Here is a 55,289-nt window from a genome sequence, read left to right on the forward strand (position 1 = left end):
TAAGAACAAAGAAATTTAAAATAGATAAGATTAGTAAGTGATATGAGAGATATAATTGAATAGGTGTACAATCAATTATGCAGTGTGCAACTTAAATAGGTGTCTTCTCATTGTGCAGTGTATTGTTTCACATGAAGTATTTTCACTTTATTGCACCAGGATGGTTTGAGGTAGGTGACCGAAATGTGTAGCCAGTTTTTCTGTTATCGCTTTTCTATCTAGAGATGCTGAGAGTTTTTAGTGAATTAAGAATGATATTGATCACTACAATATTTATACTAAAAGAAGTCGGCTGATTTATAGATAGTTATTAGGTTTGATAAGAAGTAATTTTTATACAATCCTATTAATCACGTAATATTTAGTTTGAAAATAGAAATATGCTCCTAACAATGCAAATATGGTATTAAGAGAATATCTAAATTATATATATATATATATATAAGTATATAAAAGTCTATTAGAAAATAAGTATAGATTTCTTAATGGTGTGTTGATGTTTTCGTTTATATATGGTAGTTACTAAAATACAGAAATACAAATTTAGATTGATTTCCTAATGATGTGTTTACTGATTTTTTTTCCGCAAATTTTGGTTTTTCAAATCAGACATTAATATTTAAAGTATAATTTGGATAATGATTAATATTTGATTGCATATTTGGTAATATTTCAAAAGATTCGGGATGTTATGTTAATATAAAATCGGATTTAAATACGGTAATTTTATGGTAGTTACTAATTATTAGGAATACGATTTATATATAGTAATTAATGCTTTGGTAGGTTTTATTTGTACCCGATTTTTATGAGATAATATCTTTTAATTTTTGTTCAGCAACTGTAATGAGTATCAGTCTGTTTGGCTTCAATTAATTTCGAATTTAATCTGTTTGGCTTCAAGTATTATAATTATCTCTATTCAGTTTTTAATCTATGTCTACTTATTAAAAATGCTTTCCTTTTAATAGTATAGATTTTACACTCCAAATTTCGGTAGAAAATTTTTTTGTTATTAAAGATAACAAGTTTTTTAATCCAAAAACTGGAAACTTTTGGATATATTGAAGCGACAATAAAACCATTTAAATAGGAAAAAATTCATACAAAAATATTTTAAGTATAATCTAAATACAAAATTAAATTAAGCTAATTTTTTTGGTTTCTGATAATAATTATAAATATTTATATAATATTCTTAAGAAAATGATTTTTTTTCTTTTTTTAAGATTTTTAAAAACTCTTTAAAAACGAAAAATCAATATCAAATTAGATGTCAAAAAAAAATCAATACTTAATTTGATCCAATTTGCAGTTTTTATTTTTTTTTTCTTTACTTTAACTCACGTTAAGTTAATATTAAAATAGATAATTTAATACGTAAAATATAAATTGAATCGGTGTATAAACAATATTTCTTAGACTTATTCATTTGAGTTATTCAATTTAAGTTGTTGACAAAGAAAAATAAGATCCAATTGAAATAAAACAGTAAGCGGTCCAAATACAGCATTTTAATAATTTAAACATAAAGAAAAAACCAAAAGCATAAACTATAATAAAACTGAAATCGGCATAGAAGCACATGGGAGCGGTGATTGGTTTCTGACACCGCCTCGCTATTCCAATAAATGCAAACTGTATTTTAAGGTTGCAACGAAGACTAAACAATTGAAAATGCCATAATATCAATAATATGTAGTTTGAACGAAATGAAAACAATACATATTCAATGAAGAATAATGTTTTAGACGCGGTTCCACCTTGACTTCCTTATCCAACAACACCTTTACACTTTGTGTTGATATCCAGATCGGTCACAATTAATATGTTTTAGTTCGATAGAAGGAGGTCGAAGTTCTCTTCTATTAAATCGGTGCCGAGGCACGAAAGACGAATTACAATACAACTTAGACGAGTTACAAAGATGGACGAGACTAAAGGACGAGTGGTGAACTCGTCGACTTTTACTAGACGGGTTGAAACCTTGTACTTGTTGTGTAAATTCTTTTGCCTTTTCCGCGATTCTTGCTTTGAAGGCCGTACGTCTGCCCTTTATAGGGAATCGTGTCGGTTTGTCCTCAAGAAAAGACCAAATTACCCTTCCTCTTTAGGAGAGTTATTGTGGGCTTTTCTTGGGCCGGGCTCCTTGTTAGGGTGAGAATCTACCCCTAACAGTAGTCCCCCCCCTCTCGTCTCTAGTTCGTAGTCTTTAGGCGAAGGATTGTTTGTGGGACCATCGGATCTTCGACGAGATTGGAGGAAGCGAAAGGTCGCGCGTGATCTTTCCCTTCTCGAGGTCTCAGGTCGAATCACGTTGTGCGGTTTGTGGAGCGCGTGAGTTCCGGAAGTCGTACTGTTTTTCGAACGCGTGCTGCAATGATTGCACCTCTAGAGTCTTCCTCCTCTTTCTATAAATACTGCCTTCTTCTCTTTATTTCTCCTACCTTGTCTACGAGTCATCCTCTGCTCTCAATTCTTCAGGTATCTTTCCTTCTTTTCTTTTAAGTCGTCTATTTTTGCTCTTTTTTTTTATTTATTCGTCTTTGATGGCATCCCCCGGATCTATCTCTCCCGATTCCGCCGAGAGTCATCGTCATCAAGCGACTTCGTCGGATTCTGAGGGCGGCGACAAACCAAATCGCGATACTCAGAGATCGTCGTTGAACCCTCGATCTGACTCGTCTTCGGATTCTTCTCTTATTGCCGAGCTACGACGCCGGGCATCTTCTGGTGCAGCAACGACGAGTTCATATCGACTCCCTTGCGAATTCCCTCCTTGCTCGACGAGGATTTGGACGAGTCTTGCGCTCCTGAGGATCTGGACGAGTCTTGCGCTTTTGAGGATTTGGATGATTCTTGCATTCCTGAGGATCGCATAGTCGTTCGATGGTCGTTACCGGTTATCCAACCCATCGCCGGGGCTAGGAGGCATATTTTATCGTTCGTTCCAGAGACATCCCTCAAGCTCGACTCGGCCTTAGACGCATTGAAGCTCGGCGGTCTTTCTTCTCCTCTCCCCCCTGTCATTATTCCGTCTCCGAGTGAGCGCCCTTGGGATGCCTCAGATGATTATATTTGTCTCTCGGAGAAACTGTTTTCTGAGTGTGCGATCAAATTTCCTCTTCCTGCTTTCCTTATGTCGTACTTTGCTAGTCGTAAAATGGCGATATCCCAGTTCGCGATGGCGAACTTTCGGAACGCAGTCGGCGTTTCTATTTTAGCCAACTCGGTGGGAGTCACACTTTTGGTCGAACACTTTGAGGAACTCACCCGGTTTATTCCTATAAATCGGAATAAGACTCCTGGGTCCTACTATGTTGGTTCAAGGAGCCCAGTGCTCGTCGAGGGGACAAAAGGAAAAAGCTACAACTGGATCGGGTCGTACTTCTATGTGCGAGTGGTTCCGGGGATCCTCGAAGACCCTTCAATTCCCTTATACTCTGGGTGGAATCTTTCACCCGGTAGCCGACTTGCTTTGCAACTTTTTGTGCTAAAATTTTTTATTTTTATGACTAACTCCCTCTTCGTTATTTTGTAGTTTTTGTGCCGAGGTGTCTATTTCCCTACTCTGCTGCTCTTGGTGCTGAGGTTGATAAAATCAAGTCGACGGGTCCTTACATTTGGCCGGGTACGACTCGCTCGAAGAGGAAGACAACTGTGAGAAATACTTCAACGTCAAAGACGAAAAAGTCAAAATCAACGAGTAAGTGCCTGGGCGAGTTCCATCCCTCCCTCTCTTTTTTTTTTTCATTAATCCATGTTATTTGGCAGGAATGGGACGTCTTAATCTAGAGATTCCTGACATGTCCTCTCGGCTTCGCCGGCCCACTGGGGCATCTGCAACCCCGCTTTCTGCTCCTCCTACCGCATCAGTGGAGAAGAAGACTGCCTCGTCGAAGGACGAAGGCGTTGCTGAGGCGCGTGCTGAATAAAAGGCTGCTGCGACGTCCCCGCCTTCGAAACGTAAGGCTGGTTCAGTTGGAGCATTATCCCTAGAAAAAGGGAAAGACACTTCGGATCGTTCAGCCATGGATGGCCGCGTTGGGGCGAGTAACCCGCAAAAGAGGAAAGACAACGTGGGACCGTCTGGTCATGATTCGTCGAAAAGGCAAAAGGTGGCGAGTTATGAATGGGACTTCCGCTATTCGACAGCAGCTCGTTCTTTATCTACTGACTCTCAGTCCTGTACCGAGTTGTTTCGGAAAATCTATTTTGGTATTGAACGCCTTACTCCGATTGATCGGCTGAGGGAAAGGGACTCGGTTGCAGACGTCGCGAAGACATTGTTTGAGGTATATTGTTTTATTTGCCCACTATGTAAGTTGTTCCAGCGATCCATTTTAATGTTCGTTTTTTTTACAGCTGATGGCAACGATCAACCGAGCAGTTTCTCGGTATGAACGCAACATTCGCGACTTGGAGGCTGCTGCTGCCGAGCGTCCGGATCCGTCCGCTGAGAAGGTCAAGTGGCTCACGGACCAACTAGCGGCGGCCGCGAGCTCGAACAGGAAATTGAAATAGCAGAATGAGAGGACTCCTCGTAAAACAGAAACTTGCGGAAGGTGCACGTGACGAGCTGAAGGCGAAGTTGGAGTCCGAGACGAGGAGGTTGCGGGATCGTCGAGAGGACTATGGGCATTATGTCAAAGTCTGTGCGTACCGCCATCTTGCTGGTCGTGCTCAGAGGTTATTGTCAAAGCGCAAGAGATACGCCGATACTTTCAAAGCTGCCCGTCCGAAGTTTTTAGAGTACAACCAGGCCGTCGGGAATGTTCGTATGTTGGAGACGCTCGTCGCAGATGGTCAGATTTCCCTCTTGACTGACAGGGTCATTCAAAGGGCCGAGGCTGTTGCTGCCCAGCTTAAACAGGAGGTTGAACAAATCGACGTTCCTGACATTGTGGCACGTGACTTTGATATGTCTGCGCACTTCGAGCCGCCCCTCCCAACACTGGAATGGAGCAGGTCGCCTGGTTTTGAGGAGACTCGTCATGAGTGCGAGGAAGGGGAGTCCAGCGACGAGGAGGAAGGTTCGGATGAAGAGGAGAATGCGTTGGTGGCAGAAAACGCGGATGCAAAGCAAGTGGAGATACAGGGCTGCGATGCCACGGGTCAGGAGGGGGAGCGACACGTGCCGGTGGACGGTCGTACTGAGGTCGAGGATGGGTAGATCGTCGTTCGGGAAGGACAACAGGACGATCAACCTCTCCAACAGGATGAGCAAGTGCTTGCCCAGGAACGGGCCGAAAGCTCCCCCGTTGCCGGGTTAATTTAAAAAGTCTCTAAGTTATCACTGGTGTCGTGTTTGGGGGTCGGCCCTCTGCTTATATCTTATCGCCATGTTTGGAGGTCGGCTCTCCGTTTGTTGTGTCGACTCTCTTTTTTTTTGTTTTCGGGATTGGTTCCCCATGAACTTTCAGTGCTTGTTTGCCTTGGGCTATGTTGACATTTAATGATTGCGAGTTCGTAGAAGTTTTGTTATTGGTCACCCTTCCTTTCCTGTTTTGGAAACTGTGCCTTTGGATTGTATAAATGACCTTCTCTGCTAACTTCATTTTGTGTGTTTCTTTTGCGAGTTTTTTGTTATTCTTGCAGGGAATATAAGTTGCTCCAATGCCAGTAACAACAAGATCGGCGTGGTTGCGAAGAGCGCGAGAACGACTTGCTGTGAGATCCGACGAGGTGATTCGTTCGAAACTTGACTACTATCACGCCCGTATTCAGCGGTTGAGGGCGTACATCATTGCCACTCATCGCTCGTTCGAACGTTATTTCCATTTCTGCCGCGTGGATGGTATCGTAGAGTGCCTTGAGATGTTAATTGACGAAGGGCTTTTTGTCTCGAAGTGGAGATGGAACCGACTGCTGGATGAACGTTCTCGTCGTGAGGTACTGTTTGCAGAGGTAACCATACCCAACCTCGAACCCGGCGATTTGGAGGCTATTGGTCGACGGCCGTTTGAAGATCATGCGGAGATCGACGCTTTTCGGGTTCGTATCGACGTACTGTGTCGTTACGTGACGCAACTAGAGAGCACGAGTCATTATTTTTGCGAAAACAGTCGTGCTGAAGGAGTCTGTGCGTATCTCGAGGAGATGGTTGCAAGAGGTGCGAACGTTCCGATGAATGTGCTGAGGGATTTTAAAGTGTCGTGCCGTTATTGGCAGACGATGATTGGCGGACTAGAGTACGACGAACCGTCCAACACTGACATAGGGATTGAGTGATTAGGTTGGTGGTCGTCGAGGAGAACTTTATTGAATGTTGTTGCTTTCGTCGTTGTTGGTGGGTCGAAGCCCGTCTCGGATTATTGTCGCTTTTCTTAATAAAGTTCTGTGTTTTTTTTTACTTTACTTTACAATATCTTCGGATGATCTGCTGCGACTCACGATGGTCGGCTTGTTCGTTTGTGCGAGTTGAGACTCGGCTTATTATATATACACTTTTTATTAGGGGCGACCGTATTAGTCGACTTATCCTTTTGTGCGAGATGCGACTCGGCTTAAAAAATACATCGGAATGTCGAGTCATTACAGGGCCAGGGTAATGACAGATAGTTTGCGAATAGGGATGACTCAGTCTTATGAGAAAAGAAAATTCATATTATTGGCAGCTGTGTCCCGCAAAACGGGACTGCCTACGTACCCCCCGATCAGAAGGGATCAAGCCGCTCGTAGTTCACATTACATTTTTTTTTTAGTAGTAATAGCGCTTTAGATGCATCGAATTCCAAGACCTTGGCACTGGTTCGCCGCTCATTGTTAAAAGCTCGTACACACCAGGATGGACGACCTTGGATACTTGGTATGGGCCTTCCCAATTGGCTCCCATTTTTCCGGTGTTCAGCTCGGCAGTATTTTCGAAGACCCTACGGAGGACGAGGTCTCCCTCGTCGTAATGCCGATTATGGACTTTTTGTTGTAGTATTTGGCTGCGGCGAGCTGATAGTTCTGGATTCGCAGGAGTGCCTTATCTCTTTCCTCTTCTCAACTTAATTCGCCATCTTGCGCAAAAAAATTTCGAACTGCAAGGAGATAAATTGCGACCCATTGTCAGTGACTATTTCGTATGGGAGACCGTGGCGACATATTACATATTTCCAGACAAAGAGTTGGACGTCCCTGGCTTTGATGTTGGCGTAAGACTCGGCTTCGAACCATTTGGTGAAATAGTCAATGAGGACGAGTATATATCGTTTCTGTCTAGAGGTCGGTAGCGGGTCAATGATGTCCATTGCCCAGCGCATGAAAGGGTAAGGAGCTATGCCGGCTCGCAAGAGTTCGGTCGGCTGATGAATAATGGGGGCGTGTCGCTGGCACTTTTCACATTTTACGACGAACACCTCGCAATCGGATATCATCGTTGGCCAGTAGTGACCATGCTTTTTGATTCGTAGTGACAGGCTCGGCCACCCGAGTGGTTACCTCCATCTCCTTCGTGAGTCTCCATCATGACACGCTCTGAGTCGTCGCCGTGTATGCATAGCAAAAGGGCTCCTGACGCCGTCCACCGAAGTAGATGGTCTTTCATCAGGGTGATGCGGGCGGCTTTTGCCTTCAATCATCGTCTAGCCCACTTGTCTGTTGGCACATTGCCATCGGCGAGGTATGCACGGATTTCAACTCGCCAATCCGTCGCGTCACTTTCAGATGGAGGTTCGCATTGTCGGCGTGACCTCATCGTTCGATAGGTGGTCCGGATTTCGTTGGGCTGGTGAAAAGCGAGGCACGTCTCGGCGTGTATTTCGCCTATGCTCGGCGTGATAATGCTTTTGACAGGGATGATTTCTCGAAGATCGGGATCCGACGTTGAGGCGAGCGCTGCTAAAGCATCAGCCAGGGCATTATCACCTCTGGGGATTTTGATGAGCTCGAACTCATCAAATCGTTTGGACAAAATCCTAACAACATCAAGGTAGGCGGCCATAGGTTCGCTTTTGGTATCGTATTCGCCGCTGAAGTGGTTGGCGATGAGTTGAGAGTCGCATAAAGCTCGTATCCGCTTGATTTGCATTCCACTAGCGAGCCTAAGCCCGGCGATAAGTGCTTCGTACTCGGCGACGTTGTTGGTTTCCTGGAATCGAAGACGGAAGGACTGTTCCAAAATTTCCCCGGTTGGAGAAGTTAGTCGAATTCCTATTCCCAATCCGAGGTGAGAGGATGCTCCGTCTACGTGCAGGATCCATCGGTCGTCCGTCGGATCAATGGGAGTTGGCTCGGCTTCCCCCAATGGTAATTCGATCAAAAAGTCAGCTAGTACTTGAGATTTAGCAGCCGGAAGAGTTCGATATTCGATGTCGTACTCGCTGAGTTCGATTGCCCACTTTGTTAGCCGACCGGACTGGTTCGGACTGTGCAGTATAGATCGTAAGGGTTGATTGGACAAGACTGCGATAGTGTGTGATTGGAAGTATGGTCGGAGCTTTCTTGCTGATGTGACGACCGCCAGAGCAACCTTTTCGACTGTTGGGTAGCGGGTTTCGGCGTCTTTAACGATCGTCTTTAACGAGTAGACCACTGACTGCCAACTCGGAGACTGCGATATAAAGAAACAGGACTTCGCCGAACTCTGGCTTAGCTAAGATCGGGGGAGTCGAGAAATAACTCTTTAACTCGTTGATAGCGATGTGACAGGCTTCGGTCCATTCGAATTTGCCTTTGGTTTTGAGAAGCTGGCAAAATGGTAGGCATTTGTTGGTTGATCTGGATATAAAACGATTCGTCCAGTTAACCGTTGCACTTCTCTGGCATTCTTCGGCAATGGTTAGTCGATGATCGCTTTGATTTGCTTTGGATTCGCCTCGATGCCTCGCCTAGTTACCAGGTAGCCAAGGAATTCTCTGGATTTAACTGCGAACGTGCATTCGGCCGGGTTCAACTTCATTCCATACTTGTTCAAGGTGTTGAAGCACTGTCGCAGATGGGTGATGTGATCCTTTGCATGCTGTGATTTGACAAGCATGTCGTCGATATAAACTGCCATAGCCCGGCCGAGCTGCTCAGCGAACATCTTATTGAGTAGCCGCTGATACGTTGCTCCTGCATTTTTCAGGCCGAAGGGCATGACCTTATAACAATAGGTCCCCCTATCTATTATAAATGACGTCTTTTCCTGGTCGTCCTTGTGCATTTTAATTTGGTTGTACCCGGAGAAGGCGTCCATAAAGGTTAACAGCTCGTTGCCTGCGGTTGCCTCGACGAGTTGATCGATCCTTGGTAATGGGAAACTGTCCTTTGGGCAGACCTTATTAAGATCGGTAAAATCTACACAAACTCGCCATTTTCCGTTCTTCTTTTTGACGACCACCGGATTAGCTAACCACTCAGGATATTTCACTTCTATGATTGATCCTGCGCCGAGGAGCTTTTCAACTTCATCGTTTACTGCTTGTGATCTCTCGGGGCCTAGCTTGCGTCGCTTCTGTTTGACCGGCTTATGCGTTGGATCGGCATTAAGTTCATGGGTTGTGACGTTTAGATCAATTCCTTTCATGTCGGTCACGTTCCATGCAAACGTCGAGATATTGGTTTTGAGGAAAAGTATTAACTCGTCGCGCATAGCTGAAGTTATCTCTGTGCCGATATTCACGCATCGCTTCTTATCATTCTTGTCAAGGTTTACTTCTTCTACCGCGGCAACGCCCTGTTGGACGGGGGTCGGCTTTCCGTCTGTTGGCGACGTGCTGTTATCGCCGACCCGTTGCTTTAATTTCTTTCCAGTACGAATCTTGTGCTCGATTAGGAAGCAGCCCCTCGCGGTTTGCTGATTTCCGCGCAGCGTGTATACTCCTTTTGAGGTCGGGAATTTGACACACTGATGATATGTCGACGGACTGCTTTCATCTTGTGGAGCCATGGGGTTCCCAGGAAAACGTTGTAGATCGTTGGTTTATCAATGACTGCGAACCTGAAGTATCTAGCAATTCCCCCCCCCCCCCNCCCCCCCCCCACGAAGATCGGTAGAGTTATGGTGCCGACTGACATAAGATGATCTCCGTCGAAGCCGGTTAGAGAGTGGCATTCTGGCATGATGTCACTTTTGCCGACCTCCATCTTTGCTAGGACGTCCCTGAAAATGACATTGACCGAGCTCCCAGTGTCGACCAGTATTCTTGTTACTTCGCTTTTGCCAATCAGAAGCTCGACGACCAGTGGATCATTGTGCGGCAAATCCAAAACTTCCAGGTCGCGGCTATCGAAAGAAATTGGCATGTTGTCAGCGTCGATCTTTGATGGCCAAGATTTCTTCATTTCGGCTTTCTTAGTATAATCCCTGATCGCTCTGACCGAGTCGTTGCACCCAGCTAGTTCGCCCATTATCATGTTTATTCGTCTTATCGTTGGAGGGCGTTGATCAGGTTTGCGATCTGGGTGCTGTCGTTTTTCATGATTGGTGTTGTCCTGAATTTCCATCTCGTCGTCGCTTTGGTCGGCGAGTATCTTAGAGTCCTTGAAGAATTTGCGAGCGATACTTTCGGTGCGTTTGGCGTCGCTGCGTCCGGGCTGAGCTGTTTTGCTTCTGTCAGGCTCGACAACTATCGTGCCTTTCTTGTATCGTTCCATCAATACCTTCTGAAGCTAATGGCATTCTTCGGTCGAGTGAGTGGCACTCTGGTGGTAATCACAATACCGCATTGTACTATTCTCACCTCCTTCCTTTCGGATGTACTTATTTTCGCCGATCGCAAAGGTTCGACGAGTTCGATCTTGATTTTTGGTGAAGTGCTTCCGTGGTTCGACATGGTCGACCTTTGTTGCTACGACTGCTGGCTCTTTGGTGACGATGCTTTTATCGGCCGCATGCTTCTTGGCTTGACGGTCTTTTCTTCTTCCAATTCGATATGCTTCGCTGCTCGCAGTAGTGCGTCGGCGATGGTTGCTACATGCGAAAGAGATAATTCTTCTTTAAACAGGGACTCGTACCACAGTGCGTTTATAAGTGCGACAATGGCTGCTGCGTCTGGGATTGAGACGTTGACGATGACATCCTTAAAACGTGTGATAAATGACTGGAGTGACTCGTTGCGTCCTTGAGTCAAGGCATATAGATCGGCGTGCGAATTTTTATTTTCCATTAGCACAGAAAATTGTTTCAGAAATTCCGTGATGAGATCTTTAACGCTATCGATCGACCCGGATGGAAGTCGCGAGAACCAACTCAGGGCAGTTCCAGTCAAATGCTCGGCGAAGATTTGACATGCTCCGGCGTCATACTCTGCCGGGCTGAACTGTAAGGGACCAAGAGCTACTCCGAAGGTCAGCAGGAAGTCGCGCGGGTCAACGGTACCATCATAATATCCTAGCCTCGGTTTAACTGCTCATCGCACTGGTGTAGCCGCGAGCCTTCGGGAAAATGGTGTTCGCTGTGTTGCTTCGAGTACGAGGTCGACTTCTGGCTCTTTGCTTGTTGCTTTGTGGAATATTGTTTCCATTTCACACATTTTCTTTCTGATCTCTTTCAGTTCCTCGCTCGACGCTTTGCTACCCTGTTCATTGACTCGCTTGGCAGGTTCTTGCTCGACCCCGCTGATTCGCACCTGTGGCTTTATTACTGATTCGTTCAGGAGGAAGGCCGTTGGGTTCTGCCGAGTAGCTTGTAGGTTATTAATGTCGTCTTGGGAACTGACCTGGGCTGCAGTGAGTGCGTCCAACCAGTTGTTGGTTCGTGCTTCTTGTTAGTCAAGGCGCGTTAAGATTCCGCGGAACAACTCGTCGATGCTGGAGACAGGCTGACTGTTGAGCAAGGTGAGTTGCGTAGGAACCGGCGTTGGTTCTGTGGTCGTCGGAGTCGTCAAGTTGGTTGCTATGACGAACGTCTCCGGGCTTTCTACTGTCACGACCTTCCTTGGAGCGTCTGGTGTTGGGAGGACTGTTTTTGCTCTGTTTGATCCATTGTTGGAGTAGTCATTCCCCCCGACGAACCAGCTTCCTTGCTTCCTTCTTTGTCGGCTGTTGTCATCTCGTCTAGTCGTCGTAGGTCCGTTTTTCAATTCTTGTCAGAGAAATTCGACTTGGCTCCCCTTTCCTGGCTCTCCAAATTGTTGATGTCCAGATCGGTTACAATTAGTATGTTTTAGTTCGATAAAAGGAGGTCGAAGTTCTCTTCTATTAAATCGGTGCCAAGGCACGAAAGACGGGTTACAATACAACTTAGACGAGTTACAAAGATGGACGAGACTAAAGGACGAGTGGTGAACTCATCGACTTTTACTAGACGGGTTGAAACCTTGTACTTGTTGTGTGAATTCTCTTGCCTTTTCTGCGATCCCTGCTTTGAAGGCCGTACGTCCGCCCTTTATAGGGAATTGTGTCGGTTCGTCCTCAAGAAAAGACCAAATTACCCTTCCTCTTTAGGAGAGTTATTGTGGGCTTTTCTTGGGCCGGGCTCCTTGTTAGGGTGAGGATCTACCCCTAACACTTTGTTGCTTTTAGTCGTCTTGACTTTGATTTGAGGGAAGGATCAAGCAATGAAGATTATGATGCCACACCATTATCTTTCTCTTAAACTAGTCAATTTCACTTAAATTTTAGAAAGTGTTTACGTTTCTAATCATTCAGGGCTTAACCACTACGTCAATATATTTGTCAATATCATCAAAAATTATACACAATTAGATTAGGACCCGTCCAATGTCCGGGTTTAGAGTTTTTAAAATAAAATTAAATTTAACAAAAAAATATAATCTGAATATTTTTATTAAGTAAAAACTATCTATAAAAGTAAATAGATACACCGAGGTGTCTAATGTGATATCTGGTGTAAAAAGTATGACTCTGCAGAGACTATTAATCAGTGGCGGATCCACGTTGTGGATTGTGGTGGCAACTGCCACCAGTAACTGTTAAAATACAAAAAAATTTAACACCAAACAAGGTTATTGAAACGGCAAAATGGCTTTAGACTAGCTCAAAAATACCGTGAGGTTAAGGGTTCGATACCCCTATGCCCCCACTAATATTTTATGCTGGGTCCGCCCCTGCTATTAATCATGTATTCTTTGAATGTCTTCGCTCTTGTGAAGTTTGGTATTTATCTCTGACTCTGGTATCGTTAGAGGGTTTTCCATATGAGTTGGTGTACCCAAATTTGGATTTTGTTTTCTGGAGGGTGCCTCTGAACATGGTGATCCTGATCAACTTCTTCAATTACTATGGATTTTACTGGCAATCTGGAAAGCCATAAATAAAAGAGTTTTTCTAAGGTTTAGGGATCGAAGCGAATGATATAATTGCTCAGGCTTTGGGCGATAAGTTAGCCTGAGAAGAGGCGCTCTCTTTTACGGCGGTCATGTCAGCTCCATCTCCGTCTTCGGATGTCCAGGTTTCTTCACCTGGTTGTCAGATTGATAGTTCTTGGAAAGCAACCAATGTGCATTCAGGATTGGGCTGTTGGTGTTGCGGTTCTGAGGAGTGAACCTTGTTGTTGGAGGCCAAGTGTCTAAGATGGAGCCCCTCTCCCTACACTCGAAGTTAGAAGCGTTGTTGTGGGCCATGGAGAGGATACGTGGTGCAGGGATCGCTTGTCTACATTTTGAGACTGATTTTGCTGAGTTACTCACTATGGTGCAGTCCCCTAAAGATTGGCCGTCCTTCTCTAACTTGCTCGATGAGTTTAACTCGCTGGAGTCCTTCCTACTATTCTCCATCTCTTGGATCCCGCGTGCATCAAATACTAAGGCAGATTGTCTTGCCTGTGCTTTGTGTTCTCTTATCTAAGAAGTTTCTTTTGTAAACCTCTTCCCTCCACCTTGGACAACTAACCAAGGAATTTACTTTTAATTTATTGTTTAGTTGAAAAAAAAAAGTAAATAGATACACTTTTAGTTAAAGAAAATAGTTGTAGATGAATTCAAAGTCAAAATAAAATTAAATTTATTCTTTTCGTAAGAAAAAAACAATGTATAAAAGTAAAGAAATAAATTTTTAGTTATAGAAAATAGTTGTTTTTTTTTGCTATAATACACCAATGTATATTACCACTAAAAGTGTATTTGTACACACAAACATTTTACTGTTAAAATATACTCTTTAGTCTATACTACTACCAAAAAATTGTCTTTATGAACACATTAAATAACATATTATATGTCTCTTCACTTCAGCCTTTTTTGTAGATACAAAAACACGTATGTTAATCTTACATACTCCTATCTTATATATTACAATAACAGTCTTTTTGAATAAATTATTTGATTGGTGAAAAAATATGAGATGATCTATTTTTTTTTTACTTCAACAATCTTTTTCTTTATATAAAGGTGAGTATTTTATATTTTTTTGGAAACAGTAATTAATTGTATAATTTTCACAATTATTTTTTTATCTTATACAAAAAGTAATCCTTTTTCTTGTAAAGTTAGCAACTTAAACAAAAATAAGTAAACAATACTATAATTTTCTTATAATGATCTTTCTAAATTTTAAAGCTGTTAAATTTATTCTTTTCGTAAGAAAAAACAATGTATAAAAGTAAAGAAATAAACTTGTAGTTATAGAAAATATTTTTTTTTTTTGCTATAATACACTAATGTATATTCATTTATAAATCTACTATCTACATTACCACTAAAAGTATATTTGTACACGCATATATATTTTACTGTTAAAATATACTCTTTAGTCTATACTACTACCAAAAAATTGTCTTTATAAACACATTTAATAACGTATTATATGTCTCTTCACTTTAGCCTTTTTTGTAGGTACAAAAACATGTATGTTAATCTTACATACTCCTATCTTATATATTACAATAACAGTCTTTTGAATAAATTATTTGATTGGTGAAAAAATATGAGATGATCTATTTTTTTTTTCACTTCAACAATCTTTTTCTTTATATAAAGGTGAGTATTTATATTTTTTTTAGAAACAGTAATTACTTGTATAATTTTCACAATTATTTTCTTTTATCTTATACAAAAAGTAATCCTTTTTCTTGTAAAGTTAGTAACTTAAACAAAAATAAGTAAACAATACTATAATTTCCTTATAGTGATCTTTCTAAATTTTAAAGCTGTTAATATTTTTAAAACTGTTAAAAACAAAACTTTTTTTTACATTTGGAAGTTTATAAAGGTTTTTTTTTCTTTAAAAGATTTTAAATAAAATTAGGTTTTTTCTCTATTTTACTTTTATATAAAACCTTTTATGGTAGGTTCTGAATTTTTACATTTTTATTTTTAAAAGTTTTAATAAATTTAGAATTGACATGTGTCAACATCTGAATGATACTATTAAAACCTTTTTATGATAGGTTTTGAATTTTTCCATTTTTCTTTTTTTAATTTTAATAAATTTAGAATTGACATGTGTCAACATCTGAATGATACAATTGACACGTGTCACGATCTTGTTAATGAGTAACTTTGACATCAAGCTTTATATAATAAGATATAATTTCTATAAATTAATATTCTATAAATAGATATATTTTTTTGTTCTCAAAATATTTTTTAATTCAATTTTTTATATCAATAAACTAATCATTCTGTAAATTAATAAAATATCATAATTTCGACATTGTTAATTCACAAAAGTTTTACTGTATATCAGCATATGCTTGTATATTTCACAATCAAATTGTGTGCATTATTTCGTTATCTACACAGTCAATATATAGTACTGAATAATAGAAATGATTAATCATTTTATGTTGTTTCTTAAGAAATGAATATATTTCATGCATCTTGGAAAATATTAGAAGTGTTTATCTAAGTATAAAGAAAATAATATATATATATATATATATATATAAATATGTATTTAATCTTTTAGTTCTTCTAGATTTTTAAATACTAGTGAAAAGAAAAAGAAAAATCAGATGTTGAAAAGTTTCTATTTCTGTTAAAAGTATAGGTAATGTCATTATTAGTCATTACTAAAATATGCACTTAGATGGATATATCTCTCAAAGACATTTAAGCCGGAAAATAATAGTAGTAACTTTTATATATTTATTTTTGTTTAAGAAAATACTTCATTAATTGGCAAATATTTGGTATATGAGGAAGAAATGTTCGTACATCGAAAACCAAATTCGTCGGCTCCATATTTATATACTTGGCTTTTGTACAGCTCGGAAATGTACATTTTCTAATCATCAAAATAAAATCACAAACATGTAAAATAAAAATAAAAAAGTTCGTAACAATATATATGACCATATAATTCATTAGAACAAAGGTTTGAAGTTTGAAATCAAGAAAAACAGAAAATGTTCAATAAACATATCTAAAATTTTATTAAACAAACGTCCGCGACATACAAGTCAGATCGATAGCTACGGCCAATAATGGTTGCATGCGCGTAGGATGCTTAATTGATTAGCTAATCAACTGTGACTTGATAATTATGATGATAACATATGTGATCATCTACATGAACTGATAAACGCTTCTATGTCATTTGTATCGATATGGCATGTGATTATAATCTTGAGATATTACATCAAAACTTTCACATATCTAGCGAAAGTATTTCGAAACACATTTTCCAGACTTACGTAACTACAAGAAAATATGTTTTCAGTTTAGATGAAAATTCGGTGACAATTCAAATTGGCCACAGCCACCGTTTGATTTATACGAAAAAAAGTTACCAAATACTAAATTACTGCTATTTGGCAATGATTTATTTTTGGGGCCTAGTAGCTAAACGACAATATTTGGCCACATAAATTGCACTTGCAAGTTGCAAATGGCAATCATTTTCGCTAATGATGGCAACAACAGAATTTGCCACTAATTATATCGACTATAAGATTGATGGCCATATTATAAATTTAATAATGTTATCACAGTAATTTTGTCACCTTTTGTTGCAATAAAACAGATATGTGCATGGATAGATTCAATGTTTATCATAATATTACATGTTGAGTGGCCCTATGTGACAAATTTGCCACTAAATTATCCACTGATTAAATAATGTTATCACAGTATTTATCTGACCTTCCACTGCTATAAAACAGAGATACACCATATTCTGAGTTTTAATAATAATTTTGTAAGTTTGGTGTAAGAAACAAACCAGACTTAATGGTCTTTAGCATGTATATGACCCCTTAAATCTTAAATCCTCCTCTATCTGTTGCGGGTCGAGGACTCCTTCCCCTTCTTCAAACTATACGAACCTAAAACTTTATTTAAAACACATTTGATGGGTATGGATTCAGAGTCGGAGATCTGAAATATCTCATGGATTTTTTTGGTTATATGGCTCGTAATGCTACAATTCATTTTAAATCAAATGGCAGTGGCTTAGTAGTTTTTACTTAAGAATGAACTGTCATGTAGGTTTAGGTAAGAGATCGATTTTTCTCCAACACAAAAACTTACTAAATCGCTCAATTTGACCATTCAAAATGGTGTCATGTGTCATAGGCTAATCGGGTGGTAAAAATGCAAATCACCTTGATTAATTTATGCCTTTGGGTGATTTTTTTTTTCTTTTTTGGCAACAATAGAAGTTTTACTAAACAATATAGCTAATGATCAAATATGAGGTTAAGGACATACGATTGAGGGTTTTAAACTTGGCCTTACAAATGAACCGATTCTCCGCGGCTTTACATTGTCTCCTTCCCCTGACCTTCCTTCCTCTTCACTTCTTAAACTCTAGAGTCTTATAAATATCACCACCAGTTTCTCCATAAACACTACAAAGCCTCACAACTTCAAAAACCTCAAAAGACAAAATATTCAAATTACTCAAATCGAAAAGAAGATGAAATGCGTGGTGAAGAAGCTACTATGTTGCGGAGCCAAGAGCTTCTCCCAAAGAGAGACATTACCGGAAGAAGGACGAGTCCGAGTCTACGTCGGAAACGACAGAGATACGCAATGCAAGTTAGAGATGGATGCTGATTTGTTGACCCATCCATTGTTCGAAAATCTCCTCCGGTTATCCGAAGAAGAGTTTGGTCACTCATACGACGGTGCTTTAAGGATTGCCTGCGAGATCCAAGTCTTTATGAACTTGATCCATTACCTTAAGTCCACGAGTCATTCTCCTCACTACATGAATACATCTCCACCATCTCAGTATCTTCATTAATATTAATGCTACTGATGATCCACATAGAAGATAGCGTCCTTCTCACGTATGAGTACTTCGGAATTCACATTTATTCTTTAAAGATGATCTCTTCTTATTCTGCATTCCAACAAAAGTATGGAAGAGGTTCCACATTTTTTATTTTATTTTTCATTTGGGACTGAAAGCCAATAGGATTTCATCTAGATCTTTATTATTTTTCCATCTTTTTTGGGAAATTGATATACATTTGTTTAAGTTTAATGTTGTAGGGTTAGTATTGTGGGTCAAAGTTATAAGATAAACGTTTGTTTTTGCCATCAAGTGAGAATGACTTTTATTCATTCCATCATTTCACAGCTCTTTTAACGAAAAACTATCTACTTTTGTCTGTTAGTTAATTACTTTAATTAACAGGACGTTCCATTTAATCACAAATATATATATCTGTTTCGGTCGCAAGTCAGATGTTAAGCTAAAATGTTTTTGCCTAAGGTGAAGTTTATGTAATTAAGGGCTTTTGCTTTGTCTTGGTAGGAAAGAAACTGAGCCTTTCCTCAAAACAGGATTAAAAAAAGAGATACACTATAAAATAGCTGAAATAAATTATGAAGGTCGTGAAATTAGATTAATAGGAATATTACAGCTAATATAAGACTTTATTAACAAGATGGATCATGAGGCTCCCACATGCCTTGTGGCTTTAACGATAAGTGTCCTAACCAATCATCATCTTTCACACGTATCCAACTGGCAGACTTAAGGAAAACACTATTGAAATCTACCAAACTCTTCTAAAATCTTTCATCTAATAATACACCTTTCTAAAAGTGTGAGTAAAGAAGTCTCTTAAAATCATTTTATAAAAGAGTCTAAAAACTCTATTTTAAAAAAAAAATATGACATCTTTCATAACACTACGCTAGATTTTTAATCTGCATTACACCACGTACATATAAATTTTATTATTATTTATATTTTATGTTGTATCTGTTTGATAAATATTTGATGTTTTGTAAATAGAAGAATAACTAAAATTTTCTGACCGTTTGTGCGGCTATATATTTATATTAATTTTTTAACCCGCAATACACTTCATGACCATTTGTTTGTTATATTTAGCTTGTTTTTTTTAGTGTTTGAGATTCTATTTTAATTTTTAATTATTATAACAAAAAAATAAGAGATCTAAATATATAATAAGTAATTTATATGTTGTGATTAAGTCACATTTTTCCTAATAATTTAATTATTTGACACAATCTTAGTTAAATCAATACGATTTTATATGTCAAATATTCTAATATTTGTAGTGTTGAGTGTTGATAAATAATAAAATAAAGATTTAACCCGTGTTAGCACAAATTTAATGATCTTTTATTAATTCCAACATGTTCTCTTTATAACTCATCTACGATATAACTATATTATATAGTATTTTAAACTTTTTAAATTTTACATATTCATAATATTTTAAAATTTTATTAAGTTTATATATATATTAATTATAACATTTAAATAAATACAAACTGAAGTTCTTCCTACGTTTAGAGTCAAAGCTCACAGGTTTTGGAAAACAAAATGGATATCAAATTATTGTTTTCTTTGTTTGCAAAAGATTCAGAGATAAAATATCTTCAAAACATAATAGAATGTGTGGTTATATCATAGTTTCTGTTTCCATATTGATTGCTATAATTTTTTTTAGTTGAATGGAATGTAAAATATTTAGGAAACAAAATCTGACGTAATGCTATTTTTGGAAATTTTTTAGGGATTAACTTTATAAATAAGTACAAATATAAAGGTAGAACCCAAAATGTACTTAAAAATATATATATATAGATTTGATATAAAAAATGAGAAAAATGTCGTTACAATCACGAACTTTCAAATTGTGGCCATTTTAATCATGAACTTTAGGTAAGACCATTAAAAACATGAACTTCTATTGACTTACCGTTTTAATCACCATATTTTTGTTGACCAGGACGAAAACAACATGTCGTTCAATCCCTTAACGGAGCAATCAGCCGGAGTTAAGAGATCGTTAACCCGTTAACGGAGGTGCAAAACGACACCGTTTGAACCAGAGCAAACCCAATTAAAAATCTCCAAATTGAAAATTCAATCCCTAATTCTCTCTTTCGAAATCCCTAATCAATTTTTTCCCAATCGATTTCTCAATCCCAAATGCCGAAAGTTAGAAACAAAGGTGTGATATCGTTTGTTGGAGCTCCACCAGAAGACGAATCACTGAGTTTAATTGAAGCTCCTCGAGATGAAGATGGAGTAGCTCATCGAATTGAAGATCGAGTTCAAGCTCCACCGGAAGACCCAGCAGTTTTTAATGTCAGAGATGAAGGTGGTGAACCAGCTGTATCTGAATCTGTTGTTGGAGATAAAGGAAAGAGAGGTAGAGGTGGAGCTTCACGTCGGCGTGGAAAACGTAAAAAAAGAAGTGATGAAGATGACGAAGTGGAGGCTCCAGTTGAGCACGACAGTGAAGATGACTGCGCGGTGTATGGAGATGAGGATTGCAATGATGTTGATGATGCAGTTGGTGGTGGAAATGACGAAGCTAATGTCGAAGAACCGGCTCTCGAAGAAGTTGCTAACTTAAACATCAAAAATGATTTCCCAGAGATGGTTAGAACAGAGGAAGGTGGTTCTGATTCCGACAGTGGGGATGATATATGGGATGATGACAAGCTACCGGATCCTTTGTCGTCGGACGACGAAGACGAGATCGAAGAAGAAGACAAAGATGAGGCAGCTCCTAAAGATTGGTCTGATCCAGAGTCTTTTCTAGCGCTGGAGAAAACATACAACTCTTCCGATGACTTCATGCTTGCCGTGTTGATGTACTCGTTGAAGACAAGGTATGATATTAAACTCTATTGGTCCAATGCTTTCTTGGTTGGTGCAAAGTGTTGCTATGTTGATGAGGATGGTGTTCCGTGTCCTTGGAGAGTGTATTGCTCATATGAGAAGAGGAAGCATAAGATGCAAATTAGAGTTTATGTGAATGAGCATGTATGTGTTGGGTCAGGGTATTTAAAGATGTTGAAGAGGTCTTCTATAGCTTTCTTGTTTGACGAAAGGCTTAGAGTAAATCTAAAGCTTACAAAATACGAGATGGCTGTTGAGATTAAGAGAGAGTATAACTTAGAAGTAACTCTAGATCAGTGTGCAAAGGCGAAGACCAAGGTGATGAGTGTAAGAAAGGCTAGTCATGAATCACACTTTGCAAGAGTATGGGATTATCAAGCGGAGGTATTGAATAAGAACTCTGGCTCAGAATTTGAGATTAAGACAGTTCCAGGGCCAGTGGTTGGAAGCAAACAGAGGTTTTTTCGGTTGCATATCTGTTTTAAAGCTCAAAAGGAAACATGGAAAAAAACTTATAGACCTATCATAGGAATAGATGGATCTTTTATAAAATGGGATATAAAAGGGCATGTTCTAGCTGCAGTTGGAAGGGATGGGGACAATAGGATTGTTTCTTTGGCTTGGGCAGTTGTAGAAATAGAAAATGATGATAACTAGGACAGGTTTTTTGAGACATCTCTCTGCAAGTTTGGGTCTGGTTACAATGACACCTCTAGCTCTCATTTTGGATAAACAATCGGTAAGTATGAGACATCTCTCGGGTTTCAATTTGTTTTGTTGTCTCATATTTCATTTTAGAACTTATTGACTAATTACACTTCATAATTATTTTTTGCAGGGTTTAGTTAAAGCAATAAGTAACATCCTTCCACAGGCTGAGCATCGACAATGTGCAAGACACATAATGGATAATTGGAAGCGAGACAGCCACGACCAAGAACTACAACGCATTTTTTGGAGGATAGCACGCAGCTACACCACAGGGCAGTTCAATGACAATATGGTAGAACTCAAGCAGTACAATCCTCAAGCATACACCACTCTGCAAGCTACAAATCCAATAACCTTGCTGCAATGACAATCTTAAAAATCTTAGTGAGTCATTCAATAGGACTATTAGACAAGCCAGGAGAAAGCCTTTGCTCGATTTGCTTGAGGACATAAGACGACAGTGCATTGTCAGAAATGCAAAGAGGTTCATCATAGCTGATAGTTTGAAGACACGGTTCACAAAAAGAGCTCATGCTGAGATTGAAAAAGCAATTGCTGGAGCCCAATATTGCCAGAGATATATGGCCAGAAACAACATACATGAGGTATGGCATAATGGTGTAGGTTATAGTGTTGATATGGATGCAAGAACTTGTGGATGCAGGAAGTGGCAAATGGTTGGAATCCCATGTTCTCATGCGGCATGTGTGATAATAGGGAAAAAAGAGAAGGTTGAGGATTATGTCAACGACTACTACACAAAGAAAAGGTGGCGAGAGACATACCTTGATGGTATTAGGCCTGTGCAGGGGATGCCATTGTGGCCTAGATTGAACCGGTTGCCTGTATTGCCACCACCATGGAGAAGAGGAAATCCCGGAAGGCCTTCTAACCATGCTAGGAGGAAAGGAAGAAATGAATCTTCGTCTTCCTCAAATACCAAGAAGATGTCAAGAGAAAAAAGAATAATGACATGCTCTAACTGTCATCAAGAAGGCCACAACAAGGGCAGTTGCAAAAATCCAACTACCGTTAATGTACCAAAGAGACCAAGAGGAAGACCACGAAAATATCAGGTTTAGCCTAGCTTACAAGTTTTAGCATAGCTTACAAGTAAGTTAGCATAGCTTACAAGTAAGTTAGCATAGCTTACAAGTTTTTTTTTTACATACATTTGAATTAGGTACCACAAGGAGGAGCTCATGAAGGACAACAAGGATCTCAACCTCATCAANTACCAAGAGAAAGACCACAAAAATATCAGGTTTAGCCTAGCTTACAAGTTTTAGCATTGCTTACAAGTAAGTTAGCATAGCTTACAAGTTTTTTTTTTTGACATACACTTGAATTAGGTACCGCAACCACAAGGATCACAAGCTCATGAAGTACCACAAGTATCTCAACCTTCTAAAGTACCACAAGGAGGAGCTCATGAAGGACAACAAGGATCTCAACCTCATCAAGTACCGGTTGGATCTCAATCTTCTCAAGTACCTCAATCTTCTCAAGTACCACAAGGATCAAGATCACATGTTTCACACGGATCAAGAGCACATGTCTTAAGAGCACACGCATCAAGAGCACATGTGCAAGGATCACAAGGAGAAGGATCACAACCGCAAGGACCACAAGGAGAAGGATCACAAAGACAAGGACCACACCCGCAAGGATCACAAGGAGAAGGATCACAAGGACAAGGACTTGGTAGATTTGCATAATGGTTTGAGTGTTCCAACTAGTTTTTTGTTTTGTTTTCTCACAAGGGCAAGGACCAAAGTAGAACATATCTATGTTGTCAAGGATTTGTTTTGTTTTGTTGTCAGGTTTTTCGGTTTGTTGTCAAAAAAAGTTCTATTTATGAATTGGTACTTGCAACAAAGTCTTCCATTGTCAAACTACCATTACAAAGTCACATTACCACAAACTCAAAACAGAATACAAAAGACTCTAGTAACCAAGAACAAATTTCTGATTTTTGGTTTTAAGAAGAAGGATCACAATGGCAATGACACTAAAAGTAAGACACACCAAGCACAATGAGCTCATCAACTTCCATTTCTTAGTGTCTCTTTTGATCAACATTCCATCTTCCTTCAGTTCTTCAGTCCTTTCCTTCAGATCTTCAATCTCTCTGCCAATGATAGAAAATTTTGGTAAAGCATCTACAACCTCCTCGTATACACTTTCTTCAACCCATTTAAACAAATGGTCCTGAAAAAACAAAAACTTGAATCAAAACTCGAAACACACAAAAGCAAAACAATTCTATTACATACATCTCCTATGTTTGGACAGCAAAAGAAAGATCTTCCTGGGTTTGCTTGCGTGTTCGATGTCTAGAGAACAACATCTAAGCCGCAATAACACTTCGAGGGAACACCATGGCATCCGCGGACTTTCTTTTCACCACATGATTGCCCAGAATTGCAACTCATATCTTTTGGGGAATGAGATAAGAGTTTTTGATTGAGACAAGAATCGAAAAATCAAATCGGGGAAATGAGAATTGAGAGAATTAGGGATTTTGATTTCAAATGGGATCGATTTGGGGATTTTGATCTGTTTTCTCTCGGGTTCAAATGGTGTCGTTTTGACACTAACAGTGAAGTATTAACGACATGTGAACGCCGGCTGATTGCTCCGTTTAGAGATTTAACGACATGTCGTTTTCGTCCTGGTCAACAAAATTTGATGATTAAAACGGTAAGTCAACAGAAGTTCATATTTTTAATGGTCTTACCTAAAGTTCGTGATTAAAATGACCACAATTTGAAAGTTCGTGATTTTACGACATTTTTCTCTATAAAAAATTGTGAATTACTGATTGAATGAATATAGCGCGGCCTAATGCTTCTTTTGAATATTTTACATACAAACAAAAAAAATTTAGATACTATTTAAAATTCCTAATAATTCAAAAATTATACCTCAAAAAACCGATATTTTTTTAAATAGCACATTTTTATAATAAAACCCCACAAAAAAAAATTAGTAAATATTTTTATAGCACTAACAGTCCGGAAAAAAATGATTTTTTTTTCCCTAAGGCTCTCATTTTCTTTAAGGTGGAGCTGATTGAACAGCAAAAGATTGTAAAGGATTTTACATAAATTTCATGTTCAATTACATAGGATTTTAAAAAAAAATATTTAGAAATTCTTAGTTGAATAACAAGAAATTTAAGAAAAACCAAAATCTTTTCAATACATCCCCGAAATGTCCAACTTCTAGTTTCTTTCTATTCATTTCTACCTGTGATTTATATGCTTTATTTATGCTATTTACTTGCTTATTTTCGTTTGTGACAAACCCAAAACCCAACTTCATATTTTCGTTCCAACTTTTTTGTTGGTTTTTTTTTCTTTTTTTTTTGAGCAAAACTTTCGTGTTGTTTCTAAGATAAAATCTTGAGTGAAAATAACCACCACATCGACGGTATCTCTTCACTCCGCTCCGATCAACTTACCTACATAATTGATCTGTTTGGCATTTCAGGCAACAATTTCTTTTGTGTAGAGGGTACAGAATGAAAGACTATATGATCATATTTATCACTGACTTGCCAGTTGCCATCTCATTGAGAGTTTGGTACGGGATCGAGTTGTGTAGCAACGTTATTAGGATTCCTTATAAGTAAAATAAGTGGATAAAATTTGTAAATTTAGAAATGAAAATTGTTATTAAAAATGAATAATAGATAACTAAAAGAGAATATAATTGTTGTTACATCATCTTGAGGAGACATATGAGGGTAACCATTGCGAATGCCCTTATTCATTTTCTCTATACAAACAACTATGGTAGTTATAATTTAATCAATTAAGACTAATGTATTGTAGTAGAGACCATTTATTTGTATTAGAGACCCTCTAACAGTAACAAAAAATAGTACTACCATTCTTTCTTTCATTTTTTATTTCTTATATTACTTCTAAAATATTGTACTGTCAACTCTCTTACCGGTTCAAACCCCTTCCTAGCCAATACTCTTTGATGTCACCGAGCACACATCTGCTATAAAATTAGCAAAGAAAGAAGTGCAACTAGGATATATGGGATGGAATTTGAATGGTAAATCCATACATGTTTGTTTTAAGATATGTAATATTAATTTGAAATTTATAATAATTCCAGAATGAGCACAACACGTAAAGTATATCTTTACAAGGTAGAGAGGCCATACGCGGCTATTACCTAAAGTCTGTTGAGGGGAATCCTAAGACTGTGTTGGTGAGGAGTTCTACTCGTTGTCCTGTCTACATGAGATATCACTTGCGGCATCGTCATCCCCACAGATACTATGATCTCTGTTCCATCAAAACAGCACTATAAATCTGATCTTTCTTATAACCAAAAAAAAGTATGTATTTAGAAGATGAAACGTAAACAGCTGAAGACTGACCTATTCCTTCTCGGATTGATAAGTTTGGCCTTATGATTTCTTCGCTACTCACCAGAAATACGTCTCCTATATACAGATGATTCGTTGGCACATACACACTACATAACTCCTCTTCTCCGTGGTCCGTCTGTTACCAAAAAGAAAACAGTAAACCATCTCAATGCTGCTTTATGTTCCTCAGGTGATTTTGCTTACTTGGGTTTCACCATTTTTTTTTTGCTGAATAACTAACCTGAAGTGTCAACGAAGATGTGATAAATCCAAATGCGTATTCACCAATACGAGGATGACGGATGATTGCTACCTCTTTAAAGGCGGTAGTATTCTGGTCTGGAACAAAACATCAAAGGTTATCAAAGGATACCAAAAAGGCACATTACATAGCAGCATACAATTACTTGTGCATTCAAATCATTGCGCCAGAAACCACATGAAAACATGCTTGCATTTTTGCTAGAAAAAAAAAAAAAAAAAAAANGGAGCTTCTTTACGTTCTCTCTTGCACTTTGACATATATTTGGAGAAAAGTGGACGAGATGACCAGCGATATTAAGATACACGAAAAAGCTAACTACTGTAGAGATGGAACTAGCCCACATATGTTCAAATCATACATACTTACCCGGAGAAATTGCAGTACTAATCTGTTTAGAAGCTGAATATATGTGCTTCACAAAGGGCATGCGCCTTATAAACTGCTCGCCAAGCCAGAAAACCGTAGAACCCAACCACGAAGAAGCAAATATTCCAACAAAGAAAGTGAAAAGTACAGATGTAATGAACCCAAGTCCTGCAACAGACGAGAACAAATTAGAAGATAGAATAGATATTCTTGTTCTGATATTGTAACTCTTAAGCTTTAAGGAAACTTAAGAGAGATGAAATGAAATGCTCATTCTACCAGATACATTGTCACAACTAAGTGGTGGACTGAAGAATTTAAACAAAGAAATCAAGTAAAACTATACAAGTACACTCAGCTGCTTATAGCACTAAGATAAAAAAAACCCTGAATCCTCCTAAACTTCTTAGATATCTTAAGACTATATATACCGTATACGATCTTTCTACATCAAAAAAGATTCTCTGTTTTCCAGCTTCAATAAAGAACATAACATTACCATAAATGTCAGACAAAAATTGAACGCAGACATCCCCTAAGGCAGAGTAATCTCATACATAATAATAAGCTATTTTCAGTCTTACCAAAAATGTCAACACCAAGGTTCTCGTAAAACGGACTGAAGAAACCATCAACAAACTGGATAAACCACCAAGTGATGAGGAATGTAACAGCAACAGGAAAGAGGACGACACTGCCACACACACCCAATATAAAAACACAGTTGGAGTGACTGTAAGATGATACTATGATAAAACAAAATTTGTGGTAAGTAAAGAGTGATTTACAATCCAGTCATAAACTTGTTGGACACCCAACTCTGTAGAACACCATAGCAAGCCTGTTCAAACACAAGCAAATTAGAAAAGTCTTCAAGTAAAGCACAAACAGATAAGAGTAATCAGCTTAAATTAACCTCCCTAAGGATCTCACTTATAAATTTCAATTTCAACCACTAGAACCCCCTACAAATTTCTCAACGAAATCACAAAATTGACAATAAGATAATTAAATTGCTATCAAGAAACGTCAATTTTATAGGATTTATCCAAAATATTTCACATCGCAGCCGGTCATTATTTCGCAACACATTTTTTCAACTAAAATCTATCATCAGTGACATATATAAGATTAGCTTCAAGAGGAGCAGCAAAATCGAAGTAACGAGTGAGCAATAGAAACATTGGCGTCGACAAAATCGGGAGAGGTCTCTGGGAAGAGAACAGTAGTACCTTGCGAGTAGAAGAATTAGGAGAGTTGGGAGGAGACTTGGGAGCATCTTCGGGGTCTTGGTGAGGAGTGAGGCCTTGACTAAGAGAACTCGTCGTAGCTTCTTTGTCTTCCGCCATTTTCTCCGGCGAGAGGCGGTTGGAATTGGTCCGTCTGGTTTAGTCGGACCAGATCTCTGATTATTAGTATAATTTTGACTTGACCTTTTGCGGATCTTTTGGGTCTATGAATGGACTTTACGTAAGCTATACTCACTCAGTTTTGATCATTAGATCCAACGATTGGCACTGCAACACGTCATCTATCTCTAACAGAAATTATCAACGCCGCTTCAAATACCATTTTTCCAAGTTTTACACTTAACGAAATCTAATTTAACTCTGATATAAACTCTCGGTCATAACTTCTGAACTTTTAAATTATTATAAAAAAAAATATATATATGAAATTTTTACGATGAAAACCTAAATCTATGCTTATAATTTTAAAACATTAATGAATATGATCGTAAAACTTTTACTTTGAATATACTTTTTTTTTATCTGTATTTTTTACAATTTGAGGGTAAATTTAGAAAATAAAATTTTATTTTTAGGATTCTTTTTTCTTTTTTTTCGAAAAAGGTCTTAAATAAAAACTATTTTTTAATACACATATAAAAAAATGTTAAAAATACTTTTTCAAAAATATTCCTTTTTGGCCATTTTCACTTTTGTCCCCTTTAATTTTTAATGATCATTTTACCCTTACATGAAAAATATTGTAATCAATAAAATGAAAAACAAAATTTTCCCGCAAAAAAAGTTTCGGACATATTTTCCTGCCAAAATTTTTTCGGAAAAAAATTTCTGCCAAAATTTTTTTGACACACTGCCAAAAAAAATTTACAAAGCTTTTATAAGATTTTGCAAAAGTCTTATAAAATCTTATAAAAACTTTGTAAATGTATTATAAAAAAACCTTTCAAAAATTTTTAAAACCCATTTATAAAACTTTTTGAAAACCTTGTAAAAGCGTTTACAAGGTTTTTAAAAACGTTTACAAGGTTTCTATATGGTTTTTAAAAAGTCTTTAAAAAGTTTTTAAAAGCATTTACGAGGTTTTTATAAGGTATAAATTTTAAAAATTTTGGTGGAAAAACTAATTTCGTAATTTTGGTGGAAATTTTTTTTCACTTTTTGACGGGAAAATTTTTTGATATTGGCAGGAAAAATTAATTTTTGGCAGAAATATTTTTAATTTTTGGTGGGAATTTTTTTTTGATTTTGGTGACTGTACATTCTTGATGTCACTCAAAAAAGATAATTTAGTCATTTTATACATAAAGAAAGGTAGTTTTGAAAATGGTCAACATTGAAAGGTATTTTTAAAAAAATGATATAGAAAAATGGGTATGTTTGAAAATGCCGCTTAAAAAAAAGAACAATTGAACTTTTACATAACTAGGTGCTTAGCTGAAGGTAAAAAAGTATTTTGTATACTATAAACATAACCGGAAGACATGAAATTGAAACAAAATTATGTTTATAAGGTCATTTGGGAAGAAGTTTACACCCTCAAAACAAGTGGTCTTGGTCTAAAGGTTTCCATTTGAGCAAGGAGTTGCCCTGTTAGTCCAGACCAAGTATCAATTTCCCTAAGGTGCAAAAATGTTAGTCATTTCCATTTGACCTGGGGCTTTCCCATGGTCTTTCTCGGGCTCTAGGAGGATGTATGGCCCTTGGCCCCGAACCTCCAGGTTACCAAAAGAAAAAAAATTTACACTCTCATCACCTTTACAGTTTACTAAATCAGCAAGTCTCACCATGTCGGTATCAAAAAGTCTGTGCCTGATCACAGTTTATATATATATATATGTTTGTGTGTGTACACATACTTTTTTGTGTGCTTACGTGTATATACATATATATATATATATTTATTTATATATAAACATAATTTTGTGTATGTGTATATCCTTATTATAGAAATATGAAAATTTAGTATTAACAATATATGTGAAATTTCACAATATTTATGTCTGTAAATTTTATTGTAAAAAGTGAAATAAAATTAATGTGTATTTTAACAATGAAATGTTAAAGCTATAATTTTAAATTGTGTGACCGAACCATCAGTTTTATTTTGCAATAATGATGAAGTTACTTTGTAAAAAGTTTATATATTGCTTTAAAATTTTTTTTGTCTATGTTGTCTTAACAATGAAAACCTAAAAATGACTAAATTAATAATTTTTATGACACTCGAACATACATACATTGTTATCACAATGTAATATCATACATACATTGTTATCACAATATAATATGACAATATGTACAGGCTTTTCACTATTTTTCATAAAAGAGGGATTGGTGACGTTGCATTAAAAAGATGCATATATCAGAATTTACATTAGTCATAATTATAAGTGTATTAAAAACGTGATAAGATACATAACATGATTCCAATTTTTCTATACTTAGCTGAAATATGATAAAGAAACAATGTCGTTTACTACCATATGATTCGTCAACTTCTTTAGCTAATGTAGCCATGTAACTATGGTGAATTGCGCCGAACTTGTGTACTTGGTTTAGGATATGGTAAAATAAAATTGGTGTACGTGTACTTGGTTCAGTAGAGCTATATCAGAGGGTATGATAATGATATCAAAGAAATGAAGGTTTCTTTTCTTCGATTACTAATTAAAAATAATATTTTATTTTTTTTGTCAAACAAAATAATATTATTTATATTCAATTAAATTATTTGGTTAAATATCTTGAGCAACTTTTTGTTATAGTGGTCCACTTTTTTTAATCTTTATTTTTCTATTTATTACAGCGGTCCACTTTCAATAAAAGAATTCTTGAATATTCCAAACAATTATACAAAAATTAATTAGTTGTTAACTTTTCATTATAACTGTAAAGCTTTGGAACAACAACTTTGAATAAATAATCAAGAAAAACAAAAAAAAGGAAAGACAATAACAAAATGATCTACAATAATATCAGATAGATTTTGTAAAATACAGCCGACGGAGGTAGAGAAGTATTAGGGGTGTCATATGACACCCATGAATTTTGTTGATACCCTTCAAATAAAAATATAACTCTGGCTACTCTATGATTCTTTAATATCTCGTTTTCTATTAAGTTTTTTATATAATTTTAATATATTAACATATGATCATTGGGTTTTTTGACAAACTGTTGGGTTTAGTCTTAACAAAATTTTAATCGATTGTATATTTGTATGGTTAAACATAACTGCAAAAACATAATTTCTCAAAAACTTGGACTCTTCCTCTTCCATCTTCGTTTTTAGGGCATGTTTATAGGGAGATCGGTTTAGGGTGTTCTTAGAGTATAAATATTGTGAAAATAATGTAAGATCAGTAGTTAAGAACTTTTGTTAAAAAATTAGTTATTGGGAGAACATATTTAAGATCTTAATATTTAATAATATAATATTCTTATAGAAATTTAAGAATGTTTAATAAATACATAGATTAATGTTTAATAAAAAAATTTAAGAATGTTTAAGGCCATGAATGGATGCAGTTTTTGATTCAGTTTTTCGATTTGGTTTTTAGTTTTTCAATTTTAGATTTTAGTTTTAGATTTTGCTATTAGGTTTTTGTTTGAAAAATCCCAAAAAAATTGGTTTTTGGTTTTTGAGAGTAAAGAACGTAAAAAGAGTAAAAACTAGATTCTCTAAATTATAGGAGTAGTAAAAATCTAAAATCGTGAATGGGAGAGTACAACCAAAGAGTTTTTCTAAATTCTAGGGAATCCAAAATTTTAAAATCTTGATTGGTTAAAAATGAGATTTTGAAAAACAGAAACCAAAATCTCTTTTTAAATCTACAAAACATTCNGAGAGAGAAAAACAGTTGTATTACAGTCCCTCCGACTTTAACTAAAAAATTGATCCAACAGCTAGAAATGAGTGTGGACCACAACATAAGTCTAACTAATAAATGTGAAAAGTAGATTTGAAAGGATTTGTCATAAATAATAAGAACTATTTGATTGAACCTATTAGGGCATGTTTATAGGGAGATCAGTTTAGGATGTTCTTAGAGTATAAATATTGTGAAAATAATGTAAGATCAGTAGTTAAGAACTTTTGTTAAAAAGTTAGTTATTGGGAGAACATGTTTAAGATCTTAATATTTAATAATATAATATTCTTATAGAATTTAAGAATGTTTAATAAATACATAGATTAATGTTTAATAAAAAATTTAAGAATGTTTAATACTATGTAATAATATAATGTTTATTAATATTCTTAAACATATTACAATTATAAAAATTTATAAAATAACATTTTAATTGCAAACTTATAAAATTTTTACTAAAATTCAAAATACAATGTCATATTTTTATGAAACAAAAAAAAACATTGTAAATAAAATTTTTTAAAAAAAAACAAACAAACATATTACTTAATTAATTAAACAAGACAAACATTTTATTTAATTAATACATAGATTACTGTCCAAATTTATTCCATATATTCTCAACTAATCCGAGAGAGACACATCACACAAGATCAGACCCAAGAACAGTTCTAGAATAAGATCAATGAGCCTGATCTTAAGTCCACTATTCAATTATTTTCATTTTTAAAAGACCTAAGAACAGTAGAACACCCCATCTGATCTCCCTATAAACATGGCCTTAGAATCATATACATAAAAGTAAGGTTTTGGTCTCTCTTTATTGGTTGATTTTCATTTAGTGCTTTCTATTTTTTTTTTTTTTTGCTTTCTAATTGTTTGATTGCTTTAAATAATATTTAAGACCCAATTAACACAATACATTTAACTCATATATTAAAATAAAATTATAACTGAAAATAAAATAAATTATGCATTAATTATTTTCCACCACTCAATTTTATTCAAACACAATAAATTATATTTGTAACTCCAATAATTCTATATGTAACTTTCATCAATTCTTATCATATAAATAATCATTCTCTCATTCTCTCATATTGGCATTTTTTTACTTTCTCGTTTTCACATTTTCTCCTTCTCTTCCACTTCTCTCATTCTCTTCCACAATATCTTAAATCATTTTTCGTTTTTTTTGTTTTCGATTTCTTATTTTTGTTGTATGGGTTACAAAAACCAAATAAAATATCATTGTAAAATTTTAATGCTAAATTTTAATTTTACAGACTACATGATATATATTTTACATTGTTCTTATTTTTAAAGATTCATCTCCATTATCTAATTTGGATTATCATCTTATAAGTAATCATTCTCTCCTCCTCTCCCACCAATATCAAATGTTGTTATATCTCATATGTGTTGTAAGAGTTTGTTTTTTTATTTTAATTTAGAAAGTATTATATTATATTTAACATTGTTTTCACTTTTTATTTTATTTATATGAAAATAAAATATTTCTTTTATATTTCTTGTCTTTCTAATCTATTCATACTAGGTGCTTCCCCACGCAACGCGTGGGTTGTGGTGTAGTTGGCACTTTCTTGTTTTTTTTTTGTCTTTTCGTTTTCTCTTTTGTATTATTTCGTTTTAGTTAGGCATATACGGGCTTTGCCGTTACTTTTATTTATACACTATATGTTTATATCATTTCGTTTAGATGTATATAATTGTGGTGTTTATTTTTTATGAATTATGAAGATGTTGTTTCTTGCTTTTGAGGATCCAATCTTATCATTGACTGATATTGTTTCCAATACATTTATTGTATTATAGATTTTCTAATTAACTGCTTATGTAAACCCTTCATACGTTGATGTTGCAATAATAAGTTATTTTTTTAAAATATCTTCCGTGTAAGTGATTATGTTTGTATGCCCATGTTTTGGTCTAATATCAATAAGATCGTTTCTGTTTTTCTTTAGTTGGCTTTGAAACCAATATTGAGTTAAGCAAATAATGGGTCGAATTATGGTGTTAATAAGTAATATAAATTCTTATGTATATATATTGTATATATGTGACTATAAATTTAGCTAACTAAAAAATTATGTAATATTTAAATACAATCTTGAACATATATATATATATTTTTTTATTTGTGGGAGGAATGTATGAAATTATTGGATAGAAGTTATTTTTGAGTTAAATGACCTTTAATGTCTTTAAAGTGAGTTAAATATTAATAAATTTTTATATGTGTTTTGAATTTTTTTAAAAGGAATACCAAGTGTTTCCTTCCAAATTTGAAGTGACATAGTATTTTAGTTTTCTTATATGATTTGATGAACTTCAATGTAAAAGTTTTTCAAAGTAATAAGTACACTCACTGATTGAATTATAAAATTTGGATAAATGTTTATTTCGATTAATCATCTGCTCTTTTAAATAAATTAAATAAGTATGTTGTTATTCCTACAAATAGGACAACATATATTATAGTTTAACCATGGAGTTAAGCAATGGAAATGGAACTTGTGATTGCAAGACAAAATGCTTATATGTTACACATTGATCATTCAAAAATTAATAGGAACATCTAATTCTCAAATAAAATTGATTGTTTTGTTAAAACCAACATATGCGAATTTAAATTTAACTATGCAAATTTTAAAAATAAATATGAATAGATTAGAAAGGCAAGAAATATAAAAGAAATATTTTTTTTATATAAATAAAATAAAAATTGAAAACAATGTTAAATATATATAATACTTTCTACATTAAAATATAGAATCAAACTCTTACAAGTTACAACATATATGAGATATAACAACATTTGATATTGGTAGGAGAGTAGGAGAGAATGTTTACTATAAGATGGTAATCCAAATTAGATAATGGAGATGAATCTTTAAAAAATAGAACAATTTAATATATATATATATATAATACTTTCTAAATTAAAATATAGAATCAAACTCTTACAACACATATGAGATATAACAACATTTGATATTGGTGGGAGAGGAAGAGAGAATGATTACTTATAAGATAATAATCCAAATTAGATAAAGGAGATAAATCTTTTAAAATAAGAACAATGTAAAATATATATCATGTAGTCTCTAAAATTAAAATTTAGCATTAAAAATTTACAATGATATTTTATTTGTTTTTTACAACCCACACAACAAAAATAAGAAATAAAAAAAAAACGAAAAATGATTTGAGGTATTGTAGAAGAGAATGAGAGAATGTGAAAATGAGATAGTAAAAGAATGTCAATATGAGAGAATGATAGATTGAGAGAATGCTTATTTATATGATAAGAAATGATGGAAGTTACATTTAGAACTATGGAGTTACAATAGTAATTTATTGTGTTTGAATAGAATTGAGTGGTAGAATATGATTAATGCATAATTTATTTTATTTTCAGTTATAATTTTATTTTAATGTGTGAGTTAAATGTATTGTGTTTATTGGATCTTAAATATTGTTTAAAGCAATTAGAAAGCAAAAAAAAAAAAAAAAAAAATTAGAAAACATTAAATGAAAATCAACCAATAAGGAGAGACCAAAACCTTACTTTTATATATATGATATATTGCTTTAAACTTTGAAATGAGAAATATATTATAAACAATAATTTTACATGAGAAATATATTAATTTAGCCAACCAAAATATGAATATAAGTTTAGCCAACCAAAATAAATAAAAAATATTAAAATTTAACCAAAAATAATTTCTCTTGAAAGATAATAAGTTAGTAGGAGGAATGAATTAATGTACAATTATTGGATAGGAGTTACATTTGAGTTAAATGGAGTTACATGTCTTTAATTATAAATAAATATTTTAATTTTTTATAACCTAAAATAAAAGGAATACCAAGTGGCTGAATCAAAATTCACATGATTTGGTTGTTTGTTGATATAAACTCAACACTTACACATAATACTTCAATATAAAAAAATATTACTTTTTAAGTGACACACTAAATTAGTTTTCTTATAAAATTATATGAATTCTTCAATCTCAATAATTTTTAAAATCCCAAGGATAACTTATATTTTTTTGGTTTTCACTCATCAATTTATCTTATAGTGCTAGATTTCATACTAATGGTTTCATCTTTAGAGAATTTAGTGAAATGATATTTTTAAAATGATATTTTATTTTTATATTTAAGTCCAGTTGAATATGTTTTGTTTTTTGGATCATTTTTTATCTTGATTAAAAGACACAAAAAATCAATTGTTTAATTATGTTCTTTTTGTTTTCAAAAACCTCAAATCATAAAAAATATATATATATTATATTGATCTCTGCAGATTTATCAATTGGATCACAAAACAAAATAGTCTGTATAAATGGATAAATGAATAATTATATTGATCTTTATAAATTATTTAAAAATGATACATGAATATGTGAGATAACCAGAGACATAATAGATAATTACATATGGATCATTTCAACTTTATGATCTTATTATGTGGTGAATATTGTAAGGAAGTATGAAAATAATGACTTATAAGATGTTAATAAAAATAAAAAATGGAGATAAACATTTTAAAAGATTAAAATAAATATATAAGATATACATATCATACAACTCTAAAACTAAGCTTTTACAATGATATTTGATTTGATTTTTTATAACCCATACAACAACAATAACAAAAAAAAATACAAAACAAAACAAAACAAAACAAAACAAAAAAGAGATTTGAGAGTAGTGGAAGAAGATGAGAGAATGAAAGAGTGATAGACTAAGAGAATAGAATAATGAGTATTTATAGGAAGAAAAATGATGAAAAATTGCATTTAGAAAAATGAGAGTTACAATTCTAATTTATTGTTTTGTTTTAATACAATTAATTAATACAACTTAGTGGAGAAATAAAGTTAATGCATAATTTATTGAGAGAAGCTATAAAGATTTCAGTTTTATATTATGTGAGTTAAATGTGAAAATTAATTGTTTTTAAATTTGTGTTTTAATATAATTTTTTTTTGCTAAAATTGCATTGCCAAGTGGACCAATAAGGAGAGACTGAAACTCTACTTTTATATATATGATTTATTTTTAAATTTCCATAGCTAAATTTAAATTCACATATGTTGGTTTTAACAAAAAAAATCAAGTTTATTTGAGAATTAGATGTTTCTATTCCTTTTAAACGATCAATGTGTAACATATTATACTTTTGAATCAAATTATGGACCCATCAACACTCACTTTTAAATTAAATGGGTTTTAATTTTAGGAGTTGAAAAATTACAAAAATTTGTTTGTAACTCCCATAATAATATCATAGCAGTGTTCTCAATAAATTTAATTTAAAATAATAGACATGTTAAAATGTATTAATATGCACTTAATTTCATTTTTGTAACTCTCAAATAGTTACCTTAACATCAATTTCTGTATTATCTATTAAAAGAAAGTCACATGTCTCACTATAATCCTCATGGCCTCATATTTCAAATCTCATATAATTTTATAAATTCTACAATATCATTATTTTTCCCTTGATTTAACCAATGATATCTTAACTTAATAAAAGTTTCAGTTTTAATTGAATATGATATACATGTAATATATGATATATAGTTTAATTTTATCATATTTTACTCAAAAATATATACTTTGTTGTTTGTTACTTTCAATTGTAGTCATTTTCTTTTTTGTATTTGTATATAAATATAATTTCAAATGAATTTTTAATGTTGTAGTCATTTTTTTATATGTATTTGTATATAAATATATTTTTAATGAATTTTTAATTTCTTTCGACCTCATAATTTTTAATCGCGGTTTTTAAAATGACGTGAATTAAACAACTTTATATTATGATTTGTTTGTAGTGACTCCATGTATATGTGATGAATTATTAAAAAACAAAGAATAATCGTTGATTACAAATTCAGATCTTATATTTTTAATTAAACTTTTAGTTGATCTCAAAATTTTAAATTTATTTTTCAGAAAATTGATGACTTAACATACTAATGTTAGACAATAGCCTAAATAAAGTTAAACTTAAAATAAAACGTCAAATTTTAATGTTATAAAAGAAATATATATATATATATATCCCCTATATATTAATACAGAAGCACACTCTAGAAAAAGCTGATGTGTCGCCCCCAGAGAGCTCTGTGTACCTTTTAGCAAAATAGCCTTCAATTTTCTATTTAATCACATTAACATGCCATATATTTTCAAATAAAACATAACTGCATAATAATTAGATTTATCATCATTTTTCACACAAATTTAAATATCACATATTAAAACTTATTAAATAATTACATACTATTTTAACGCAAAATTTCACTAAAATATACTTACAAATATACAAGTCAAAGTTAGATTTAGTTCTTAAAATCAATATAAATATTGATTTCTTAAAATCAATATAAGTAAAATATTTTAAAAAGGCTATAAAAACATATCAATTAATATAAAGTTCATAAAAATATAGAATATATAACTTATTAACAAAATCATATAAAAACGAAATGTTCTTTTTATGTTAGTATTATTACCATAATTATTTAAATAATAAGCTTTCAATATTTAAATAATAAGCTTTTGAGATTGGTCCACATAAAGCACCTGGTCCCGATGGTATTACGGCTGCTTTTTACCAGCAGTTTTGGACAGAATTCAAAGATGATATTGTTGCGGAGGTGACGCATTTCTTTGAGGAGGGCTCTTTGAGAGGTACGATGAACCATACGAATCTTTGTTTAATACCAAATATAGATATCCCCAAATCTATGAGCGATTTTATTTCAAAGATTCTGGTTAATAGATTGAAGGTGCATCTAGATTCGATTATCTCAGAGACTCAAGCAGCTTTTATTCCTGGAAGAAACATTATGGACAATGTTATTATTGCTCATGAGATGCTTCACTCTTTGAAAAAAAGAAAACGATGGGCTAACTCCTATATGACTGTGAAGACGGCTATCTCAAAAGCATATGATCGTATGGAATGGGAGTTCATACGAGACACAATGCAACACATGGGATTTGGAACAAGCTGGATCAAATGGGTAATGCAGTGTGTGGAAACAGTACAACTCTCGGTGTTAATTAATGGCATCCCTCAAGGATTAATCACTCCAGGACGTGGAATCAGGCAAGGGGATCCGTTATCACCTTATATATTTATTCTTTGTGCAGAAGTTCTGAGTCATTTTTTACAGAAAGCTGAAAGAGAGAATAAGTTAAAGGGGATGAAAATAAGCACCACAGGACCTACGATTAATCATCTGTTGTTTGCTGATGATGCACTATTTTTTTGTCACGCTCACACAAAGTCCTGCTCAACAATTATGAAGATCTTTTCAGATTATGAAAGAGTTTCGGGACAAGCAGTCAACCTAAATAAGTCGGCAATTACATTTGGTTCAAGGGTTCATCAACATGTTAAGACCAGATTACGAAGAATACTTAATATCCACAATGATGGTGGATGTGGTAAGTATTTGGGACTACCGGAGCAAATAGGAGGAAAGAAAGCAGATGTGTTCAACTATGTGGTGGATCAAGTTAAAAGGAGAACAAATGGATGGTCACATCGATATCTATCACCAGCTGGAAAAGAAATTTTGCTCAAAACAGTAGCCATGGCGATGCCAGTTTTTACTATGAATGTATTCAAACTACCTAAGGAGTCTATGAGGAAATAAACAGTGCAATGGCTAAATTCTGGTGGAGTAAAAAGGGAGGCCACATATCAATTCATTGGTTTTCATGGGACAGAGTAAGTGTGCCGAAGCAGAAAGGTGGTCTTGGATTTAGAGACTTGGAAAATTTCAATCTAGCTCTACTGGGGAAACAAGTATGGCGAATACTACAAAATCCAACTAGCCTCGTATCCAGATTTTTATAAGCAAGGTATTTTCCTGATGATAATATATTTAATGCTGGAAATGGTAACAAGTCTTCGTTTATTTGGAAGTCACTATTGGAAGGTCGTGATCTCTTGAAGAAGGGCATGAGATTCTTGATTGGAAATGGTCAGATTACAAGTATTGTATCGGATCCTTGGTTACCAACGAATCCACCAAGACCACCGCGTTGTAAAGATGGTACAGAAACAGAGCTACGGTATGTCAGTGAGTTAATGTTGGATGAACAACCTTTATGATGGAATATGGAGTTGATAGAGGAATTATTTATAGAAGAGGATAAAATGCTGATACAACAGATGAAACTAAGTCCTACAGATTGTTCAGATCTACTAGGGTGGCATTATACCGATTCGGGGTTCTACACAGTAAAGTCAGGTTATTGGTTAGCTTACAACCTCTCAAATGAACGACACAGAGTGAGGAACACTCCTGGCTCTCAGAATACAAAGAATACTATATGGAAGATAAACACAGCTCCAAAAATCCAACATTTTCTTTGGCGACTGGTTACAAATTCACTTTCAATCGGGTCGACACTTGTCCAGAGACGGATAACAACCTGATCCTTATGTCAGAGATGCCACCAAAGTGATGAAACAATAGAACATCTATTCTTTGATTGTCAGCATGTGCAAGAAATATGGAGACGGAATGGATATCTAAATCAGGTTCTGTGTTCTTCAATTACTCCGCTAGAAATGAAACTTCAAGCAATTTTTGATTGTTATAATGATCAGTCTCTTACATTGTTTGAGAGACACACATACCTTTATGGATTTTGTGGAGAATATGGAAAAGTAGAAATCTCCATATATTTCAGCATAGAACCTTCACATGGCAACAAGACCTAAGTTTGGCTGCGGATGAAACTAGAGAATGGCTTGATATTTGGGCAGAGTCGTTACTTAATACAAAGAGAGAAGAAAGAAGAAGAAACAACAACACAACAAGATCACAATGGAAACGCCCTGCAGAGAATCATGTCAAATGCAATTACGACTGCAAGTTCAGTCAAAATGGAAACTCGGGACAATCGGCTTGGATCATAAGAGACGAGAGAGGATCCTATCTCACTGCAGGACATAGTAGACAAACAAATGTGCAGACAGTACTAGAAGCAGAACTACAGAGCCTAATATCAGCAATGAAGCAAATGTGGACTGCCGGTTATCAATATGTAGTTTTTGAAGGAGACAACAAAATGGTGGAAAGACTGGTTAACAATGAAACCAAAAACTTCAGAGTACACAATTGGATAAGAGAAGTTCATTACTGGAAGGATCATTTTCAGTATGCTACATTTCAATGGACAAGAAGAAACAATAATAAAGTTGCAGATTGCCTTGCAAAAATGCCAATTCTAAATTCTGAACAATATGTTATAGACCATCTAGTACCTTCTTGTATTGTAACATTCCTCCATGAGGATCACATTTCTTCAATATAAATGAAAGAAAGCTGTTAAAAAAAAAAAAGCTTTCAATATTTATTATAATTGATTATAAAAATGAGTATATTAACCCTGAATTTTCTACTCATTAAAAGAAACTTAATTCCCAATAAATATAGTTTTCTATATATTCATAAATAAATATAAAAATGACAATAAATTAGAGGATATTGTGATGTGTGGTTATTTATATATATATATATATATTTATATATATATATATATATATATATATATATATATCTAAGTATGTAAACTAATTAATCTCAACATTTAGTGTGATTATTGATTAAAAAATGGAAATATTGATAACCGAATAGGAGTATACATTCTAATTGTATATTCATCTGTGTGCTATTAAAAGAAATGAGACATAACTCTTATCATTATAAATAAAATTATTACTCAAAAAAATCATAATATATTTAATGTGAGTGATTAGTAGATAATGTAGAATTGTATTGTTACTCGATAAACAATAAATATAAATTTGATTTTTAAAACCCACAAAAGTATATATTGCCAAAAATTTTAACAATTTATAAATATTTTTTTACCATATTCACATATTTCACAGGTAAAATGTATTTTTACATGAATGCGTTAATTTTGGAATTTCATTACTTTTTATTAATGGTTTTTTGGTAATAATCCGTCATTTATAGAAAATATTAACAAACCGACTAACTCAAAAGATTTAAATAGCCTAATCAAAAATATTAAGTCAGTAAATTAGGTTATGTTCATAAATTTTAGTTTAGAATCCGATTGTTACTAACATATTATTGGGCATAATTTTAATCATATAAATTATAATAGATAAATTCTATTATAATTATGATATATTCCATAAATAATGGAGAATTATGTATTCTCTAGAAGATTCTATTGATATGGGCCGTAACGGCAAGCATTGAGTTAATACGGGCCGTAACTGGACCTTGACACCGACTGTGTTCCTCGAAACGACATTGTCAAGAGAATATTCGAAGTTGATCTCATCAAGAGAATATTGAAAAATAACCTTATCTTGTGAAGGGAATATCGGAAAACGGCCTTATCTCATGAAGAGACGGTTACACGAATCCAAGTCCCATGAGGATTAGGGTTGGGAAGGTTTCTCTATAAAAAGGGAGCTACGTCTTCATGATAAGAGAGGAAATCAATAGCAAAGGCAAGATACTTCACGAAGCTTCAAGACGCGCAACTCAGTTCATAGATTGACTCGCTGTGCTTGATTTCTTGTACTTTGCAATCGATACTTTGATTAATAAAAGCAACTATTCAACATCTGTTTCTTGTTTCTGTAGTCTTTAAACGAATCGATTAATTTTGCCCAAACAATTGGCGCTAGAGAGAGGGGCAAAGTAATCTACGTGAGATGATAGGAAATGGAAGTGACACGACCAATGTTGAAGCGACTGTCGCCGCCCAGCTGGAAGTCCTAACTGCCAAGATGAACGAGACGGTGCAGAAGCTGACGCAGATCGAGGCTGATAACGCTAGGCTACGAGAGGAGAACGTCTCGCTGATGACAGTAGGAAGAATGTTTACTGAAGCAAGCTCAAGATTTCGTGGCGTACAAGTAAATCGGATGCAAGACCTCAACTCAACTCCTGCAGCTACCCGAACAACAACCGCGACTGAAGACGGACGACTAGAGACTCCACGGGAGAAGAATAACGGAGAAAATCCTAATATAAGGCAAACCCGCGAGAACCTTGTTCGAGAAGACAACACGGATCAACAACGAACCGTTAACACACCGCACGTTACAGGAGTCGAACATGAACCACACACCATGTCAGCCGAAGCCGCCTACTTGGAAGCTATGCTTACAAAGCGTTTGGGTGCAGTAGAAGCCATGATCGGACGACTGCCAGGAGTGGCTCCACCAATTCGAAAAAGCAACTTGCACTCGTATGCCGATACACCTTTTTCTGATGAAATTGCACTCACAGAGATGCCGAGAAAATTTATGTTACCAACAATGAAGATGTATGATGGAACAGCCGACCCGGATGACCACATAGCACAATACAAGCAATGAATGTTCACGACGGCCATCCAAAAAGAGTGCAGGGAAGCTACTATGTGCAAGGGTTTTGGCTCAAGCCTAACGGGCGCAGCACTTCAGTGGTTTATCAACCTGCCAAACGGCTCGATCAACTCGTTTGCATCATTGACAGATCTCTTTGTTAAGCAATTCGCAAGCAGCAGGAACCTGGAGAAGACAGCGGATGACCTTTACGAGGTACGACAAAAGAGACATGAGTCGTTGCGTGCCTATGTGGGATGCTTCAACAAGGAAAAAGTATCGATACCCAGTTGCAACACGTCAACTGCCATCTCCGCATTTAAAAGAGGCTTGCTTCCAGACGGTGACTTGTACAAGGAGCTTACGAAGTATCAGTGCAGAACCATGGAATATGTGCTCTCACGGGCATTGGCACAAATAAAATGGGAAGAAAACACACAACATCGACATCGACACTCGTCACAATCTGATTCTCGTGTAAAAAGGAATGAAAGAACGACTCAACATGTTGAGTCTTACAAAAGACTTCGAAGTGAAAACACTTACATCCTAAGTAATAGTGACAACACTCATCAAACTATGAACAAAACTGAAAGTGAGGAGCGCAAATCATCAACATGAAAAATACGTCTACGACATATCGATTTTTACGTCATGGTGATATCAGGTTTTTTTATGTTATTATTTATTTTTGGTTTGATTTTAGTTTTGTTTCTTTTCTAATATTGATAGGATCTTCCAAGAAAATAATTAAGTTTTAGTTTTAAAGATAAACAAAGCAGAAAAATGATTTTTTAGCAAGATATTTGCTGCTAAGTGCTAACCCATTGAAGAAGCAGACACAAACAAGAATTTTGTGTCAAAGCACTCAACGAAGGAAAAAAAAACTTGACAACGAAACACTCGTTAACAAGAATTTTCTAGTGAGTCACTTGATGCACAAACCTTCAAGACGCTCTCTACTAAAACTTAGAACCCATGTCATGAACATGAGATACAAACATGTCACAAGGCAAAAATCACGTCATGTGATGTGATATTTGTCACGATACAAGATAAACAAGTCATACAATACAGGAAACGATCTTGAAGTTGTTTACTTTATATAGTAATGAGGAGATTGATTCACAAACACGTTAACGGTTTACTCACTATGAAGATTGGATAATCACCTAAAAGCGAAATACTCGCTGCAACTGCCTGTTAGCGAGACGTCGCATTGGCAAATTAACGAATCTAATATCCACCTGAGGTTGGGCAGAAGATACATGAACTTGACAGCAAAATACTTGCTAACGAGGAAAAATAATTTGACACATGACAAATATTGTCACGATGCAAAATCGTCATGATGCAAGAACATTGTCACGACGATGCAACATCATCACGGCATTGACTGCAAAACATCATCATGATGCAGGACATCGCTGCGATATGGAGCGTTGTTATGATGCAGCTTTATGGCAAGACTGTAATAACAGCATCATAACATAATACTCGTGACTACAAAATTGTCTACAAAAAAAAATAACAAAAATTGCAGCATCGTCACGACATGCAACATCGTCAAGACGTGCAACATCGTCAAGACGTGCAACATCGTCAAGACGTGCAACATCTTCAAGACGCGGAGCATTTCCACAATATGAAATGCTTAAAACGTCGTCGCAAAAAAAAAACATTGTCACGATGTGCAACATCGTCACAACGTGCAGCATTGTCAAGACGCGGAGCATTTCCACAATGTAAAATGTTTAAAATGTTGTCGCAATAGAAAACATCTTCACGATGCGCAACATCGTCACAACGCGAAGCGTTTTTACAATGTAAAAACATTCAAAAGTCATCGTAGCATAAAACATCTTCACGACGTGCAACATCGTCACGACGCAGAGCGTTTTTGATGCAAAATATCATCACGATATGAAACGCCTTCATGAAAAATAACGCCATCAAGATACGAAACATCTTCACAATGTAAAACATTTTCACGATGCAACATTGGGACGTGATGTAACATTGTTAGAGCAAACAATGGAACAAAACTACAAGATCACGATGTGGATCATGACATCGTTAATAGAAGGCAGCGAATGAATCAACATAGAGTTAAAATGAAGTGCGAGAAAACGTCCACGTCTAGAGGTATGCCTTAACTTAATGAATGGTTAGCTATTATTTATTAAAATAATACCATTTGTCTATACTACTCTCTAAATTCTTACTAAGAAAATAGAGAGTGGGGGGCAAACTGTTGGGCATAATTTTAATCATATAAATTATAATAGATAAATTCTATTATAATTATGATATATTCCATAAATAATGGAGAAATATGTATTCTCTAGAAGATTCTATTGATATAGGCCGTAACGGCAAGCATTGAGTTAATACGGGCCGTAACTGGACCTTGACACCGACTGTGTTCCTTGACGAAACGACATTGTCAAGAGAATATTCGAAGTTGATCTCATCAAGAGAATATTGGAAAATAACCTTATCTTGTGAAGAGAATATCGGAAAACGGCCTTATCTCATGAAGAGACGGTTACACGAATCCAAGTCCCATGAGGATTAGGGTTGGGAAGGTTTCTCTATAAAAAGGGAGCTATGTCTTCATGATACGAGAGGAAATCAATAGCAAAGGCAAGATACTTCACGAAACTTCAAGACGCGCAACTCAGTTCATAGATTGACTCGCTGTGCTTGATTTCTTGTACTTTGCAATTGATACTTTGATTAATAAAAGCAACTATTCAACATTTGTTTCTTGTTTCCGTAGTCTTTAAACGAATTGATTAATTTTGCCCAAACACATATAATAAAATTAAATAATTAAATTACCATAATTTAGTATATGTTGTTATGGTTACAAAATAAATATGCAAGATTGTTATGATTATACGATAAAACCTAAGAAGATATGAATTTGATTTTTAAACCATACAAAAGACATGTTGCAATAAATAATAATAGTTTATCAATATTTTCTCTACCATAAAACTTCTTACATATTTAAAGATTTCACCAGTGAAAAGTATTTTTTACACAAAAGAAACGCAGCTACAAAATACTTTAGTTACATAATAATATTATATTTGACACAAACATATATTAGTTTTAGGAAATAAATTTACTTATAATTATTTTCTTTAAATCAAATTATCCCGCACATAGTGCGGATTGTTACCTAGTATATATATATATTAGATTGAAAAGAGGAAACTTAAGTTCCATTCTAGGTCTTAAGGTTTGTTAACAAAAGAAATAGTATTTATGTTTATGTGTCTATTACGCCATAATATGTTAATTATTTTTTTCTATATGAAACATTATCATTTTATATAAATCAAAGTCCATACACAATTAAAGACTTTAAGATAATAACCTAATAAAGTAGTTGCTTTTTTTATTTTATATTTATGGAAAATGTATTAGTCTAATAACCTATTGTTAAACTCACTTAGTTATATATGTATGAGACACTGCAAACTTACTGTTTATTATTTTGATTTTTTCTTAATTGAAACATTTTTAATCTCTTTAAGCTATCACCATAAATAAATAAATAAATATGCATAACTAACACGACAAAATAAATTTTATGAAAATATGTATTACAATGATTTTGAAATATGACTACAACTACAAAAATATATGTCATATGGCATGTAAGATACAATATGACTTAATTATACTAAATATATTATTATCAAAAGAAAATTTGATTTCTTTACTTTATTTAAATTCATACGACGTATTCTTTAAATTCATAAGACATATTCTTTAAACTCATACTATGTATTTTTTAAATTTTTATGTACACCAAAAAAACAAAATAATAATAACATGTTAATTTATATTATTATCAAAATAGAATAGCGTTTATGTAAGAACTCACGCATAGCTTGAGCTAACACCTAGTGTTTTTAAAGTACGAGTGAACCTAGAATTTATATTTATAATGAACTTTTGTAATAACATTTTTTAATATAACTTTTTCTTTTGAAAAAAAATATTATGACACCCATAAATAATTTTTCTAGCTCTGCCACTGGGTCGAACATCTTGTTTATTACGCGATAAACGTGGACATGAAGACTCACCAACGAATACCTATATATTATATATTGAGAGAAGCACAATATAATTTTTGTACACAAGAAAAGAAAAAAAATTATAAATAGTCCAAAAGAGAACAATCTCGGATGTGTGTTTCTAAATTTTGATGACTTTTTTCTTTTTTCTTAGGGGGGTGTATTGGATTTGATATTTTAGAAGATTTGGTGGGATTTTAATATTCTAGAATTTTGAGAAATTTGAGTATAATTTTAGAAGATTTTTAGTCATTTGTTAGAGATTAGCAAAAATGATTTGTGATTTGCTGAGATTTATAATTGGATTTTGGAGTATTTTAGGATATTTAAAATAAAATATAAGGAAAGTATTATTATTATGTGATTTGTTCTCTTGTTCTTTTTTCTATTTCAACGTCACGGGAACGACTGTTAAAGTCTTGAAGGAGACAAGTGAACAAGCTAAGTGATCCCATCAAGATGATCCAAACATATGATCAACCTATATATCTAGTCCAAATGTTGGCATCGTTGTCAAGATACCACTAGCATCATTTCAATTTCAAGAGAGTAATTTAAAACTGAATTTTTAATATAACCTTAGCATCTGGGATCTCTTTTTGAAGCATGACAATACACGCATTCCTCATGATCTCAATATCATCATCACTCATCTTCTCAGGCCAAGCTTTCATATTAGCACCACCAACAATAATTATTGAATTCTAACTATCCGACTGAAGCATGACCAAGGCATGTCCCGTTGGCCCATCATTCACATATATCACGTAATTCAGATGAACCCAGGAACACCAATGCCTCGGCAATAAGCTTCCCATATACATCCTTACCCCCAACAACTAACGAAGTAAGTCGGATACTTCGCTCCACACGCCGCCTGGTTTGCCTTGTCTTGGACGAGACCATTCCCCTTCCTTGGACAACCTCTCGTTCTCCACATGGATGTTGACCGGAGTTTTTATATCCCACAGCCGCGCATGGGAGTCGACGAGAGAGAGAGAACGAATGTAAGTTGCAGACATGTAACTGGTTTCATACTCATTTTTTATTTTTTGTTTGAAATCCTTCAAAATCTCACCTTATGGGTGTGATTTTATCACTCATATTTTTTAACTAAAAATGTTTTAAAAAGTCTCCTGGAATCACTTAAAATCCAGTTTTTTTAAAAGTTGTAATATTTTGAATAATAGTAGATTTAAAGTGAGATTTATAAATTACTGATTCAATAACAAGTGATTGTGAATGATTTTAAATGATTTCTATAAATTTCAAATTCAATAACACTAGATTTCAAAAGATTTTTAAGAATCACCAATTAAATAACACGAGATTTAAGAATACCCTAAAATCTTCTAAAATATCTAGTTCAATACACCCTCCTTAGAAGCTATGTTCTTTCCAATATATAAAATGGATTCAAATCCTATTATTAACGCTTTAATGTACATTTATAAGAGATTAAATTTATAGTACGTTGTGGTACCGAAATATATCGTGTAAAAATTGTCTACCTACTCTTCCTGCACAACTGCATCTGCATAAGACATTTATCATTGATTACAATAACTACAAGAGACAATTTTTTTTGTTGAAAATTAACATACATATTACATTCTAAAGTCTAGTTATTTCACATGCATAAAAGATAAGTTCTCCAATAGCGCAATTGGCTTCCACGACCAACCCATATATTTATGTATGAACCGACCAAATTCATATTCTAAATAATTTAAATTTTGTTGCCACACTCATATTCTTAACTACATTATTAGAGTTGTCTCTTCTCTGAAGAAACTGGGTTCATCCAAGTTAGAAGACAGCTTATATGATTACATCTTTGGCTTACCACCAAAAAAACATAATTTTCTGACGGTCTTATTCTTTCTATTTTCAATACTTTCAAATTTATTTCAAAATTTGCATACATCGTAAATATATAAAAAAAATTGAACAAAATTTATACTAGTTATTAAGAAAAAACTATTAGAGTTGTCATTTATATTTTACTTATTTTAAATAGAAAACTATTAAATTATATTTATATTTTACTTATTTTAGATATAATAAAAATAATAAAGCGGCACCATATATATTAAGAAAAAAAACTATAAGAGTTGTTTTTATAATTTTGTTGTTGTCTTTTCGTCCAAGGATAACAAGACTTACTTCACACGTGTGGAAGAATTTTCTTTCATGGATTGACATCCAATCCCGTCTTTTTTAGTCATATTAAAATCTCTACAGTAAATATGGATTGTGTGCTTAGAATTAACACAACGACTGGTCACAATTAATAATATTTCAACAACACTTTTGGACGGTTCTTGTTTGATATATAATGTTAGATAAAATTCCATAGTGCAATGAATATATTGATAAGAAAAGATTGTTGTGACTTGTGACCTGGTATAGTTTTGGAACTTTGTTCATATTGAGCAGAGCTCCATGGATAAGAAATGATTGTAGTAAAATGATCAATGATGTCGGCAGTTACAACAAGTGTAGTTAGAGAGATTGCAATAACTCAAATCGGACATGAACTCTGAATAACTTATCTAAAGAGATCACCGACGAATCATTTTGGGTTGTACTCTTGATTCCTAGGCCTTTCGTGTGAACACGTTTTTTCGATATTCAACATGTGCATTTCAGAAAAATATATATCTTTAACTGGTTGACCAAGAAAAAATATTTAAGTGATACTTTTTTTCTTTACAAATAGAAAATAATAACCAACCAAAAAATGTTTTAAGAATTTATAATATTAGTGTAGCTAAATCAATCGACGTGTCGACTCATGAAGGTGTAATTCAAGTTGGTAAGGAAATCGTTTGGTTATGTCTATTTCTCCCACATGTCACTATTTGTATGGCGGCTAGAGAAAGACATGTTAGATTGGCCAGAGACTATGGACTATATAAGCCTCTTTCCACTGGCTCTACATATCTTACTAACAATCAGTTCTACTAAAAAACAAGACACAAACAACACAATTTGATTACATTGACCAACACAAAACTGGCGAACCAACGTGAGTCCAACGAGGAAACCGGCAATGGCCAATATTACTACAATGCCGAAGAAATAACAAGAATCATGAACGAGCCAGAATATTATCCCCCAGGTTACAATTTGTCTACTACTGCTATTTCGGCTATGGTGTCTGCACTGACAGATGTTGTCTCCGGCGAAGCCGAACCCTCAGATTCCGCCAGGTGGACAACGGGTCACACAATAGCAAGAGAAGAGTTTGCTTTGCCTCCTCAACCATTGGTTACCGGTTCAGCTGGTATGTGTGCTTTACTAAACTTGAAAAAAATATAGCTATTGTGTGCACTACTAACCAGTGAAACAATGACAGAAGAATGTGAAAGCTCAACGTCTATGGAGAAGCCAAAGAGATTTAGAGGAGTGAGGCAACGACCATGGGGAAAATGGGCGGCAGAGATTCGAGACCCACACAAGGCGATGCATGTTTGGCTTGGCACCTTTGACACAGCCGAGGACGCTGCAAGAGCATACGATGCGGCGGCACTCCGCTTTAGAGGCAGCAAAGCGAAACTTAATTTCCCCGAAAATGTAGGAACTCAGACGATTCAACCAGATTCTCACTTCTTGGAGAACTCAATGCAACCTCCTCTAACATACTTGGAACAATGTCCAAGTTTATCATCTTCCTATGGATATACGGAGCAACAACCACCATTAATAGGCATGTTGCAGCCAAGAGAGGAGGAAAACCACTTTTTCACACAACCATGGACCGAGTATGACCAATACAACTACCCCTCGTATGGTTAATTCATATCAAGGCTTTGTATCTCTTTGTATTCAATTTGCGAGTTTATCACTTCTAATACAACTTCAATCCGATTCTTGCCTTCTTGTCTTCCAATGTTGTGAATACTAGGATAGTACCCGCGCTACGCCGCGGGTTATTTTTTGTTTGTTTTTATTTTAAATATCTTAAAGATAATTTTTATATGTTGTTTGCAATAATAATTAAAAAATCAAAACATGTGTTGACTGGTTATCATTTATTATTTTTTATTTACTTTAAAAAATGATTTGTCAACAGTAAAAGAATATAAAATATTTAATTAATAAAAAACTTTAGGATCACAAATGTCAAAACCATACCATATAAATCTCATAATGAAATTCTCTGAAATATAATCCGCCTCAAACCCAAACCAAAAAATATTTTAATATCCACCTCTGTCGCATATTCGAAATCACGTCATAGTTATGCTTATGTAGCATTAAAACTACGAGTAAATAAAAATGAAGAAAAATGTTTCACCTATCGGTTCATAGTTTCAATCTCTTCATCAAAGAAGTATCTTCATTATTCTTGCTCCATCATGAAGCATTTTGAACAAAGATATGTTCTTTACTCTTGTGGTCTTTTAGTCTGAGTTTAGTATTTGTAAAACTCTAACATCTCTTCTTCCAAAACAAAGATATGTACTTTACTCTAGTGGTCTTTTAGTCTGCATTTTAGTATTAGTAAAACTCTAACATCTCTTCTTCCAAAAGATGAGTCTTGCCTGCAATCACAAGTTAACCTCTGACTCTTTATCTTCCATCACAGCTTTTTCAGTCTCAACATTGTCTCCATCTGTCTAAACTTCTGACTCTTTATCTTCCGTCACAGCTTTTTCATCATCTTTTTTTTTTTTATCTCAACATCTATCTCCATTTTCTTTGGTTCAGACATATCCTCATTTTTCGTAATTTCTTGTGTTTCGTTATCTCAAGAATTATCCTTCTCCTTTGCAACTCAAATGGTGAAACTCATTTCTCCTTTATCATGCCAATCCCAATATTCAAGAACACTCATACAGAGCTTCAGCTCCATCCAACCTCGTTTGTCAAACCAAACATTAAATTGTTACTATTTACTCCATACAAATGTCTCAAAACACACCAATGGAAAACAACAACTAACCGTTAAAATCACAATCCCACCGTTGAATCTGTAGCCAGTAGTACCGTGAAGCTTCCCACCAAATCTCAGCTCGATCGGGTAAGTTTTGGACTACCAACCACTGTTCCAAGGAGACAACCTCGAATCTGATTTCTAGGGTTTCTGGTTTGGTCAGTTCCAGTAATTTCTTGCGTAGGAAGTAATCCTCATAACTTCTTGAATATAACTCTGATCGGACTTCCATCAGTTGCTACGAGCTCATGGCTTGATGGTGATCACGCTGGTATTTTTTTCTTTCTAATCCGATGTCACATCCGGCGCCGACGAGCCTCCAAAGGCACCTCTCCAAACTGCTTTATTTTCTTATTCCTCTTTCTAGTTCTTCTCTTCTCCAGCTCCAATCTACTCCGACTTTGCTCTTCCACCACCACCGTGGCCTGCCACAGTCACATTAATGACTACCAGATCCACCACTTCTGCAACGTCTCCTTCTCCGTTGATTGTTATCCGGTTCGCCGCTTCCCACCTCCATATCTCGGCACCAACTTTTCTTCTTCCTTTTTCTCTATTTTTTACGATCTCTCTTGCTCTCCCATACTCTCTGTCATGGCTACCTCTCTTCTCTTCTCTCCTTCTTGCGGCGATGTTAGTGTTCAACATCAACTCTCTCTCTCTCTCCCTCCTTGTTGAACGAAGTCGGCAATACAAGTGTTTTTAACACACGATCACACAAACCCAATAACATTGAATTTACAGTGCTGGTGATCTCATGGCTCTCTTTCTATCGATTGGATCAGAACCGACGACGAAAGCTAATTAGAAAGAAGAAGAAATCGAATCATCCAAGAGAATAAATATGTGTCCACCTAGACAAAAAAGCTGATTTGTATTAATGTTTTAATTTGATAGGTTAGTGAATGATTATTATTAGAATAGANTCTCTCTTGCTCTCCCATACTCTCTCTCATGGCTACCTCTCTTCTCTTCTTTCCTTCTTGCAGCGATGTTAGTGTTCAACACCAACTCTCTCTCTCTCTCCCTCCTTGTTGAACGAAGTCGGCGATACAAGTGTTTTTAACACACGATCACACAAACCCAATAACATTGAATTTGTAGTGCTGGTGATCTCATGGCTCTCTTTCTATCGATTGGATCAGAACCGACAACGAAAGCTAATTAGAAAGAAGAAGAAATCGAATCATCCAAGAGAATAAATATGTGTCCACCTAGACAAAAAAGCTGATTTGTATTTTAATTTGATAGATTAGTGAATGATTATTATTGGAATAGAATGATGAGCTGTATTAATTAAAATGTTTTCATTGGTTATCTGTTTTAACTGATGTGTCATCTCCATAATGCTTCACAATGCTGATGTGTCATGCTCTGGAGAGAAACATTCAACTTTTATTGTATTGATACAATTTGTGATCAAAGTCTTGTAATTAGCTTATGATTCTACATTTACAAAATAAGAAAAAAAAATCCAGGTGTTACCTAATATCATAATTTATTGAAAAATGATTGGCAGCTACTTGAAGTATACGTCAACACATGACCACTACATAAACAATATAAATGTCTTGTTAACTACATGAACTATTGTCATCACATAAGAACATCCATGAACAAATATAGTTATGTGTACAACACCATAAACATTCAATTATAGTGTTTGGTTGACCAAAATCCGGCGTTGACCAGTATTGACCGACGTTGACTATTGTTAACCGGCGTTGACGAGAAATTTTTTTTTTTTGTTTTTATATATTTTTGATAAATAAATAAAAAGATAAATGATTTGTATAATTTATAAAAACAAAAAAAAACAACAAAGAATACAAGAAAATTATATACCAAAAACAAAAAAATTATATGACAAACAAAATTTGTGGTATATCTAATAACTAATTTTGTTAATACAGAAAATATACCAAAAAATAATATAATAAAACTATACCACCAAAATTTTATGTATAGTAAATTTTTTTCATATAATCTTATAGATCAAAGAAATAGTTGGCAATACCTTGGATATATTTAAATAACATAATCATATAAATAAGTAAAGAAAAGTATATATATTTAAAACCTCCACCTTTGAAATAGTTGGCAATGCCTTGGACATAATCTTATAGATCAAAGAAATAGTTGGCAATGCCTTGGATATATTTCAAATGACATAATCTTATAAATAAGTAAAAATAATAATAATTAAAATCCCACCTTTGAAAATGCAATATAAAAATGATTTTTAAAAGAAAATTGTAAACATTTGTTATAGTTTTATGAAAAAGTCTACTACACATAAAATTTTGGTGGTATAGTTTTATTATATTATTTTTGGTATATTTTCTGTATTAACAAAATTAGTTACTAGATCTAGATATACCACAAATTTTGTTTGTCATATAATTTTTAAAATTTTTAGGTATATAATTTTATTGTATTTTTTGTTGTTATATTTTGTTTTTGTAAATTATACAAATCATTTATCTCTTATATTTATTTATCAAAAATACATAAAAACAAAAAAAAAAAAAATTTTTCTGGTCAACGCCGGTTAATACACATAACCTATGTTTGTTTATGAATGTCCTTATGTGATGACAATAGTTTACGTAGTTAACAAAAAATTTATATTGTTTTTATGTGTGGTCATGTGTTAGCGTATACTTCAAATAGCTAACAATCATTTTTCCTAATTTATTCCCTTCGATAACAGTTTCATTTTTAGTTTTAGACATCTGTCACTTTATTAAAAAGTAAAAACCAATAAAGCTCTATTTTCTTTTAATCAATATTCACAATTCACAATCACGCACACATCCAAATTTGAGGTTTACGACATGGAACGTATAGTAGCAGCAACACAACCATACTAAAGACACGAATAAAATTTGTATGAGTAACATATTAATCATTTGATAAATTATTCATAAGGTACCGTATTATTCTGTTATTATTATTATTATTATTATTATTATTATTATTATTATTATTATTATTATTATTATTATTATTATTATTATTATTATTATTATTA

The 55,289-nt window shown here is 34.4% G+C and overlaps 3 protein-coding genes across 6 annotated transcripts; 2 read left to right on the plus strand and 1 right to left on the minus strand.

Annotated features, from left to right (window-relative positions):
* Nucleotides 17,409-18,363, plus strand: LOC104757908 (auxin-responsive protein SAUR71). Its single transcript, XM_010480693.2, has one exon. It carries the CDS (start codon nt 17,731-17,733, stop codon nt 18,058-18,060), a length of 330 nt encoding a protein of 109 aa, XP_010478995.1. The 5' UTR covers nt 17,409-17,730; the 3' UTR covers nt 18,061-18,363.
* LOC104757909 (protein LIKE COV 2) lies at nt 25,673-28,104 on the minus strand. Of its 2 annotated transcripts, none has more exons than XM_010480694.2 (7): nt 27,899-28,104; nt 27,455-27,507; nt 27,251-27,360; nt 26,667-26,834; nt 26,277-26,374; nt 26,045-26,171; nt 25,673-25,949 (listed from the first exon to the last, which is right to left on the minus strand). In XM_010480694.2, the coding sequence occupies exons 1-7, from the start codon at nt 28,013-28,015 to the stop codon at nt 25,837-25,839; spliced, it is 786 nt and encodes a 261-aa protein (XP_010478996.1). In that variant the 5' UTR covers nt 28,016-28,104; the 3' UTR covers nt 25,673-25,836. The 2 variants fall into 2 exon arrangements, with proteins under 2 accessions (XP_010478996.1, XP_010478997.1); XM_010480695.2 differs by having other exon boundaries at nt 25,880-25,968.
* On the plus strand, nt 50,280-51,232 carry LOC104757910 (ethylene-responsive transcription factor RAP2-6-like). 3 transcript variants are annotated; one of them, XM_010480696.1, is made up of 2 exons: nt 50,280-50,602; nt 50,675-51,232. In XM_010480696.1, exons 1-2 carry the CDS (start codon nt 50,410-50,412, stop codon nt 51,112-51,114), a joined length of 633 nt encoding a protein of 210 aa, XP_010478998.1. In that variant the 5' UTR covers nt 50,280-50,409; the 3' UTR covers nt 51,115-51,232. The 3 variants fall into 3 exon arrangements, with proteins under 3 accessions (XP_010478998.1, XP_010478999.1, XP_010479000.1); XM_010480697.1 differs by having other exon boundaries at nt 50,678-51,232; XM_010480698.1 differs by having other exon boundaries at nt 50,280-50,593.

The sequence above is a fragment of the Camelina sativa genome, chromosome 17 (genome assembly GCF_000633955.1).
Source record: "Camelina sativa cultivar DH55 chromosome 17, Cs, whole genome shotgun sequence".
Lineage (NCBI taxonomy): Eukaryota > Viridiplantae > Streptophyta > Magnoliopsida > Brassicales > Brassicaceae > Camelina > Camelina sativa.

Bases quoted from the DNA above. Each gene is read 5' to 3' on its own strand.
- LOC104757908 (XM_010480693.2), top strand. From the start codon at position 17,731: ATGAAATGCGTGGTGAAGAAGCTACTATGTTGCGGAGCCAAGAGCTTC.
- LOC104757909 (XM_010480694.2), bottom strand. From the start codon at position 28,015: ATGGCGGAAGACAAAGAAGCTACGACGAGTTCTCTTAGTCAAGGCCTC. The intron at 27,361-27,454 runs GTAAATCACTCT...TGTGTGTGGCAG, and splicing joins AACAAGTTTATGACTGGATT to TGTCGTCCTCTTTCCTGTTG. The intron at 26,375-26,666 runs GTAAGTATGTAT...GTTTTGTTCCAG, and splicing joins TAGTACTGCAATTTCTCCGG to ACCAGAATACTACCGCCTTT.
- LOC104757910 (XM_010480696.1), top strand. From the start codon at position 50,410: ATGAACGAGCCAGAATATTATCCCCCAGGTTACAATTTGTCTACTACT. The intron at 50,603-50,674 runs GTATGTGTGCTT...AAACAATGACAG, and splicing joins ATTGGTTACCGGTTCAGCTG to AAGAATGTGAAAGCTCAACG.